Source organism: Botryllus schlosseri, chromosome 3, assembly GCF_051294905.1.
Source record: "Botryllus schlosseri isolate E-star chromosome 3, Bs_hap1, whole genome shotgun sequence".
NCBI lineage: Eukaryota > Metazoa > Chordata > Ascidiacea > Stolidobranchia > Styelidae > Botryllus > Botryllus schlosseri.
In genome coordinates, this window is record NC_137238.1 from 14710721 (window position 1) to 14782809 (window position 72089).

At 40.9% G+C, this 72089-nt stretch overlaps 1 protein-coding gene and 1 long non-coding RNA gene across 3 annotated transcripts; one reads left to right on the forward strand and one right to left on the reverse strand.

Annotated features, from left to right (window-relative positions):
• Positions 1-28226: 28226 nt before the first annotated feature.
• On the reverse strand, positions 28227-43712 carry LOC145435845 (mitochondrial-processing peptidase subunit alpha-like). 2 transcript variants are annotated; one of them, XM_080313113.1, is made up of 10 exons: positions 43557-43712; positions 43162-43394; positions 42584-42746; positions 41871-42066; positions 40725-40908; positions 36874-37049; positions 35048-35166; positions 34828-34981; positions 31557-31701; positions 28227-28556 (listed from the first exon to the last, which is right to left on the reverse strand). In XM_080313113.1, the coding sequence occupies exons 1-10, from the start codon at positions 43580-43582 to the stop codon at positions 28384-28386; spliced, it is 1569 nt and encodes a 522-aa protein (XP_080169239.1). In that variant the 5' UTR covers positions 43583-43712; the 3' UTR covers positions 28227-28383. The 2 variants fall into 2 exon arrangements, with proteins under 2 accessions (XP_080169239.1, XP_080169238.1); XM_080313112.1 differs by lacking the exon at positions 43557-43712 and having other exon boundaries at positions 43162-43450.
• A 7562-nt stretch (positions 43713-51274) lies between these two features.
• On the forward strand, positions 51275-52026 carry LOC145435847 (uncharacterized). The gene is made up of 2 exons (XR_013914066.1): positions 51275-51382; positions 51872-52026. It is a non-coding gene; the product is annotated as an uncharacterized LOC145435847 (long non-coding RNA).
• The last annotated feature ends 20063 nt before the right edge of the window (positions 52027-72089 follow it).

A 72089-nucleotide genomic window follows, 5' to 3' on the forward strand; every position in this document is an offset into this window, starting at 1 on the left:
ATAAATAAATATCAAGCAGAGGTAGTGTTTAGAGAAGTAATTTTAGTTATTCTGAGTACGCTTAGTCGAGTAGGTTTGCCTACTTCAGGGGTGGGCAAACTTTGGAGCTCGCGGGCCGCATTCAACGTCTGAATCCATTCGCGAGCCGCACTATATAAAATTGAGATTACAAACCAAAACGCAATATTGGTGTTTGATTATATAGTGAGGACATGGAGATAATATATATGCATATTTAAAACAAACCAAAGATTGCTTTGATGATATCGTACATATATATATACTATTTAATTGTATATCGTACACACGTCAGAAACAGTGGCTAGATTTCATAGGCTGGCCGACCTCAACAACCAATTTGTCAAAACTATAGAGATGAAAGTCGGCTATCCCGAATCTTAGAACATGATTGAAATTTAAATCTGTGAAGAGCGATCTGTTCATAGATTTAGTAATTCCGCTTTTGGTTCAGTTCCAGGCCACACAATGCTGACAGCATCATAACCATGGTAGCTTCAAACACGCTTCTACTATATGTGTAGATAAAATATAAATACCCTAATTATACGCATACAGAGAACTAATCTACCTAATTAAGACACGCGCGAATCATTTTTATAAGCACATCACTGAAATGATTAAAACTGGAGTGGCCAATCTGAAATCGCACTCGTGAGTCGTGATCCGAATAATGTCAATATCGTTTAGGATTTCTGTGATGTTTAGCAGTTGAAACCCTTCAAACTTTGTGGGCCTTGAGATAGGGCTGTCGCGCCAGAAATTAAATATAAGAAATAATATAGTAAGTATTTAACGAAGAACAGTGGTTCTTTTTAAGACACGCCCCCCTTATGATGGTGAGAGATTTCGCGCCCCACTTATCGTCATATCATAAAACGTGACATAATCGGATGCTAGCAAACATAGCCGATAGATTTATGGCATGGAAGGTTACGACTGTGGATGAGAGATTTTTAAATATGAAATTCAGACTAAATACAGAGCAATAACTATGAATTGGATGTAAATCGCGCAAGGTGCGAAAAAATTTCAGTTGAGCTCAGCTTCGCGACACCCTTCAGATGTTTTCACTCCGCGCCCACCCCAGTTTGAGAACCACTGCCTTAGAAGTATCATGGTGAAATATACCAAGAAAACATTTAATCACGTCCCTGCATTAATTCGATTTTCAGTACGCTTTTTATCAGTATTTTTAATAAGTTTCTTTAGACTCTCGCGGGCCGCACAGAACGGTGTTGCGGGCCGTAGTTTGCCCACCCCTGGCCTAGTTCCTTGGGTGATTGCGTTTTCATACCACTCACCAAACAACAACATCAGAACTTGGTTTTTGCCAGTGATATCTAGATATCTCTGAATAGTCTCTGAATAACTATATCCCTGAAAGAAGAATTCTTCCAGATTGGCCTCCATGGCTGATTCAATCGCCCAACATTGATTTAGACCTTGCAAAAATCATTAAAAAAGATATCGCACCTCTGTCACATAAACCCATAGTCCTGGACTTCATATTCGAACGATATAACGATGCCACTGAAATATACACGGCTCTAAATCAGCAGAGGGAGCCGGTTTTCCGTCTACCATCCCGTCGCTGATGATAAACTTTTCCCAACCGTGTTCCACTCTAAAGTCAATCTTCTCCATAGAAGCAAAAGCTATTCTCCACGCTCTAGAATGGATCTGCCAGAATGGCTCATACCGTCAAAGATACCTGATTCTCTCAGACAGCCTGAGCGTAGCCTACTATCCGCTATGACCAACTTGCAGGCACAGTAAACGCAGAATGTTATATTTGAATGTGGTCGCTTGCTGAATCAAGCGATTCAGAAAGGCGCCATCGTTGTCCTGGCCTGGGTACCGTGGCATGCTGATATCGGTGGTGATGAGTTAGCCGATAAATTGGCTTGGCAAGTCGCCAGGACTGATATCGAAAATACCCCTTCTCCGACAATTCCAGACGAAAGCCAAAGTAGCCTACGTCAATACTGTAGACTGTAGAGAGACCTGGAACGCCGAATATCAACGAAATGAGCGAGGAGGTCACTATCGAAATTTCCAGAGATCATTGACTGATGGCCACTTTCCATCGATGCATCGACATAGGCTTTACGAACGAATAATATTCCGGCTTCGTTCAGGCCATTGCCGCCTGAAAGCGCATTTATATAAAATTGGATGTAGCGACACCGACGTATGCGACCATTGTACAGTACCTGAAACAGTCTAGCATTCTTTGCTGCACTGCAATCGATATGATTTTCATCGGAACTTTTTATTTGACAGGGCGCAAGAGCTCAAAATCACTGCAACACTCGACAATCTACTGGTCATCCCCGAAATGTTATCTCATGTTGTAGAGTATGTTCTATCTTGTGGTACTTACTTACAAATCGGTTCTTGCCCACATTTTGGTATATCGATCGCTCATTCTATGCTTCGTGAAGCACCTGGCATCACAGGCGAAAAGCGTCACTCACCTTTTCATCAATAATAATAATAACCGATAGTCATTGGCGCTACAGGGGTCGTAAGCAAAAAACTCATGAGACATATCCGACAGAATCCGGGTAACGTTCGATTCGACATGATCCAAAAGATCACTTTATTGGGCACTGTGCATATTCTTCGGAAGGCGTTGAATGCACCACTGGACTAAAATTATACTAGTGAATCACAGCATCATTTCTGTAATTTCGATTCTTCATTTTCAATCATCTGTACCTCTGCTCTGTAACCCTTGCCAATTCTTCATCTACTGCAATTCTGTACTCTGACTTAGACTCCATGTATTGCATAGGAATTACAATTTGACTGCATTACTGAAATTTTAGAAAAAATTACTCCAATCTCGCCATTTTCCTTTGGGTGCAGGTTGCTTCCCGGATTATGTGTGTATTGACCAGTTTCTTACTGTGAATAAAGAATATAATAATAATAATCAAGATATCCCAGGGTTTTGAATGTTTTTGATAATAGCACCGACATATTCATTGGTCAATGGTCATTTTGTGGTATCTATATCTGAATTCGGTTACTGTCGTGTGCGTTGAGTCCACCTTTGCTGGCAGGTCGATTTTGACGGTGTTTCGCATCATGATAATTCTGGAAACTTGGTATGTTATGTCGTGAAGGTGACATTTCAGTTTCAGGCTTGCTACTTAGAGATTAGGGTAGTAATTTCCCTTCTGAAGTTTAGTGTGTGCGATCGGCATCATGTACAGCAAACAGATTTTACTTAAATGCCCGTATTGGTCTCCATTGATTTTGACGATGTTTCATACAGAGATCGGTCATGACATTTGGCACGATAAGTCCTAATGTTAGTGCCGACCGCTGTTACAAGTTTTAAGTTTGTCACGGAACTATGTGAGTGGTAATTTCGTTTCTCAAGTCGAGTGAGAGCTGACTCGTCATTTATCGCTAACAGATTTTACGCAAAAGCCGCAATTGGTCTCTATTGATTTTAACGATGCTCCACGCCTAGATCTGTCATGAGCTTTTGCACGGTATGTCTTGATTTGAGTATCGAACGCGGTGCCAAGTCTCAACGCTGACACTGTAGAAGGTGTGTCGTCTGATAACCTGCTAGAATTGTAACCTGAGTCCCCACGTAATGTGTGGCTGGGTAGATATACTTAGCTTTTGGTAGTAAGACGCACGTTCCTGCGTTAAAGGGGCACTGCACTCAAAAAATGATGTGGTCTCAAATTGAAGGGCAAAACGAAAAAAAAATTTTGGCCGCAGCCATTTTCTTCAGAACGCCACCGTAATGGAGCTACAATTTATTGAAATCTCCACAAACACATCCGGCTACAGCTGTCGCGGCTCCGGGTCATTGCTTAACCCGTTACATGGCACGATGACTTCATCGTCGCACTTGCTAGACGCGATAAGGCAGTCTCGCAGAGAACGAACTTTAGATAGTCGTCAGCCGATGTTATAGTAAATATGTCTTACACGCCAAGGCGGTCTAAATCGGGCCTAGTGTATTCTATTTCTGTAGAACAGAAATAGATCATGTCCTTTTCTTATGTATAAAACATGATAATCACCAATCAGTGTGCCCCATGAACACTCAAAAATTCATAGCGGTCATAATTTGTTTTGAATTCGGGTTGGAGAATCATAAGAGGAGAGGGTTTGAGGGTATCGTAAAATTATGGCTGGGTTATTAGTAAGATTACGATATATATGTTTTTGGGGTAGGCTGAGGAGTTGTGGGTTCAGGCTAGGTTTATAACGTTGGATTACGGTTCGGGATGATGAATTTTACTACAGTTCCCGGAACCCTAAACTAATTTTGAATGTATTAAACTTTGTCATGTTCATGGGGAACCCTGATTGTCGGTGTTCGTATTGTGGATAAGAAATCACTCTTAACCTGAAAAAACGTCTACGGTATTGTCTTGCTCTACCCAGTCAGTTCCACTTTGTATTGAGGATATACTTACAAGTACATTGACATGATTACAAGCTGCAATGACAAGATGTGCCGTTCAAAATACCGAATACTGACTACATTTTGGAACGTCATTTTTATGAAATACAATCGCAGTAAAATTTGCCAACTATTGCGAGGTATGAGGAACATATGATGTGTTACGGGAGATGAAGGGTCAATGTAAACCAATTACAGTGGTGGGTGATGGGCGATCGGACTCACCTGGGTTTTCTGTGAATTATATGGTTTATTCATTTATGGAGGAGACGACTGAAAAGATTGTCCTAGTCTAATTGGTTCAAAAGACAGAGTGCTCAAGCAGTGTTGCAATGGAAAAGGTTGGCATGGAGCGTGCCTTAGATGCATTACTTGCTCAAGGTTTGTCGATTGAAACCGTCGTGACTGACCTGGCACCAACCATCAAGAAATTGATGAAGGGTAAATATCCATCAATCAATCACCAGTCTGATGTGTGGCATGTCTGCAAAGGTAACTGAATCCTGTTATTATTTGAATCTTCTGATGAAATTCAGAATCTACTCCGTTCTACCTACGGCTTGAGATTCTTATTCCTTACACGTGACAGACATCAGTCCAACACACACAACAGAGTATATTACGGCGGACCTGTTCATACAGCGAGCGACGTATCGTACTACCACGAGGTAACCCAGAATCAAACCAATTATACCCGAGTATCAAAACATTAACTCGAGCGTACACGAGAAACCAGAACACTTTCAATATGAGTCATTCACACTCCTGCAGGGAGACCAGTGGTTAGCTAACAAAGTTCCAGAATATTCCAAACACAAGTACAGTATACAACGAATACACAATATGTACAATATATACAACGGTTTAACAATGTCTCATGTAACATGAAAATCATCATTTTCAACACTCCTTCTCTTGAGACATTTTTAAACGCTCAACACAACGGCAATGACCTGACACCAATATTAACTCTCAAGTAACAGCAGGTTGTCGACGTGACGGCTTTGTCAAAATGTCGGCAAATTCACCATAAGTTGTCGCGTAACGAAATTCAATTCCATCTGCATCGACAGGACATTTAACCAACTCGCACACTTTCAAATCACACATTGACTTCATTTCTTTTGATGCAGCTTTTCTCAATAAATCAGAATGCTCGGAGCTCAATACATCTTTCAGACTTTTTGACTCTGCCAAGCGCACACCAGTAGCAGGTACTGCATGCGACAACAATGAGACTGACGGTTCAACTTCAACTTGTTCTACAGTCTGTCGCAAACTTTCATTGCATGTAAGTCTCGGAGGCGGCTGACCATGATTCAAACGTGTAAACCTCCGCAATTCTGCAATTTCTTCTTCGTTTCCACTTCTCTCATCATCACGCAATTCCCGGTCGTCATCCATTCCAGGATAGATGAAACTCGACGCAGGCAATTCAGACTGAGACTCAGCCACTTCTCCTTCTTGACCAAGTCGTGTTTCATCGACACGAACATGACGTTGCACAATCACTTCTCGTCCAACGTGGCCAATACGACGAGGCAACAACTCAGCTGAAACGTCTCCAGCCTGACAATTTTCAGTAACATTCACAAATTCCCCAACAGTATCAAGCGGCAAAACATCCGCTTTATCGCCATTATTACACTTCGTGTCGACCAGTGACAAGTCGGAAGACACTCCTTCTGAACCACGCGGGATTTGAGAGTCATCAGCTGACCCTGCATCACCGACTTCACTTTTCAATGTCATAACACATGGTTTATCAAGTTCGTTCGTATTATTATCAACTTCAAGAGAACGACGCTCCCTTTCGACGGGGCGTGACAAAGGCTCCCACATGTCGTTTTTAGTACAAGGACGACAACTCAGCACATACACATTGTTCACGATACTGCCAGTAGCAACATTGTGCCCAGCAACTCTATCAAAAATCCGAATACCATCCGAATTAAAAGCGACTGCATATTTCGGATTGGCAACAGCAGCTGTTACGGAAAACAGTGTTGTCGACAAGTCGGGAACATAAAGTGCGTTTTGTAAATCGGCAATACCAGTTCTCTTTCCATTTTCATACATGACCATACGAAGGGTCCCAATACCCTCAGCATAGATGACTTTACCATCACCCAATTCGATTTCCGCACGAAAAGGTCTCATTTCAATAAACATATCAGGATTGCAACTCATATGACTGGTTGCACCACTATCACAGATAACAGACAGTCTGTGTCGAGACAGGAAAACAGACGTAAGCATCAGATATTGCTTACTCACACGAAAACGATCGCTATTACCACGATGCGGCATACCCAGATTTCTACTTTCCACGGGTAACACAACCGACGAATAAAACAGCGAATGTCTCTCTCCTACACGAGTCGATTTATTTTCTCGAGAATTATCATTTCCACACTCCTGCAGGGAGACCAGTGGTTAGCTAACAAAGTTCCAGAATATTCCAAACACAAGTACAGTATACAACGAATACACAATATGTACAATATATACAACGGTTTAACAATGTCTCATGTAACATGAAAATCATCATTTTCAACATCTTCCTTTGCCTTGATAACCATTTCTCAGGACTGAAAAAAGTTGGTGTCTCTGAGTAGGAAGAAAGGTATGGAAGACTTGGTACTATGGACAAGAAGCATCACTAATCACTTGTGGCGGTACTGTCAGCATTGTGGCCAAGATAGCAGTGTAAGTCTGCATATCTACTATGTCATCCGCCACATATATAACGATATGCAATCGCAGGTGCTAACAAGAAGATGGATATCTCTTCTGCATCACATCACCGGCCAACATGAGTTGAGGGAGAGACATATTCCTGCAGCCATTGCACTTTGACTGAAGACCAATGCTTAAGAACTAGATGGTTGCAATGCGGATCTCCTAGTTTCAAAGCAATAAAATCTCTCATAGAAAACATTATTGATCCGGGATTCGGAGCAGATGACTCTGTTCAAACATACTGGTAATTTTTATTGTTCAAACATACTGGTAATTTTTATGACTCATCACATCTGCATACCTCCTCTTCACATCGCTTAGGCCAAGTTGGGTGTCTGATTCCATAGACTACTCCAAGTCGCTTCGACACCTTCCTATCCTTTCCTTTTCATTGTATCGCATTTTTGTGGTGTATTGAACTGATAAAATTGCTAATGAACCATTGATGATAACACAGTAACTGATTTCGACTTATATAGCAGAGCCAATCACAGTTCGTTTTCCATCGGCCATTTGAAACCGACGTACAGTCCACCATCGCCATCCATAATCCATTCCAGCATGTGTCGACAAGACACTAAGCTATATTGTATGTTAGAAAGTCTTTTCTGCCAGGACCATGCGGCTGATTGTTATTATTCCAGTTTTTTTTCTGTTCACTTTGAATAATGTTTCAAAAATGGAGGGCTGTATATGTAGGACAAAATCGCCATGTCCTGTTATGCAAAGCGACCCTCCATTCCCCAGCAGCTCCATTAGGCTATTTGTTGTATTTCCCTGCAGCAAACACTCATTCTCGTTTTATCATGCGTGCACAGTTCAAGCAGCTGCACCGTCAAGTGTCCGAAGTTGACTCTGGTTTTCTGACGATTCAGAGAAATGAGTTTGTGCTTGTAGAGTTGCAACGAGACGGGCGAATTCCTCCTCTAAATATTGTGGCTCGAATTGATACGGCAGACTCTCACCAAATATCGTGATATCATCGAAATCTTCTACATCTGTATATTCATCAGAAGTAAATTCATCAACCAGATCTTCTTCCATACCAGTAATAATTTTAACAAATTAGATACTATCTGCGTGTCAAAGGAATTGCGTAAATTAACTGATGAAAACAAATAATCATTTGTGAAACTGAGAACAACATGATACGATAAAAATATTACACAACAATATTTGTACAAGTCTGTCTGCATTCGTTCTCGACTTGCAACACAATGGCGCTTCTTCGATGAACGATCTAAAACAAGCCAATGTCAACCGTGCAACCAAAAGATGCTTTCCATGAACACGATAGACAGATTGTGCAGAGCAAAATGGAGATGATTATGGCCGTTATAGGACTGCATTCAAGTACAATTTTGTAAACATGGCTATTTTATTACAATATCCTATCTCCACATGGCCGTTTTCAACTGATAACGCCACAGAAGCTATGAACCGGTGACATGGTCGACATTGCAGATCCAGTAGTAAGGGGATTGCCCCATGGACCTTTGAGGGCTTTGAGAGGGAGGAAGACACACTAAACTATCATTTGAAATTGGACGAACAAATATGAGCAACCCTACTGTGCAGTCAGTAATACGCTGTAAAATCACCGCTCAAAATTACAGCTGTATGAATAGCTTTGCATCAATATATAACTGTAATGGCATCTCAATTCTCAGTATCAGTCATCTGGCAAATATTATAGAGTCATAACAAGCTTCTGACACATATCCTCATGACTTAACATCGTATACGTTGGTTGAGCGCCGAGACATAATTCCTTCATAATATCGGCTGACAACTGTCTGAAGTTCGTCCCCTGCGTGACTGCCTAATCGCGTCGAGCAAGTGCGACGATGAAGTCATCGTGCCATGTAACGGGTTAAGCAATGACCCGGAGCCGCGACAGCTGCAGCCGGATGTGTTTGTGGAAATTTCAATAAATTGCAGCTCCATTACGGTGGGGTTCTGAAGAAAATGGCTGCGGCCCAAATTTTTTTTTTTTGCCCTTCAATTTGAGACCACATCATTTTTTGAGTGCAGTGCCCCTGTCCTAGATCTGACAACTTTAGCGTGGATGCAACGACAGATTGCCTCAGATAGATATATTGGTCGAATATGCATGGAATATACAGTAGGATATCGCATATGAGTCTGGTTTGTAATTGAAATGCGTGGGCTGATAAATGGTCAGTCACGTGGTACGAGAAGAACGACATAAATCACGTGATATACAGATATGAGAGAGAGCCAGGGCGTCACAACCAGAGGTGGTCAGTAACTAAGTACTTCTACTTTTTTGAAGTACTCAAGTAGTTTTCCTGTACTTCTGGTACTTACTCAAGTAGATCTGATTTTCCATACTTCTACTTCGTAATATTTTGTGATCTACTTACTTACTTTTCGCTATTTTCAGTTTGTCAAGTAGAAGTAGTTTAATCCATCAATCAGGAAGATAGCCTGAGGAATTTCGGGGCTGTTTTCACGGATTATCAACATTCAATTTTCATAGAAGTTGAGTAAAGCCCAGAATTTACGTCGCGGCTCGCGCTCAATGGATACGGAGTAACCATTATGATTTCACGAAAGCATCGGTGAATATAATTCAGGTAGCGGGTTGACGTGGTTTTGTTCACACCGGGTTTTCGCCCTTTGCCCATATGAAATATTTCATCATAGTATATATGGCTCATCACAACGTTTGAATCCGATGTTTCGCAATCTAGCATTTACTTATCATATCGTAATCTAGCAGTCCATGGCTTGTCCTAATATGGAAAGGTCGACGCTGACTTTTTTCAGTTTTAGAGCTGTTTTAGCATACCACCTGTGAAACTTTTTGTACTAAAGACATGGAATACATTTTCCGCTTTTAGAAGTAGTATTTATATTCTACTTTCAATTCCCCGTATCATTTACTTTAAGTTCTAATTACTAACAGTTCTTTTGTCTGGATAACATACATGTTGAAGTATATTAGCAAGTGTAGCAATGCCATTAATTTCCATATTTTTTTTATTAACGTTTACTAATCACGCAAAGTGTTTACACCGCATCCTGTATACAAATTCTCCGTATTGCTCTTCGGCGGCTAAACTATGGGCCTTATAATATCGGGGAGTGCACCATATCATGATATATTCTAAAACGTGCTGTTCGATTAAACAGAGGATTAGTATCGCATTTCCATACCAATACTATCATTTTCATCCCATGATGCGGACGTATGCTTGTGCTGTCGAAAATTGAATACCTCATGCTCCTGATATGCATCAATATGAATCAAGCTCGGCACCTTCCGCATGGCTCAATATGCCCCTTTTGACTATCAAGGAGAACAAATTACGATAGTTTTCACAACTACTTACTTATTTGAGTGGATTTAAAGTCAGTAAATTCTACTTCTACTTCAAGTAGTTTTAGGTTGCTTATGGAAGAAGTACTTCTACTCGTATTTGAGCAGATATTTTCGTCGCTACTTCTACTTCTACTTGAGTAGCTTTCTTGACTACTTTGACCACCTCTGGTCACAACACTCCTTGATTGGGGCAGTTATTTCGTTTTCGAGGTCGAATGTTGTAGAGAAGTGCGCTGATCTGATACTTATACCTACATCATTGCAGATTTCACGCAAAAGCCGGTGTCGTTATGCATAGGCGCCGAGTTACGGGGTGGCCCAGCCACCCCATGACACATTTATGGGGTGGCGGCCACCCCATACAATAAATTTAAACACCCGTCGTTTGCGATTTCAAATCATCAGCTCTGTCAATTAGCGAGTCCGTGATAGCGCGTAAATGTCAACTATTTACCATTAACCGATACGGTTGGCGGGCGCGAGTGATTGAATACGCAGCTTCGTTGGCGACGACGAACTAGTGCCTAAAACGCCCTAATAAATTGTAATCCGTGATTAGTAATCAGTAGGGCCATTTAAAGTCATTAAAGTCATATTTTTTTCTATGCATCAGTAAGTCGTGAAATCAATTTTAACGCAAAAACCGCATCCATATGGGGTATATTAAGAAAGTTATAAAGTCATATAAAGTCATATTCTCCTGGTTAGGTCATATTTGAGTTATAAAGTCATATTGTTGTATACTTTAAATAAAAAGTGCCAATTGAAGCAATTACGCACTAAGAAAGTAAGGCAATTTCTGCTTGAACAAAGGCAAACTGTAAGGTTAGCCTACATAACATTACAGTCGCAGACCTACGAGGTCACACATTGCATTATGAGGTCACACATTGCATTGTGTTGCTACACAATCTGTTTTACTTCTGTGCACTGAAATGGGACGTCATTTGACGTTCAGAGACTTCCACAAGTGAAAGAAATAGTCAACGCATGGGAAGCTCAAGGAGCGTCAAAGAGTCAGTGAACGATCTAAAGTTGACGAGTTAACAGAAATATGCCTCCACTACAACAATATTTCAACAGAAATATGCCTCCACTACAACAATATTTCAAACTTGATACTGAAAATGGAAATTGAATAGTATATTCATATTGAAATGAACCCGAATATTTTCGGCCGACACTCGTCAGGGGTAATCGTCAGCAACTAGTAGAGAATTGGATCAACAATCGTATCACAAAACATGACGTCACCAGCATGAAGGAGAGAGCGTTCAATGTACTATTTTTAGGTGGTACACGAACTCCTTTTGTTGACAGAGTTGTTTAAGTTTACGTTGACAAAGTGGTTTAAAATAAAAATCGATGCGTATTACTGTTATGTTGTTCATGTTTTACTCTTCAGTTCCATGAGCGACGTTAGTTACATGTAAAAATACACAATTTTTGCATAAAGTCATATAAAGTCATATTTTCCCAAAAATAAAGTCATATAATTGATTTTTTAAGGTCATATAAAAATGGCCCTAGTAATCAGACAATCGAAGCAACCTCGTTTACGTCGTCGATTTCGACACGCTTCGGCTGAGAAACACCATACTCTCTTGGGAAGCGAGTGGCGCAGTTGGTTAAACACTGCAGTCACGACATCGATGGTTGATGGTTCGAGTCTCGGCTCTGCCATTTTTTTATGTGTCGGAGGTTTATCTGGGCTCCTCATCGCCGATACCGCTGTATCACAGCGCATTGAAAAGCTCAGACGAAGAGAGAGCCGAACTCTTGAAAGATGGCAGTTAAAGATCGCGTTCAAGGAGCAAAAGCAAAAAGACATCTGACATTTATGAAATTCATGTACTGGGCGCAAATGACTGTAATAGCGATAAGCGCCAATGATGCAATAAAACAACAACAACAACGAACATATTCTCTCTCGACCAGACGAGCGAACTCACGTTCTCCTTCTCTCAATTAAATTGTATTCGCCCCCATATTATTCGTTTACAAAATATTTCTTGAGTTATAGTTTCGTGATGGTCTCTTTAATTGGAGGTTTGGAGCGCGAAATGGGACAGTGTGTTTGTGTATGCCTGCGAATTGAAAGTCATTCCTGCGCAAAGTGCGCATGTGCATATTCATTACTCTATCAAGGCTTTACCAACTGTTATCGGGAAATGGAACGATGCTGCTCAAACGTCGTTATGTTATAATGTGCAAACAATTGTCTCGATGTAAGACTTTGAACCCCATTGTGCTGTACGCAAGTTGAGGAATTACTGATTAGATGCGCGTTTTCTCGTTTGCTATCATCTGTAGGCTACTAATTCGTGTCTGCTTTATACACTCGTATTCCCTGGGTGTCACTTGACAGTGTTTGATTTGTTATTAATACTGCGCATTGTGCAGTGCACGGCGTCGAATTACGTTGTCAAATTTGATGCATCACGAGATTATCGGTGGCGTAAATTCTAAATTTATTCGATTAGTTTGAAGGGGAGCCTTTCAAGTTCCAATAAACTTCATTGCTGGACGGACTCTGTCGAGCGCAACCATATCGCGGATCGAATTTCAAACCTTTGGGGTATGTATTTCTATAAGGTCGCGGCATGCGATCATAATGCTCCTACTGCAATAACACGTGGATAATTAAAAGCGCACCATTTTACGATCTAATTCGACTGGCTGTTCGAGGCCTCAGTAGGCCGTAGGCACCGGGCTGATATTAACCAGCGCGTTGTCCCAGGTACGAAGCCAGGTCGTTTCTCATTTAAAACTAGAAATCCTGTCCTTTTTGAAATGCCAATTCACTAATTCATAATATCGATGCTGCTTACTGTATATTAGCGAGAATCATTTGTATGCGCAATGGTTCATCGATATCTCGTGGGCACTATCGTCGGTGGTTTGATTTAGCGCGTCCGCATGCAGGCCTGCTACCGCCCGCAGAGACACTTCCGCCAAACAGTAACAATCTTTGAATGTAATATTGTTTGTGTTCATGAATCTTTTTGATTAAAACTGATGCCCGCGTCTGAACAAATTGTGCTCGTTGCCATTGCCGAATCTGGGTATTTAGGTATGACTAGCGCACCCTGAAATCGTAATTATTGCAAGTTTGTGGCATGTCTGCAAATTCGTTATCAGCGCAACTTTGCCGGCCGGTTGTACAGTCCGATAAAATTGATCTATGTATGTTTTGCTATGTATTTCGCATAGCGTACTGATGCTGATTTCAGCAAACTAAAGACCCTTGTTAGATGTAGAAATTCGACCTCATCGTTACGAACGTAGATTTCATCGCGAGATCTGAGCAACACCATCTCCTATCGCGATTTGACGACCAAATATACGTCCACCTTCTACAAATTAAAGTGCATTATTTGCATCGATGAGGGCCACAAACCGCGTTTAAATTATATTGAAATAGTGTGTTATTGTGTGTGTCTGCTAGTTAGAATTTATTCCAGTGCACACGTGCATAATATTAATCCAATTATGCTTTGCGAGCGTAAATCGAGAAATGCAGCAATAAAGTCTAAATCGATGTTTTAATCAGCAATCAATTGTCGCGATGCGAGCTACTCATTACATAGGTACAAACCCATTGTGTTGGTGGTAAGGTATAATTACTAGGGCAAGTTTTTGCAACTTTTGCAACTTTTTTTACAGCATCCGGCAGCTTCTTAAATACTCGCAATATATGTAGAATGCTGTTTTAAGCTGTTTGAAGGAATCTTATAGTGCAACTTTTGTCCATATTTTTCATGCAACTTTTTCGATTGTTCATGAAAGTATTTTCGATATTGGTGAAATACACGGCGCAAATTCGACTGAAACACCGTAAATCAGCACCGAAGTAACGCTTTTACGGGTATTTCGGGAGCTGAGCCGGAAAATCGACCTTTTTTTAGTCAACCGAGCAAAATGTGGTCAAAATGCAACTTCTGCAACTTTTTTCGAAAAATAAATCAATAAATGCAACTTTCCACGGATTTAACTGCAACAATAACTTGCCCTAAAATTACTGATTGGCCGCGCGCGTTTGTAATCATAATTCATGTCTCTCTTTCGTGTTCCAGAATTGTCTCGCCGTGTTACTTCTCAGTCCGGCGACGAATGCCGAGTGCGCGGCAATCAATGACCTAATCCCGCAATCATCTCAGCGACAGATCGCGTCGCGTTGCATAGTGCAATGCGATATGCGTGCACAGACGAATCTCGCTAATTGGTCGCGGCCCGCGTAACACTGATAATACGACCTGTTGAGTTGCAACTGAATATTAGCGTCAGAATGGTCATTTCAAAAGGACGGGGTTTGCGTTTCTTGAGGTATTTGTTAGGTAATATATTTTCCAACGGCGATTTCGCAGCAGACATATAGACAAAGTCGTATGCGTTGTGTTACAGTATAGAGCAGTGGTTCCCAAACCGTGGGGAATTCAATGGTTTCTAGTGGGGAATAGACACATTGTTCAAAATTATAAACAGGACAGTCTACATATTCCCTGAGGCACATGCACAATTACCGTTACCAGTTAACTGTTCTGGAATGTATGTATCGAAAATTATATGGTGTGTTGTTCACAAAACCTCATTTTTAGCTCTGGATGACCAATGATGGCGTCACAATCGCATCCAGAACGACTGGTTGGACGTGAAATAACGCTTTCGTGAAATTTTGAGCGTTACTGGTATCGGTTCACAATACGTTTTATGTTGCAGTTATAGGTGATTGTCTTGCGCACTGATGTGGTTGTGTGCCTTGTGTAGTCAAACCAGCAAATAGCTGCTCTGTCATGACAAAAGTGTTGGGTAGTGGGGAACAAGACCGTAAATGCCGCACCCAAACCCCCCAATTGGGGGGAGGGGATGAGCACGAAGGGGCCCAAAACTGTTTCGTGAATTAACATAAATTTTAGAGAATTTTTTCGGAAATTTATGCCACTTTTTCAAAACATTTTCGCGCTGAGTGCGCGATTCAATTGTAACGCTCTTGTAATCGCATTGTTGTATTATAATGGTAATTTGTTCGCTTCAGTGGTTTTCTGAATATTTTCGCGCCTTGGGTTGTTGATTGGCTTTTTGGTCTGGTCCAGGACGCTGCTGGTTGTCGTTTTTAATATATTCTGTTGTTTTGTAACTCTGCTGAGTGGTAATTACACTGAAGAAGACTCCGAACGATTAGGGAACATTTATGGAATGTTTCTGTTGAGTTAACGCTACATCAGGGACGCTACAATTTGGCGAGCACGCCAGGACCTTTTTCATTGTGTCATTACCGTACCGAGCAAAATGCGAACCCGGAGTTCTAGAAGAAGAAGGTCAAGACAGTTGGACGACAGTAAAGGCAGTAGGGAGGAGACTGTGGATAAGGATTATTTCATACAACGCTTGCATGAACTGGAATTGAAACTAGAGGCAAAGAATGATGCTTTAACGGAATACATGCAAGCATGCGACGAGAGATTTCAGGGACCAGTAGAAGCGGTAACGTTCATCAGAACAAACCTTTCCACTCCCCGCAAAATGCCGGAAACAGACCGTAAGCTAGAGATAGGACAAGAGGTGAGTGGTATAGCATCTTACTGTTTGCCCGAGGAAAAAATGACTGGGTCGGTTCAACGTCCCAAATCTGCTAGTGTGATGTCGGGTAGTGACTGCGAGCCAGACCCCAATGCAATCAGGTTCCAATCCACCGTAGCTCCGGTCCCGGTAGACTGGTAGAGGTACTGGACCCGCCTGTGAGTAACCGTATGCTCAGGTGGGTTAAGCATCCAGAAAGTTTTCGGGGAGGCAGCTCTTCGAGCTGGAATGCCTACATCTGTCATTTTGAATCTGTTGCTGAACTAAACAAATGAACTGTTTCGGAGAAGGGGAATGTTTTGGCCACTTGTATGTTGGGACCAGCTCTTGAATGTTTAACTGAACTGGCGGTAGGTGACCGAAAGAATTATGACTTGGTCAGGAATCATTTTAACCAACACTTTAATCCCCCTGGTTGTGAGTATGTGCATGGCGTCAAGTTTGACGACAGGAAGATGCTAGCTTCAGAAACACCTGCGGAGTACGCTAGAACCCTCCGTAGCATGGCTCTTTTGGCGTACCCTTCCATGGACCCTCTGACTAGAGACCATGTCACGAAAAGCAGATTTTTACGTGGGCTAGAGACGGATTGTAGGGTGCATGTGTCAATGCATTCTCCGAAGACGCTGGCGGATGCGGTCTCATTAGCAATGCAACACCATGCCATTGCTAAGCAGAGTGTTCAATCTCCTGTCGTAAGCTGCTTGTCTAAGCCGAAAACCTCTGGCGCTGAAGGCAATGGCTCCAAGGTGACAGGTCTGGTGGCGCCGGTTCAGACCGAGATGGATAGTGCCATGTTGAAATAACTAGATGAAATTCTGAGTATGCTGCAAAGGGGATCGCGGGGATCATTCTCGTGCTATCGTTGTGGAGAACGTGGTCACTTCAGAAAGAATTGTCCGAAGAAGGATGTTAGAAGTGATGAGTCCACTGAGCAAAAAAAACGGGCAGAGCCGGGGGTAACACCGGTTGCCCCTGTTACAGGACTGATTGATGGTGACGGACTGGTACTGGACTTAGATAATGAGATTGCTTTGATAGAGGTTGCGGCGTTAGAAATTACTAGCGGTTGGCTGGCGGAGGTGTCTGTAAATGGCCAATGCTTTTATTTCTTGGTTGACAGCGGAGCAGCAACCACTATAATCGACATGAAGATGTTTGAATCTATTGTTGGGCATCTTAAACCGTGTAAGGTTGCAATGCGTGCTGTCGGTAACAGCCCTGTTAAAATCGCTGGAACCACAGATGTTTCATTGAAGATTGATGATGTATTCGCTCTGCAGACGGTGTTAGTAGCTCATGTCGGACTTCCGGTTGGTCTGCTTGGACTGGATTATTTGAAGTCGCATGACTGTGTTCTGCATTTGGCTAAGGGATACATGTATCTTGATGGACATCGTGTTAAATTGTACCGATACGATGAAGTGCCGTGTTGTAGGGTGACAATACAGGAACGAGTAACCGTCCCTCCGCTCTCACGAATGTACGTGCCGGGGAAGCTAGGATGCTCATGGCCTAGTGGTGGTGCGGATCTGGTTGCGTTTGTCGAGCCGATAACGGAGCATGAGTCTGCGGAGTTGATGATACTTCCGTCCATAGTGGATCCTGCCCAGTCAGAAGTGCCCTTGCTTGTTGTGAATCAAGGTTCCAAGAAGGTTGTATTGGAGGAAGGTGCACTGCTGGCCGTCGCTAAACCGCAATTCGTTGCTGCCGCTACTGAAAGGGAATGTACCGTTCCTGATGGAAATAGCAAGGATTTGCCACAGCATCTGGAAGATACGGTTTACTCTTCGAGTTATTTGGACCAAGAACAACTGCAACATGTGGCAGCATTGGTTGGTGAATACCAGGATGTGTTCGTGGGACCCGATGGTAAACCGGCCCGAACTTCAGTTGCAAAACATCGTATAGTGACGGATACAGATAAGCCAGTTAGGATTCCACCTCGGAGGATGGGTTGGGCACGGAGGAAACTCGCGGAAGATGCGGTGGACAGCATGCTTGAAGAGGGCGTGATTGTGCCTAGCGAGAGTCCGTATTCGTCACCGATTGTTTTAATACCAAAGCGGGATGGAAGTATGCGATTCTGTGTTGATTTCCGCAAGGTGAATTCTATCACTTACAAGAATGCGTACCCTTTGCCAAGGATAGACGATATTGTTGAGTCTCTGAATGGTGCAAAATGGTTCTCGACTCTAGATCTGGCTAGTGGTTATTGGCAAGTGGAGATGGATTCTGATAGCAGGGAGAAGACTGCATTCAGTTTGCCGGGTAAGGGGCACTTCGAGTTTGTTGTAATGCCATATGGACTTGCCAATGCACCAGCAACATTCGAACGAATGATTGACCGTGTCCTGGGAGATCTACTTTGGAACAGCTGCTATGCATATTTAGATGATGTCATGATTCATGGGCATGATTTTGAGTCTGCTCTGGGTAACTTGCGGAAAGTTTTTGAACGTTTGCGTGACGCTGGATTGAAACTGAAGCCCAGTAAATGCAAATTGTTCAGGAGAAAAACCACCTACCTTGGCTTTGAGATATCTGTGGATGGTGTGCGATGCGACCCGAGCAATGTGGCAGCTGTTACCGAATGGGAGACCCCCTCATCTGTTAGCGATATACGCAGTTTTCTGGGTACAGCAAACTACTACAGACGGTTCGTGCCTGACTATGCTACACTAGTTTCACCACTGGTTCAACTAACGCGGAAGAATGTGAGTTTCTCCTGGACAAAGGAGTGTCAAGCATCTTTTGACAAATTGAAGGAACATTTGACTTCAGCTCCAACATTGGCATTCCCAGTGTGTGATGGGGAGTTTATACTGGATACTGATGCGAGTGGTACGGGAACCGGTTGTGTACTGTCGCAATTACAAGATTCTGAAGAGCATGTCATTGCCTACGCGAGCAAAACGCTGTCGAAGGCTGAGCGCCGGTACTGTGTGACAGAACGTGAGTTGCTTGCGGTTATTCATGGTGTCAAAGCATTTCGGCATTACCTGTTTGGTCGACCATTCCTGATACGTACGGACCATGGCGCATTAACATGGCTGCTTAGTTTCAAGGAGCCTGAGGGGAAAGTCGCTCGGTGGCTGTCTATTTTTGGGATATACGATTATAGAATTGAACACAGAGCTGGCAGTAAACATGGAAATGCAGACGGGTTGTCTCGACAGAAAAGAAAGTGCAAACGCGAGAACTGTCCAGACTGTCAGGACTTGAATGATGCTGGTAACGGTGACATTCCTGTTGCACTGTGTGCTGTGGTCTCAAGTAACCAAGACCAGACCGTGTCCAGTAACTGGTTGGAGTCTTACTCTTTGGATGACATTAAAAAGTGGCAGACGGAAGATCCTCATATATCTGCAGTTGTGGCCTGGCTGCGTAGAGTGAATACCAAACCAGTTGGTGACGCAATTCGAAGTGAATCTACCGAAACCAAAAGATACCTGTCACAATGGGACCTCTTGCTACTTGCTACTTGCTACTACTGCCAGTTACGGAAAATGGCAATGAGCATCTGTTGGTTGTGACGGATTATTTCACGAAGTGGGTTGAATGCTTTCCACTGCCGAATCAACGCGCAGACACTACTGCAGATACCTTAGTTACCAAGTTTTTCAGTAGATTTGGAGTACCAAGGCTGATCCACTCGGATCAAGGGAGAGATTTTGAATCGAATTTATTTGCCGATATGTGCAGGCTTTATGAAATTGTGAAAACCAGGACATCCCCGTATCATGCAAGATCAGATGGCCTATGTGAGAGATTCAACAGAACAGTGGAGCAGATGTTGACTGCGTTTGTGAATGAAGAACGCAATGATTGGGATGATCATGTGGAATACTTGGCCATGGCGTATAGGGCAACAGTCCATGAAAGTACGGGATTTACTACGAACCGACTGATGCTTGACCGCGAAATTAATTTACCTGTGGATGTGATGTTTGGAAATCCTCCTGGTGAGAAGAGTCATCCATGTTATACTGAATACGTTAATTGGTTTGCCAGTGCAACTGAGAACGCCATTGATATTGCCCGCGGGAGCCTGCAGTCTGCTGCAGTTCGTCAGAAACGGAATTTTGATGTGAAGGCTACTGACACATCCTTCAAAGAAGGCGATTTGGTGTGGTACTTTTATGCCTACTCAATTTTGCTGTTAGTTCTGTTTTGTGCAGTCGCGATGGATTGTTCCATGCTATGCTAGGTGATTGAGATTTACTTTGGGTAATTCCAGTCAAGAAAGGAGGGGGTAATGTAACGCTCTTGTAATCGCATTGTTGTATTATAATGGTAATTTGTTCGCTTCAGTGGTTTTATGAATATTTTCGCGCCTTGGGTTGTTGATTGGCTTTTTGGTCTGGTCCAGGACGCTGCTGGTTGTCGTTTTTAATATATTCTGTTGTTTTGTAACTCTGCTGAGTGGTAATTACACTGAAGAAGATTCCGAACGATTAGGGAACGTTTCTGTTGAGTTAACGCCACATCAGGGACGCTACACAATATTGCCGAATATCTTGATTATTGGGTACCCTTCCCCCACGAAAATACGTAGAATTTATAGAAATGATGACTGCGGCGTCGGCCATTACTGCTCCCCGACGCCACAAGACATATGAAGTGATAGGCCATGTAACATGCGACTCCCGAGAAGTGTGCCAGAACGATCAGCAGCGAGAAGACCTTGGCCGAGAGGAGTGCCCTTGTGGTGACCGAAAAATTCGATGTATATACAATACAAATATATGTTCAATTGTCCAATGTCCATATCTTTTGACATGGCAGATATAGGAGGTCATGAAATAGCATAATGTAACGAAGTCAATCTACCAACGGGTCCGCCCGAAGATGTTTAATTATAATTTAGGGGTCCTACCTTTTGCAACACACCTCATCTCAGCTCTACCGGTAGATCTGATTGCGTGAGCATATAGAGGGAATAAAAAGTTGGTAACAAAATATATGCAATTCCCGATCATATTGACCGTTCAAACATGAATTATATAAAATTTTCGCAATTCGCGCGTTTGGACGAATGAAGGCGACGCACTAAACAGTAAACCCAATGTAGATGATAAGTAGCGTGAAAAAAGTGTACATGCTCAGGGGGGCTGAGGGGGAAGCCCCCCAGAAGTTGGGTTTATCACCCTGTGGGGGGCCCAATATCAACGTTTTTTTAGACGGTCCTGGTGGGGAATGAAGGCTCGGAGTAAATCTGAAGGATGTTCATCCTCTATGGTTACAGTATCCAGTTTCAAGGTCAAAATCTCCTATGTTGTTCCGAGGCTGCAATCCTTAGTTCTTCAGAGACCATTCAAAATAAAATGATGATTTGGATTCAATATGACAGGCCCTATCTATGAGATAGCAATTGCGTATATGTCCGAACTCGTTGACCTTTCCAGTTAAGCTTACGCAATCTCTCGAGATCTAGTCATTTCCATTTCCGCAGATAATAATTAGTAGCAGGTCAAGTGCGATCATGAACCGCCTTGAATCTTTGCTCCGTACGCCGTTTACGCAGTTGCATTTAAAGCAAAAATTAGATGTAAAGCGACTAGGACATTATATCGGCCTAAAAATTGTCCATTGATCCAATCGTACGCCTGAGGTAAACGTACTCGTACTTTTTCTTCAGCGTATTTCGATAAAAAAGAATGACTGACCTAAATCGAGGATAAGAACGCCTTATTTTGCTTTTACTGTCTTTTATTCGACAGTACCGCGGTACTGTAAGCAGTGGCTCTTATTGGAACAAAATTGGGTATCGCGATCTGAAGCATTTGTCAGAGCGTGTGAAAGCATACCAAAAATCCCAAGTGCACACGGTTACTGCAGTTAAATATAAATTGTTTAGAAGAATGTGTAATGTTGCAGCTCAATGGCAGTTATAGCGTATCGGTCTGCAAGCACAATGAGCTTATAGATAAGAACAGGGATGTTCTCTCTCGGGCGATTGATGCCAATAAATTTATTGGATTGAATTGCCGCTTCGAGGCCACGATGAGAAGGAATGCTCTCTCAACCGGGGTTTGTTGTTGTTGTTGTTTATTAAACATAAATAATGGCGCTTATCGCCTGACGGCCTTTTCCGCCACGGCTCTCAACCGGGGGGATTTTTGGATCTAATTAAATACACGGCTTCCATGGATAGCATTTTGCGCGAACATCTCGACACCAAGACAGTAGCTAAGGGTACGTCTAAGAGTATTCGAAATAATGTGCCTGATTCGATATATCACATGTATCTACAGTAGGGTTACCATACGTCCTCTTTTAAGTGAATTTGTAATTCTTTTTACTCTTTCAAAAGTGTCCTCGGAGGACGCCTAAATGTCCTCTTTTTTGAGATTTTGTCATAGTTTTTGAGAATTTTGGATAAATACAGTGCCAAATTCTACTGAAATACCGTAAATCGGCACTGATGTAATTAACGCTCCGACGGGTATTTCGGGAGCTGAGCCGGAAAGTTGACCTTTTTTTAGTTTACCGATCACAAAGTGGGAAAAAATTACCATTTTGTCAGGTTTTTCCCCCGGTTTTGCAAGTCTGAAAATTTGGAAAAAGTGTACTCTTTTCATATTTCTAAATTATGGTAACCCTAATCTACAACATTTGTTTTCCGATATTGTTGACGCTGAATTTCTTATCTGCAGTCTGCCGAAACTACCGACATTACGTGTATGTCATAGCTCGTCGTAATTTTTCGGTACGCAGAATTGGGTATGCCAGTCGAACGATTCCACAGCTTTGTGGCTGTTGACAAATGCACGGCTGTCGGAATTTCTTACGTATTGAATAAAAACATTACAGCCCTATTCAGTTGAGTCAAAACTTATTGTGCAAACCTATGACGGCGCAGCAGTCATGAGGGCATCGCGACATAGCGTACAGGTTTTAATGAAATAAGTTTTACCGCAGGTGCATTTTTTTGCATTGCTACGCTCATCAGCTCAATCTTGTAGTTAAGAAAATGAGCTTAAGAATATCTTCTGCCAAGATACTCTTTCTGGGTTCTCCTCCTTTTTCTCTGTTTCGCCAAAGGGATCTGATTTATTGCGCGACATATGCAAGCACCGGCTATAGATGCGTATCAACACAGTAGAACTTCCAATCCGGAGTTGTGCAACGTTTGTCAGATAGTAGGGTGGAGCTTCTGCAATGCTGCTCCGTGATTGAAAGCGCTCCTGTCTGGGCTGATACTTCCATACGTGAAGCGGTGGGGCCTAAAACGACTCTTGGAAGATGAAGAGTTTTTGTTCATTTTAAAGCTTTTTTGTGGCATCTTCATGCACGTCGATACGCTGTACCGCACTTTTCAGTCGCGGATGAGCGATGGCACTTCTGCGCAATTGCGATTGCAATTGTGAGGCTATTTCGCATATCAGGGAGAATGTACTCTTCGCAGTTGACAATGCGCTTTCGCGTCGTGGGATAAGTGCACAAAACCTGCTTGCTGCGGCTTACGAATGCTGCGATATACTGATGTCCCAAATCCAACATCGTCTGAGTAATGACCAGTTGCTTACTTTCGCCCCGTCAAATTCGAGAAATTTCCCTGCCTACAAAATTCATTTCCGTCTCGACTACTGCGCAGCGTGCCTGTTATTACCCGATGATCGACATTGGTCGGTTAGACAGCGAGTTGACTTGATTGTATTATAATATATCTTTTTAGAAAGTTAAAACCACGAGTGAACTTTAAAAATTCCAATTGAAAATTCGCTTTCGATAAACTTTTCTACAGTAACTAGCTTTCTGGATACCATTTTAACCACCCTGATTTCATCCGCGGAATCCGAGCGCAGTTTCAGCACAACACAAGATACGCTCAATGCGTTGGCAGTGCTCTAGATTCACAACATCACTTTTAAATAGCTATTACGTCACATTTCTAGTTCATAATGATAAAACATGACCCGTTGATGATTCGTGACTGAAAATTGTGAGTTGGTTAGGTGCAAGCAACCTTTCGTAAAATTACTCGATCTCGGATTGACCGGGTGGTTTAATGAAAATGACTTGAGTTGAGTCTGGTCAAACGCTAAAATCAGAGAAAGACTTGCGACTCGCAACGGTGACTTGGTAAAATCCTACGGACGCAACAATCTATGAAACTGCCATGGAGAATAGATACAAAGGTTGGAGCTTGCGTTGCGTATGGTATATAGGGGAAATGTGGTACCAATGGATCAAAAATTGGAAAATGATCTCTTGCACCAAAATGTTCGACCAATAACAGCAGATTTTTTGCTGGTTCGACACTTTGATACAAGCTCTATAGCTATCGCCAGAGGAGGTCAAAGTAGTCAAGAAAGCTACTCAAGTAGAAGTAGAAGTAGTGACGAAAAATCTACTCAAGTACGAGTAGAAGTACTTCTTCCATAAGCAACCTAAATCTATTTGAAGTAGAAGTAGAATTCGCTGGCTTTAAATCTACTCAAGTAGTTTGGAAAACGGTCATAATACGTTCGCATGGACTTTCAAAAGCTGCAAATTCAGCTATGCGGAAGGTGCAGAGACCAGAGATCTTCATGTGCAATCTACATTGATGCATCCCAGAAGGCAGAAATTTCCAACAGTATGACCATTTGACCGCATCACGGGATGCAAATGATAGTTTTGCCATGGAAATATTATGTTAATCTTTTGTTTACGAGAACATCCCGATTTAGAAAATGCTATGGCATGTTCCCTCACGCATATTACGGCCTTTAGTTTAGTCGAAGAGCAATACGGAGAAGTTGTATGGATACGATGTTAACACTTTGCGCGATTCATAGACGATGATAAAAATATGGCGTAACGTAAATATGCCATATAGTGTAATTGTATTTTAGAAAAATGGACGGCGATGCTACGCTTGCTTTTAAACTTGAACATGTCTTTTCTTCAGACAAATGAACTGAAACTAATTAGAACTCTGTGTAATGACACTGCGAATTGAACGAGAAATACCAATGCAACATCAGAAAAGCGAAAAATGTATTTTATGTCTTTTGTCGAGACAGATTTCACGGTGGTCTGCTAAAGCAGATCTAACGTAAAAACTCAGAACCCACTTTTCCAGATTAGGACACACCATGGGCTGCTAGATTACGATATGATGGGTAAATGATAGATTGCGAAACGGTAGTTTCAAACGTTATGATGGACCATATTTAGTGTGATGAAATATGTCATATGGGCTACAATGCGGTGCAATGCAGCCTGCAACATAAATAATATTCACTTTCGTGAAAACATATTTGTAACTCTATATCTACTTGATGTGAAGCGTGACGGAAATTCTGGGTTTGACTTGAATTTTTTTAAATTGAAAGTTAGAACTCCGTGAAAACAGCCCGAGAATTCCCCAGTTTCTCTTTCTAATTGGAGGGTTACACTACTTCTACTTGACAAACTGAAAATAGCGAGAAGTAAGTAAGTAGATCACAAAATATTACGAAGTAGAAGTAGCGAATATTTTATATACTTGGGTAAGTACCAGAAGTAGAGGAACACTACTTGAGTATTTCGAAAAAGTAGAAGTACTTCGTTACTCGTTACTTCGTTACTTCGTCACCTCTGCCTATCGCGCATATGTACAATTGTACATGAATATCCGTGATTTCAAAAATTACTTTTGAACGTTCAAAATTTGTTGCTCGAGCGTATCATCGTTCCCCACCCGGTGGGTCCAAAGGGGACCTACGAGACATACTCTCAAAAACTCGGATGTTACAACTTTTCTTGCTGTGTAATTTAATCTAGATGTTTGGTCGCAACCGTAAAAAAATGAAAATAATAAATTACTCAAATAATGCCATAAAATCACGTTTCGATTTAGGCTCGAGCTTATAAATTTGAGGATATACATACATATTGCCCGAAATCGACATTGTGTCTTCCAAATACCTCGTTATAACGATAAAACATCACAGGCAATTATTACATAAAGAGTTTCTGTATGTGATGGGCATGTTTCAGTTGTTGCATGATTATAGTTAGTGCAACTATTTTGCTTGGTTTAGCTATTGTATCATCGGCCCCTGCCCTATGAATTTTATAAATGAATCGAAAAAAAAACATTTGATGAAGGTTTTGAATAAAGAAACATTTACGGTTATATAGCCTGACACAGCAAGCCCTGCACTTCACATTAAAATGATTGCTAGTTTGTTCGTGTTGAAGGTTACAAAGAAAAATGTATGCGTCGATCGAAATTTATTTTACACCCCCTAAAACAGAAACATCTGTCAGGGACCCCATAATTCGCGCACGTCGAAATCTTTTGTATGTAGGGAATGATTCTGTCAGCATGAAATTGCTGTAGACAAACTCATGGAAAGTAATCATGGAATTATCATGGAGAAATTTTCAGGCATTTTCGGTCCCATTAGTGATCCAGCGGTACCCCATCTCCCCTAGCTATCTAATCAGGTCAGTATGGCAACCTCTGGCATTCTGTGTAGTTGGTTACATGCTGGGTGTTGTTTGTTCCCCTCATCCATGTTATTATCGGTGGCGATTAAGGAAGTAGTACGCTCCACAGCTGTAACACCAATGAATTCTTCGGCGATTGCACATTTCTGTTACATGGGTTCTTAACAAGGGTCAGTAGACCCCATCGGGGTACAAAGCACCACATAAGCGGGTAGGCCTACGAGATATGATACATTGTGGAATTAGGTCTACATGCTGTGGAATATTTTCTTTGCCAATTTATTTGCCATTACCGAGCGAGATAGTGTATTGGTTGTGCATCCGGCTTCTCGATCGGTAGGTCGTGGGTTCGATCCCCGGCCGGGTCAGACCACAGACTCGAAAACTGGTATCCGCGGCTATCCTGCTAGGCGCTCAGCAATCACGGATAGCATGGAGGAGAGAAAAACGGGGTGCAGACTAGATTACCTTACTATAAAGGCCGTATCGCATCTCCGTCGTCAAAGCATCGATGGTGCAGGCGAAAAAGTATACCATATCTCTCTCTCTCTCTCTATTCAACCGGAAAATAGTCTTCGTGCTACGCGCAATTTAATGTGAATGGGCTTTTTGATTTTAATATAGCTACCATCAGAAATTGCGTTGAAAATGGGAAAAGGTGAAGAAACAATGCTATTACTATGGCTCAATAATTATTTAATTCAAGTTGTTATTGATATGATCCAATAATAATCGAAGGCAAAATCTAACGCTGATTTAATTTGACTTTGGCAATGACAGTACCAATAGCCTACTTTTATCACGACTATATCAAAACCTAGATTAGGCTACACCGCAGATCAATCTTCAGTAGATTTTGAAATATTATAGGTTACATAAAATCGTGGCACACATTATTTTAAGAAATTACGTCCGACAGGAAAACAATTTTATTCGAATATTTGAAAATGTGATTTTTTTCTTCGTGTCAAACATGAATAGTACAATAGGTAATTACAGTTCCACGATGTTTGTAGAATGCCTCTCTGCAAGGTCCCGTCAAATAAGGCCTACTTGGCAATTTTTACCATTACCTATTATTGATGCTGCGGCCCGCGACGTCATCAAAAACTAGGAAATTGACCCGCGAGCACATTTTTGAGACAATTCTGAGCTATATAGTGGACGCAGTTGGAAACCATCACAAGTACTCAAGAAGTGGAAGAGTGCCACGGGAATGTCCCATGGAGGGCCTGGTAACGATTGCTACCTTCGGGAGGCCTTCCTGCACCACTTGCCTGATTCATTGGCAAATATTTTATCGTCACACACAGCCGATACCGCAGATGAATTGGCAGTACGAGTGGACAATATCTACGCCGTGAGTCTAATCTTAGTAATTACCAGGCGCCCAGGAACGTCGACTTTCAACAGATGCGATGAGAAATTGCAAGCCTGACCCACGAAGTTAGACAGCTTCAATATCGACAGCCTGTACTGAATTCACTTTCCTTTCCGCGTGCCTCCGTAATTCATATACTAAATACGACTTGAATTCTGACTTCACTCGGGTCTCCTTCGAAAATCAATTGTCTTGACCGGACTCGAGTCAAAGCTTGCAGTGACTCATGACTTGAAGGCCTGACCCACACTACCCCGCCTTGTCAGACAACACAAAGGCGCCAGAACTTTTCGAGAAAGAATAAGAAATATCATTTTGCTGCTGAATAACGCGGCGCGAGATGCAGGTAGAATTTATATCAGCATTTTGCAAGGCGAATTCTCTGCAGATGTGTCTGAGTGGGAACCGTTGAATGTTAGTCCTTTGACTTTGAATCCGACAAAGCTAGCGACCGAAGAACCGAAACTGCCTCGACAGTTTCCCGTCCTTGCTACGCAGTGCCGCTTGAACGTCTGCCAGGGATGGACAGTTTGAGACATCGCCCATGGCTGCCACGCAGGGTCTGGTTGATAGCATGTTGGTCACGATTCGATAAATGTCATCGTTGCTCGTTGAATCTACGAAACACGCGGGTGGAAGTTTAGCCGATGTCTAGCTAAAATGCAGGTATTGCCGGATTTCACAGTTCCAGACCAGGCGGTGCCAAACTTGTACAATCTACAAAGTCCTGGATTTTCAAAATGTGCAATTAGAACTAGAACTAGAGCTAACTACCTTTAAAATCGGCAAATAACCAAAACACAGCTAACTAGAATCAATCGTGAAGCAACTCATTAAATTTTGATACACAATTGCATAGTATATTCATATTGAAATGAAACCGATTATTTTCGACCGACACTCGTCAGGTGTAACTCTCAGCAACTAGTAGAGAATTGGAAAGAACTACTAGTTATTGTAACAATCACACCTGACGAGTGTCAGCCGAAAATATTCGGGTTCATTTCAATATGAATATACTACTCAAGTGTAGATTGAAGTTCTTTACCACCAAGAAGCTCTTCATTAATTTTTATTTTATTAGAATCGGATCAGTTACCACATGATCTGCACATGAACATGAAATGAGAGGGGTTTCAAACCCCAAAATTCACCTTTGGCTATGCCACCGTTAGTAGTGATGACTCGGAGTTTGAGTGAGCAATGGCTGCAAGAACATCACAATAGAACATCGGTCACCATCACAATTTCCGCAAAACGATGTCAATCGTTTAACGGTCAGAACTAGAACTAGAACTAGTTATTCAAAATGCAGAACCAGAACTAGATATACTAACTTTTGAAAACCCGAAAACCAGAAAAAACCAGAATTGAATCTACTCAGTTCTCAAAATACGAAGAAAAAAAAACTAGGACTAAAACTACTGAAAAAAAAACAGTGGTTTGTTAAACGGCAGCAGACTAGATCAGTGGTCTGTACAAATCTGGATGGCGCTCAATGCATCTATAATGCATCTATCAGATGAGAGAGGGTTTACTATTTTCAAATCCAAACATTGACCTGTTTTATGGATTCTAATTCATGTCCAGCTTCTCTAATGACTGAAATTTATTCGAACAATGCAAATCCATATTTACCGTGATCAAAAAATTCATGAGGAGCTTGTTGGAGGTAGAAGTAGAAAGGAGTTTTACGACAAGTTTGCATTACTTTAAGCAGTGAAATTGTTGTGGGAACCGCATGTTGTTTGATCGTGTTAACTGAATATAATCTCGAACATTTTATCTATTTGTAAAGCGATTAGTCATTTGGCGTTGATCATGAACACACATTTCGGAATTTACGGTGGGCTGCACGGATGCGAATCAATCCGTGATCGCCGAGTAAGAGTCAGTACGCGACCTGCTTCCGTCGCATTTTCAAGTACCAGCACCAATAGACGAAATCCCAAGAGTGTGGTTACTTTATCATTCTTCGAAATTACACTTAAATGTCGGTCATGGACATCTGAGTCTCGAGTCATATAACTTGGTGAATGACTCGAGTCCGGGTCTATACACAGATTGACTCGAGTTGAGTCATTTCGTATTTTTAGAAAATGACTCGAGTCAAGTTGAGTCGTCAGAAAATCGTGACTCGAGTCATGACTCGACTTATTACAACCCTGCTATACACCCTGAGAAAGTACTCACCACTGATCAACCACAAAAAGTAGGCAAACCCTCGACCAAACCTACTTGTCAAAACAACTTGCTCGAGTACTTCCGAGACATTTCGTTTTCTTCTTCCACTTGAATTAGTTTTGGCACGTCTTGGAAAACTTCTATTTCTAATCGAGTAGAAAAACATGGCGTTACTTTCACGCGTTGCGGGAAGGAAAATTGTGGCCTCGGGAAGAAACTCCACTTAACTGAGTGGTGAAGTACGTTAAAAAAGTAGTTGCTTTTTACTGATGACATCCGCTATATAAGGGACAGGCAACATACCGCCAACAGTCACAGTCTGCCCCAATCCCCCACTACTTGCTTACTACGTCAAATTATAGCGACTGCAGGTTATTCTTTAGTTCCTCGATTTCTCTGTGTCATGCGTTTATTCGTCGCTGAATGAATTCAAGTTTGCCAACCTGTGAAAGATGGCCATAAAACTACTTATGTTCGGTTCTACACACATTTGCGAGCAAACATTTTCGACCATGAACAGCATTAACACAACTAAGCTGCACGTACAGTAGGGCTGTTCAATAAAATTGTTAGGTTGGTTGAAAAAGCGCTGCACACCAACATTGGCTCCATTCCAACCAGTAGAAGCGAGATTCGTGCAGTAGAAAGTTTTGAATTTATCATTAAAAAAAATAAAAAAAATTCAAAATTTTTCCGCTGACCCCATAAAATTGTTAGGCTGTCAGTAGAGATGATGCATACCAAATTTGGCGCAATTCCAACCACTAGTAGCGAAGTTATTGCAGTAGAAAAATTTTTAATTCCATGATTTTATAATAAATAATTAAAGAGTTAGTCACTGTAAATACTATTTTAATCAAATTCAAATTTTTCTTTCTAGTTGTTGGAAAAGAGCCAAATTTGGTGTGCATCATCTCTACTGACAGCCTAACAATTTTATGGGGTCCGCGGAAAAATTTTGAATTTTTTTTTTTTAATGATAAATTCAAAACTTTTTACTGCACGAATCTCGCTTATACCGGTTGGAATGGAGCCAAAGTTGGTGTGCAGCGTTTTTTTGCCAACCTAACAATTTTATCAAGTAGCCAGTGAAACATGAAGGAGAAGTTTTTTTTTTGAACAGCCCTAACGACAGTCTTTATTAAGGGTTTCTACGTCCAATATGCAGCCTGAGTTTGAAGAACTTGTTGACATCCTTGATCGACCACAGATGTCTCACTGACATCAACAGCTGTTTCAAGTACATTAGGTTAATAAATTCATTGAATACTATTTTGGTCTCTATGCTTTAAACAAAAAGTTTATATATATCTCAAGTATAGGTGGATAAATTAACGTATCGATTCAGGAATCCGGCCCGTCAAGTACTTAATTTTTGGATATCAGGCCGCCGACTGGAGGTAGCAACTTGGCCCGAAGCTGCTTTCACTTACCAATCATACTGCATAACTCTTGCGCCGATTTCCTCTCACCAGTGGCAAGCACTTGCCGACCGATATCCTCGAACATTACGGGCCGCGATTCCAAGTTCATCATCAACATGGACTTCAGCTGCGTCTTGGCTCGGTCGAGCTCTTGCTGTAAACAAAATTGAAAAGCTGAAGCACCGGCGAGCCGTTCTCCATGTCATTGCTGTTCAGTTGTGTTAAAAAAAAAATGTTCCCTTATTCCGCCAAGGTTGTAACCAAGTCACAAGGCAATCTCAATTTTATAGTTTCAACTCGAGTCAAGTCGAGTCATTTTCAGTTCACCACCGAGTCAAATCAGCGAGCAGAGGGTCGAGTCAGAGTCATTGTTTTGACTGCTCAGTTTCCTGTTATAGACTTGTTGAAGTCACTTTTACTAACTCTGTTTGGTGATATCGAATGATTCGCATTTATAATATACTAATTTTACTCACTATTGGCAGTTTCTGGTCGCATTTTCAAGTACCAGCATCAATAGACAAAATCCCGATAGTGTGGTTACTTCACTATTCTTCGAAATTACAATGATATGTCAGTCTCGGCCATCTGAGTCTCGAGTCATTCGCAAAGACTCCAGTCCAAGTTGAGTCAATACACAGGTTGACTCGAGTAGAATCAAGTCAAGTCGACTCGAGTCATTACAACCCTGGATTCCGGGTGATTCACTGAATTAATTGTTAGGTTGCGTAGAAAAACGCTACACACCCAATTTGGCTTGATTCAAATTGGTAGATGTGAACGCACAGGAGTTTGAAAACTTCAAATTTCTTACCAAAAATTTAAATAAAAATCACAAATTCAACTGTCAATCCCGTGAAATTGTCAAGTCGTCTTAAAAACGATGCTTGACGATTTTCGCTCACTTACAACTGGTAGAAGAGAAATTATTGCAGTTCAAAATTTTAGATTCGCAGAAATATGTAGCCTTCACCTCGGGTGGTCCCAGAATTAATGATGAAAAATTCAAATAACTTTGCTTCTACGGGTTGGAATTGCGTCAAATTTGTTTTGCATCATTTGTGTAGACAAGTCAACAGTTCTATAGGCAGATTTTATGACATCATAAAGTAAAGGAACTATCGTGACGTACACACCATAAGATTTGACTTCTAAGTGGTGAGATAGCTCGGGCCGTGAGTGGTTTCGTCTGTAGCAAGCTACCACGGCAGACGTCAGTTTAGCAGTAAACAGCAGTACTCGGTTCCTGCTGTTTGGTCTACAGCAGAATAAACTCAAGCTGTGGGGAAGGCAGCATCTATTGCGTAGTGAAAAAAGGCGCAGTGCAGTTCGTTTGTTTGTTTTGGGGTATTCACGGTGTTTGTCGACTAATATGGTCTGGTCATTTACACCAGGTCGATATTCTTCTTATTTTCCGTAACTGCCGACTTATAGCACGGCCCACCTCTAGGCTTTTGTTAGACGTGGCGAGGAGGAGCCTAGGTAAACCTCCAACACTTAGGTATCGGAATTCGAAAGTCGACCTCGGTCGGACTAGTCCCGCACCCATTGGTGTTGCAGCCGCGGATCATACCACTGCGCTATCTCGCCACGGCGCAGTGCAGTCGACACATTGGTTAAAGAGTAGTAAAGGTATTAGTCATTGATGAATTGTTCTAAATTATATCGCTCTTGCGCACATAGTTTTAGCTACTAATAAGGCTAAATTTGATTAGTTAAAATGAGGTGTAAAAACGTTTTTGGTGAATATTATTAGAGATAATTCAAAGGTATCTCCCACGAAGTTTTAAGGGCAAGTGTTTCGCACATTGCAATATCTGCAATTGTGACATCAACCTGGAGGCCATAGGAAAGACCGCTATTTAAACTCACATTGATACCCCAAAACACAAGAAGTGTGTCATAATGATTAATTAGAGCCAGTCGATGATTAGTTTTTCTACAAGTCAAGAGCACCAACGTGCAGGGCTGACGAAGAGCTGTTTCGGCCCTGAGTAAAGGTAAACCTCGACCTGAACTGTCGTGAGCACTTTCTAATAAAAAGGAGTTGCAGCAGCAGATTGTTTCTGGCGAAAAGTATGGAATGTGATGTACCACGGCAAAGCATGTTCAAAAACGCTTATTTATGCTAGTATCATTTTTCGACTGTCCTTATTTTTGGGTCTGTGTCGATGGCAACCCTGTCTATAGGGCTGACATTTGCATTTTAAAAATTTTAATTTTTTTTTATAGAGGATTTTAGAGGTACAGAACTTCAATATACAATCGCAGAGCATATTCATAATGAACTGAACCCGGATATTTTCGGCTGACACTCGTCAGGGGTAATCGCCAGCAACTGGTTTTTGTGATAGGATTGTTGATATACAATGTTCATTCCAATTCTCTACCAGGGTTGTTACGACTCGACTCGAGTCAATTTGTGTATAGACTCGACTTGTACTCGAGTCATTGTGCATGGCTCGAATCAAGTCAGATGACTCGAGACTAGGATGGCCAAGGCAGACATATGATTGTAACTTCGAAGAATAGTAAAGTCACCACATTATCGGTATTTCGTCTATCAGTTCTGATACTTGGAAAATCGGGCCAGGAGCTGATGAGACCGAGGAAAATTTCGATATCAGGAACGCGAGCCATTCAATACCACTCGAGCAGAGTTGAAAAAAGTGGGTTGAACGCCGGATTGTACTCAAAACTGAAGAGTGAACATAGTTGTTTGGACTCGGACTCGGGTCACGACACTATGACTCGGACTCGGCCCTCTAATCACTGACTTGGACTTGACTCGGTGGTGAACTGAAAATGACTCGACTTGACTGGAGTCAAAACTATAACAATGAGATTGACTTGCTACTCGGAGCCTTGTGACTTGGTTACAACCTTGGTTGGCGAATTGTTTGGACACTGCAATATGCACTCAGACCAGAGATGTACGGGATCGCGATTTCACATTTCAACAGTATACAAATCAAGCACGCTGAAACCGAATTGGATTTATATTTTTTGCTAATGTGCAGATCGAGACTGGATGTGTCGAATGAACTTGGACCCGGTGGGTTACTGCGTTCCACACAACTTCGTTGCGTCATTTATAACAGAATTCGATTGGGGCCATATATGAGCGACTTCAATATTTTGAAAAGCCCGATATTTTTAAATCCAAATGCAAGTCCGGTAATGACCGAATTATATTTAGAAGGCCCATGAAAACGGAGAATTATTAGATATTTTCAAGTCCAAATCCAGTCTTGAAATAGTTTTACTCTGGCCAACTCACCTCATCCACGCCCATGGTTAATCTTATGAACTCTTGCGTAATCACGTGGACGGCCTCCCGCATCTGACTCGGATGCGCGCTGGCTTGTATACAAAACAGGCCCCCGTCTTCGTAGCTGTGATGGAAGGCAGTCGCGGCGTACATCCAATGATACCTGACATGGTGGAATCAAGACTGCCAGCGGTTTCGATAATAACATACTGTATTGACAGTCACTCACTGATTCAAAACGTTAATATATAATCGAGAAAACATGCCTTTCCCAGGGCCGCCAGCAGAAAATGAGCCTCCGCCGCCCATTAGCATGTTTAAAACGGCGTATGGCACAAAATCAGGATGCTGAAAAACACGAAATAAAGAACATAATTAATACCACATACAATACATATTACGTAAGGCGACTGAATATCGATATTCTACCAGATCAGGATTGGGCAAACTACGGTCTGCGGGGCGCATTTGGGTACTGTGGGTCCTTGAATAAACTTAATATATTGCAACATGATAATGATAAGTTAAGTTCTTACCGTAGTACCATATTATTTTATTTCATTGATGGCGCGATAGCCCGACCCTCGAGGCACATGCATTTTCAAAGGTTTCAATTGCTAAACATCACACAAAGTGAAGCGTAAATGACTTAATCAGGACTATTAGTGTGATTTCAGATTGACAACACGAACAAGTTTATTACTTATAGCGCTGTATGGGGAACAACTGATTCACAAGGTAGATTCATTCTTTGTATGTGTGGACGTATTTGTATCTATAATATTGACATATTGTAGAAGCGTATTCCAACGTAACATGGTTGTGATGCAGTCAGAATTATGTGTCTCGGAGTTAAACCTAAAGTACAATCAGCAAATCTATAAACAGATTGCTGGCCAGTGTCCATAGACTCAAATTTACATCCAGTTCTGGGAATCGGGACAACTGACTTTCGTCCCTAGTTTTGACAATGAAGAAAACCAGCTTACAAACTCTCGCCAATGTTTGTGAAGCGTGTATATTGTCATCAAATCTATGTTTGGTTTGTTCTAAATATACAAATACATAATGTTATTTCCATGTTGTCGGTCACAATATAATCAAATACCAATATTGAATCTTGGCTTAATATCTCGACTTTATACAGTGCCGTCCGCGAGCTAAAAAGTTTACCCGCCCCTGTACTAGATTTATTGCTGTATTATTTATCCACCAGTGCCCCTATCATGAGTTGGCCGAGTACCACCAAGCACAGGAAATTTCACTACTAAAAATGATCGCAAACCTATCCCATAACTACCGTCCGCCATACAAAATCGGTAGTGTGGCCAATAAGTAGTTTAGCCTCAAAAATTGTTAAGCAGAATTGCAAACAGTCTAAATATCACTTCAAGAGTAACCAGCAGTGGGAATAAGCAAACCGACTTGATGGCATCAAAAAGCAAAGTCATTAATTACTGACCACCGGGGTTGTACAAAAATAACTTTTTTTCGGATGCCTGAGATTCACTGATCAAATTGTTGGGTTGCCCAAAAAAACGATGCACATCAAATTTGAATTTATTCCAACTGGTGAACGCGAAACTCTTGAAGTTTGAAAATTCTGAATTTACTGTAAAATATTTTATTTTAAATTTCCATGTATCGTAATTGTTAAGTAGTCTAAATCTACGCTGCATAATAATTTTGGCTAAATTCCAGCCCGTAGAAGCAAAGTTGCGTGACTTTTTGGTAAACAATTCTGGGATTACCCGCCTTCAATCTACAGCTTCCAACTTTATTACCTTCGCTTCTACGGGTTGTAATTTAGCCAAAATTGTTAAACAACAGTTATTTAGACAACTTGACAATTTCACGAGGTAGCCAGTAAAATTTGGATTTTTTTTAAATATTTTACAATAAATTCAGAGCTTCGCGATTGCCGGTTGGAAGAGATTCAAATTTGGTGTGCAGCATTTTATTAGACAACCTAACAATTTAATCAGGGAATCGCCGGAATCCGAAAAGTTATTTTCGAACAACCCTACTGACCACCTCTGCCTTAAAACAACATACTGTAAAAGGCACGCTCTCCATTCCGACAGAAACGTGAGACAACTCCGGCAATGGTACCACGCTCATCGTCAAATCAAATTTCTTCTGCAAATGAACCTCGCCGCCCGTATACTGACTTATGGATTCGTCTGTCGTTACGTCGTCATTCGAAAGCCAGGAAGGTTTCGTAGCGTTACCTGAAATGAGGAATGGTACACTGCATTCATATGTGCATCCATTAACGCCTACTGGTTTATGGCTTTACTGCCCAACAGCCAAAAATAAATCCACAAACTACATCTGTACTGGTGAATTAAATGCACATCTGTCACTAAACTATTGTGCTACCAGAGAACTTCTGTATTGACTAGAGCAGTGGTTCCCAACCTGTGGTACGCGTACCACTAGTGGTACGCGAAGGTCTTCCAGGTGGTACGCGAGTAGATTCTGTTTTTTTTTTCTAAGTTATTAGTTTAGGTCGGTTTGACTTTGAATTTTTGGAAGTTTTTTGACTGTGGTGAAAAAACAATTCCATGCATCTCATCAACCCGGGCTGATAATGCCTAGTTTAATAGAATTAGGTATTACTAGGGTTATTTTTTTTTACAAAATTGAGCTTTAAGTCAAAAAATTGTCAAAATTGTTTACAAAGTCAAAAGATTTTTGACCCCTTCATTTCGTTTGTATCGTAGATTTGATATTTTAAAGCTTGAAGCCTACTTTATAGACCTACCGTTGTAGGCGGTCCATTGTCTGCTCATCGTGGATCATAAATTGTCAAACGAAACAAATAGGTTGACAATTGACATGGTGTTATTCTCAACGTACCGTAATATCCTAATTGAAGCAAGACCATTACATGGATATTTAATCAAGAAGCGCATGATGGATAATTGTGATGTATGACAACATTGTCAGAATCAAGCAACATGGTGGGTCACCAGCAGTGTACGCACAGTTTGAGTGTCGTCAACCAACAACTACTGCTGTTAAACGGTAGGTTATTTCTCCATTCTTTGCAAGCTACTTAGTAAAGACAGACAATTTCTACCAGAGAATGTAAGAAAGTATCTTTCGTTATACCACAAATAATTTTAATTAACTCCTCCATAATACGTGGTGTAACTACTGGGCCAGATATCGTTAAAATAAAGTTTTTTCACGTCAAAATTTGTCAGTTTTAAGTCAAAATTTAACTCAAAAAGGCTTTTTCAGGCCATACTGCTTCGTAAGGAAGGACAGTCTTTACCAAAATTGAATATAAGTAGTGCAATTTTAGCATTTTGTGCGAAAACACCTAATTTGCGTAGATGAAGTCAAAATTTGGTCAAAATTAAGTCTTTTAGGTCAAAATCCTCCAATTTTTAGGTAAAACTCGCCCTACACCCCACATAGGTCAATAACGTGATTATGACGTCATAAATGGTGAAAACATATTTACCGCCTACGTCGTGCGTAAATTATGAAGGTGGTACGCGAGCACTGCATAAAACCTCGAAGTGGTACGCGGATGGAAAAAGGTTGGGAACCACTGGACTAGAGTAACGACTCGACTCGAGTCACGATTTTTTGGTAACTCGACTCGACTCGAGTCATTCTTTCAAATGCGTAAAATGACTGGACTCGAGTCAATTTGTTGACTCGACTTGTACTCGAGTCATTGCGCACGACTCGAGACTTGGACGGCCATGACAGACATTTCATTGCAGCTTCGAAGAATAGTAAAGTCACCGCATTATTTGGTATTTCGTCTATCAGTCCTGACACTTGGACAATAAGACCATCAACTGGTGGGACTGAGGAAAATTACGATACTGTGAATGTGAGCATTCGATATCACTCGAGAATATTAGAAAACGTGGGTTGAACAGGATTGAACTCAGAACTCGGACTCGACCGTCTACTCACTGACTTGGACTTGACACGGTGGTGAATTGAAAATGACTCGACTTGACTCGAGTCAAAACTATAAAAGTGAGATTGACTTGCGACTCGGAACCCTGCGACTTGGTTACAACCCTGCTCTCAGATAAACGCAATTGGCAGTCTACTGACATTGGTGCATTTCAATTTCATTTAGCGGTCTCTAATTTAGGTTTTAGTCTGATACGCTGAAGTTAAGATTAAGAGGGCTAAAAACGGGATGGAAACACTACAATGTTGACATGCTGACTTTGCTAATGGCTATTTTGGACGAAATTTATTCATTAGCATGACGAAAATTTCTGCCCTTCTAGCGATTTACCTCCAGATATTACCAACAGACAATGTGGTTCAATATTGAATATTAATGATATTATTACCTTCACGGTTAACAGTTCTCAACGAGACAGTGGCCCTTGTAACTGCTGCAAAGCCTACGTGTGTTCCGTGGCCTCATGTTGTATTCAAATATGGACACCTTACAACAAGGCCGCACAGTAGACAAATGACTACTTTAATGCATTGCTACCTTGCAGTGATTTGCTAGATCAGGGATTCTCAAAAGGGTGTGTCATGACCCACTGGTGGGCCACAGGACCATTCGAGGTGGGCCACAAAGCTATTTAGAAAATTTTAGAAATAATTTAAGTTCATTCATTTTTCTATATTAATCGCTAAAAATATATTCATAAATTATCTAATTACACATAGGCTACCTAAAGCTTTTCATTCAACTCTAATGAAACGTAGTCGCACGCATGGAGTCAGTATGTTCAAGTCGAAAACGGGAGGAAGAAACAGCGGCTTTTCCCACTGGCAATGACAACCTATGGTTAACAGCAACTAAAATAAGTTCGAGTATATAATAACTGGAAGGTAATGCTGAAGTAACCAAGTATTCCGGCAGGGTCATCTGTCGTATGCCGTTGAAAGGGGCCTGCAATAAACTGAATTAAGTGTAATTGATGTATAGATTTACTGCAGTTAGGCAAGTCGTATTATTGTAAGATAAAAATAGCCATAATTGCAAATTCTTAGAAACTTCCGGTGGAGGTATACTGCACCACCGCAACTCATTGTAATGGATTGAGGATTTATCGAAGCGCATCAATCTTTGAAGTCGGTTTAAAATGTCCGCCCTGGAAATCATTGTACATAATGTAAGAGTCACATGAATTGATTGTATCATTGGACTGAATATTCTGACATCGCAACTTCAGTTGGTTTGGTACAAGACATACAACGTGCATTGTGCAGCATGCATATTAAAATAATCTTTCTCCACTTCTCTGTAGTACCCCATTCGCCAATGATTTGTTTGAAGCTGACCCAGAATTATTATACTATTCCCCACAATAGTGGCACTAAAATCCTAATCACACAGCGGATGCATGGATTTGATCACTGTGCTTCGCGACGCAAATGGAACAGCGGACGATCATAATATACACAGAGTTTTATTCTATGATCTACCAGGGCCGTGAGTGCTGCACCCAAACCCCCAATTGCGGGAGCTCGAAGGGGTCCAAGATTATTTCATTGGACGTTTGTTGGAGGATATTTATTAGACATGAAAAATTTTGTCGCGTGGATTTCATGAGCTGAAAGGTCTAGGCCTACATTTAAATATCATCAGTAGATAAAGAGAAAAATGCGTATATTTTAGAGAAATAGGCATATCAACGCTGTCGATTTAAGAACTGGAAAATGGGCCACGACCAAGAAAGGGCTGAGAACCCCTGTGCTAGATACATTAACCCGGTTGTTGACATTACTTTGTGCGTAAAATCAAGTTTCTATACGTTGCTCTTTAAATTTGCAATGGCACGTAGGTCTTGCGTTACCCCATAAATTGTGAAGTACATAGCTTGACAAATCCCACTGTTCTTGCCTTCCAATAGGACGACAAATTCAATTTACCGTGAATTCACAACAGAAAAGCATCTCACTTGATATGTACTTTTCTCCTAGTTCGCAGAGCCTGTCGTGTTCGACCCCCACACCGGCGAGGGCCATACGCTTCGGAGTGAAATGACTTCGCAAAAACTTCTTCACTACTTCGCGGTCAAACTTTCTCACCAAGTCGGGCTGCGGATACCTTGGCAGTCCCACCGTGTTTCCGCTAAACGCAGCCTGAAACACATTGAGAGCATATGAAAGGCGTACGTTAGGATTTAATTATGGTCATGGTACGGCCATAATAATAATGATAGTGAATAATGATTAGAGGGTCTATCGACGCACAATGCGATGTAAATAACAGACTGGAAGTTTGACCAACTGCAGCAAAACAAGTGTAGACCTACCCACCCAAACTACTCAAAATTTTCCTGACACATTTGGCGCCCCCTTATCGACACATCACAAAACAGAACCAGAATGCTAGCAATCCTGACGGATGAAGGCATGGAAAGTTATGATTGTTGATCGAGAGATTTCTCAAATATATAATTCGGACTGTGAATTGGAGGAAAATGGTTCAAAAATTCTCAATTGACCGCAGTTTCGCGCCTCCCTTCAGATGGTTTCACGCTCCCAAGGGGAACGCGACCCCGCAGTTTGAGAACCACTACATTAAACCCTTATTGCATAAGATAGTTTTGCGTTGCCCTAATTGATATCGTTTTTAGATTTTCCCCGTAGTATTTTCGAATTTTCAAAGGGCCACGAAATACCAAAATCTTGCAACAAGTTCACCAGGTTGAACTTTTGGAAGTTTGGGCTACTTCACGCAATCATAGACAGTGCGCGCTGTCATTCAAAGTTAAAACGGGGGAGATTTGTTTCTTCTCTATATGATTTCAAATACAATTGTTTGCTTGTACAAAATAAAAAGTTCACACTTCTCAGACAGCACGACTGTACAGTGGGCACAACCGGAATTGTAGCTAAAAGAGTTGTGAGTCCATCAGATTTTCACCTGCAATAATTCATCCGGCTGTTTTATCTTTGCTGCATTATTGAAATAAACCGAATATAACATCTAACACACGTCAGCAGTGTAACATAGGCATTCACGTTCAGCAAGATGTGTCGTGAAGTTGATATTCTATTTGTTTCATTGGTGCAGCATATACAAACATACTGCATCCCACCTCGTGAATCAGTTCTGTCATGAGAGGTTCTGGGTCAGGCCTGGTGTCCATTTGCTGTAGTTCGAATTCGATATCTCCCAACGCCATTTCGATGTCGGTTTCTGGAAGAGAAGGTTGGAACACAACATCGCCGAGCAACTCCACCAGCGCTTCCAACTTTTCTGTACTGACACTGGCGGCGTATATCGTGGTATCTCTGAAAGTAACGGGCATGATACAGAACACAGCATTTATGGACAAGGTCAGGCATGGGAAATGTGTACAGAGATGCCATAGCCAACATGACATGCTTGCAAGTTATTGTCGAAACTGTAAAAGTGACAACCTTGCGACTTGGTTACATCCCTGAAAAACATAACCCACAGAATGTGTCGATATTTCTATACAGAACCAGATTAGCATGTCGGTTGCTAGGCTATATATAACGGTCAGGCTCTAATCTCAAGATTATGGATTACATAGAAAACTTCCCTAAACTGTGGATGCCATTAACATATAACACAAATTAATGACATTCAAATTGTAAGTAGCATTTGGGAAACGAATGATTAACAAAATGTCGCTACCAGCAAATAAGGCCGTGATTTAGAGGTTTGGTCAAAAGCTTCACAAATCTTGCACTCAAGTGTGCGGGTGCCCTGAACTATTTCTCCCTTTCAAAAGGTGCGGCGAGGTCAAAAAGGTTGATAACCACTGTTTCAAACTATAGTAACCTTGACGTCTGACAATCTAGTATTCCTCCCATGTCTTCTACTGCTTTCATGATATCATCTTTTGTTCGATATAACTGCGAGCCCGAGAACGATAGCTTTTCGAGTAGGTGGGACACTCCGCTCGGGTATTGTGCTTCATGACGAGAGCCAGCGTTTACAAGAACTGCAAATAAAGATGAATTTATCAATAGACAATGAACACACTATTATTGTGCCTGAGCAGCTCTAATTTTGGAAGATCGGATAAGGTAGCTAAGAGATACTATACTCTATCTCTTTTTAAGAAGCTGGTCAGTTTCTCCGTTGAATATTCAAGTTAGCAAATGTGTAGGATCGAATCATTCCCACAATGTCACCACTAACAAACAATAACATTGGATATAAGTCAGTTTCATCACCAGTGAGACTATAGATGCCAGCTAGTGGAATTGGTGGCAACGTCACACAGAACTTTAGTCTAATTATACTCAATTATTCTATGCAGAAAATCTCATCACGCAGGATTCATTTCAAAAAATGAACCGAGATTCCATAGGGCTAGATATATGTGGATTTGAATGAAATAAAACATTACGTACTTCCCACTGTGCAGAATGTTCCAAATTTTTGTTCTGATGCTACACGTAATCCATCAGGCAATGTAGTAACCAGGGTTTGCTGAGTGTCTTCAGAGCGTTTCGCAAAAACAACTCTAGGAGCTTCATCAATTGGTTTCGAGAGAGGAACTTTCGTTGTGTCAGTGGTAGTGGAATACAAGGAACGATTCGAAATTGACTTCTGGTTGGTTACACAGCGACGTAGGAGCGATAGTCTAAAATGCATAGACATCCGATTCTCAGATTTGTCGCACATCACTAAGTACCCGTGGCGTAACATAACAAACGGGTACCATACGCTTCATTTACAGGCAATACACATACATGGGCGTTTGATATAAAATCCTTAGTTTGTATACACAGATATACACACTTACCGACTAATGTGGGGCAATGAAGGCATCGTGATGAATTCAGAATCATTCGGAAAAGGAAGAGCTGTATTTCGATCACTGCTGCTTTATTAGCAGTGTTGATCAATGTTCATCCATGCGTCAATCATGCTGGTGGTGTAACTACTGAAAGAGGTATCATGACATCGTCAAGATCGGACGATCAGAATCTTGAATATTTCAGTTCAGTTCAGTCCTAGCATTTATAAAAAGCTATGGTTCTGTCAATGATATATATATAATATCGGTTCGGTTTAATATTTACAATTTATCCGATCAATGCACCACAAGATTGCAATACAATGAAAAAAGAAAGGGGTGTCCGAAAGGGGTGGGTGTCCGATTCCATTGACAAATCCAAGTCGCTTCGACATCTTCCTGTCTATTCATTGTATCGCATTTTTTGCGGTGTATTGAACTGATAAAATTGCTAAGAAACCAATGATGATGATGACAAAACGACTTGGAGTAGTCTTTGAAATCAGACGCCCACCTGCACCTAGGTGATGTCCAAAGATATTTCGCAGCATTGCGTGAGAGCATGGACTGTGATGTTTTGAGTTACTGGAAAAGAGAAGCTCGATTTCCTCATCTTATGGCTGCTGATCGATAACAACATCAGCTCCACCGGAAAGAGTTTTCAGCCATGCAGGAGAACTGTATATCGTGGCTCGACAACTCAAACCGGTCACTATATCTAAATTTGAACTTAATTCAAATAAGTATTGTCATACAGCAGTTTCAAAATTTCAGAATCAGATTTTCGATTGTTTGCTAGAATCCGATAATTGTGTATGTGGGCTGCTTTTACTTAAGTTCCAACGGACTGCTACGTCTTGTTGATGGTGACTACAATTCAGTGTTGGGATGACTCGAGTCATGACTTGACTCGAGTCAGACTCGAGTCACCTTTTTCGTATGACTTGACTTGACTCGAGTCACTTTGCTAAAATGACTTGACTTGACTTGACTCGGCGTATCAGAAATGTGGATTGACTCGTGACTCGGAGCTAAATTCACGAGTCAATTTCAAGTCATCAAGTAATCGGTGCCGATAAAAATCACCCTATATCTTGCACATGTTCGCATTGTTCGTGAAACGCTGATGTAAGATGTAACCCGTGAGAGCGACTAATAATTCAATGAACGTGCGTTTTACTGAGCCTCCATTGTTCTCTCACAAATAAATTGACCGCCAGCGAAGTGATCGAAACTTACAGTTTACGCTGTCGTAAACTAGTATAGTATATTAATTTTTATAGCAGAATGTCTATTTCTGTTCTATGTTCTAGCTTTAACAAAACCTCTTGTTTTATTGAAATTGAATCGAATATAGTTTGTGTATAGTCGATCCGCAACCATTGGCGCAGGCTCGAATTGTATCATATCAATTTGTAAATGGGTAATGTATTGCATCGTATCAATTCGTTACTCTATTCTCTATTTTGGCTGGTAACTATAAACTAAGGCTATGCAATTACTTACGTAGTGAGCAGTTCTACGCATATGTGAGCGATACAGCGCCTACTTGCGTGTATATTTAACTCTATATTCGTTCATCGCTTCAAAATCAATGACCACTCAATCTGTATTTCAGACAGCTAGCAAAATGCAATGACGTAATCATACCTCATAGTTCGAAAAGGCTACTGGACTTGAATTGTCACTTGACTCGTGACTTGACTTGACTTGACTCGACTTGACTCGAGTCACCTCCAAAAATCGACTGACTTGACTTGACTCGAGTCACCTTCGAAAGTCGATTGACTTGACTTGACTCGAGTCAAAATGTGCAATGACTCGAAATGACTCGTGACTCGAAGGTAGTGACTTGATCCCAACACTGCTACAATTTAAAGAGTAGGCCTACTCGACATGCTGTTTGTAATACAGATTAAGGAAACGCTTTTTGGTGGGTTGAACGGGGGATATTGGGATGAGCGAAAAGTAAGTTTTCGTAGATAGCAAACAAGAAATCGGACTGAAACAATTAATTATATTCAACATCAAAGTACCTGTGCCAAATTAGAGAATTATTTGCGAAACAACGTAGTACGTGGAAAGGGCAAACTAATCGACGCGACTTGAAATATGTAGACTTGTTAAGATTTAAGATAACTTCCACTACTCCTTGAACAATTTTCATACGAAACTATCCTGTTGATGCTAGTTGGACTTTGTAACGTAAAATTAGTGCAATATTTTTTTTATAAAAGTACCATCGACGATTTGTCTGAGATTTCGCATGGACAAATGCAGATTCTAGAATAGTGGTTCTTACACATCAACGAACATGTATGAAATAGAAAAGGCACAGACTACAAGCTTTAGTACCGGCACAGCATACCGCACAATTTTATGAATCCTGATTCATCATAAAAATCATTGATACGTTTTGATTGGCTTGGCCTTCCTCGATGCAACAGCTAAGGAGAAAGTGAGCAGTGGTGCGACGATAGTGAGACGAGAATGCTCAACGGCTGGAGCAACAATGGTCGTTACGCTTGTGGTTTGCGCCCCAGCTCACTTGTTCCTGAGTTGCGGCAACATTGTTCCAGGCGGTATTGTTGCGTCACAGTGCCACAATATCAGTCACTGCACCATTCGGGACTCGTTTTAGGGGGTTGCAGGCAGGGTATATGGTATTGTATGGTGACGAAATGTGGTACGGTGTGGAACGAAATTTCGGTATGGAATATGGAAGAGTGCAGGTATGGTATGGCATGGAAATTTCCCAAGTATATGGTATATAATGTTCTTCCCATACTTCCATACTTTTTCCACACTTTGGCAGTTCATCGGAATCATAACAATGATCCTACTTTCGATTTGTCAAATTAATTGCATACCTCAAAAAATTGCTCACTGTATATGTTCATATCTTAGGCTTACGATATTTTGGAAATCAAAAAAGAGGACACTTTTTCAGAAATTTGCAACTTGCAAAACCGGAGTAAAATTCTCGAAAACCGGTTAATTTTTCCCACTTTGTGATCGGTTGACTAAAAAAAAAAAAAAAGGTCACCACTTCTGCTCAGAGCTCAAAATAACGTTTTTTATTCCACTTTGCCTGGTGTATGAATAAAAAAAATAAAAAAAGTCATCTTTTCGCTCAGAGCTAAAAATCACCGTTTTTCACTCCGAAATACCCGCCGGAGCTTCACTTCTGTGCTAATATGCGGCATATCACTCGCAATTTGCTCTAAATCTGCCTAAATTTTCAAAAAAGAGGACAAAAGGGCGTCCTCCGAGGACACTTTCAAAAAAGTCAAAAAAGAGGACAAATCCTCTTAAAAGAGGACGTATGGTAAGCCTATCATAACTCAAATTGCGATTTATCACTCTTCCACCCGGTCGACATCTTTCTGAAGACAACAAAGTAGCGCTACGCGCATATGAAGGAATATAATATTGATAATGAATATTCAAATCAAATCTAAATCCTAAAAACGAACGATATTCGACCGCTGTCGCGTTACAACTGGCATTTGGCTCATCGTAACTTCCACTCCGTAAACTAACAAAGGAGTTTTGAAATCGTAGATTCCGAGAAATTAAAAGTTACGTGGATATTTATATCAATTTGTTTGGAAATCATTTTCTGCGCTTTGGTATAGGTTGATCATCACGCAACATCTATTTGACATAACAATCACTGTAATTCAAAAATATGTAGCTTATCTTGAAGCGACGTTACGATATGCCGGCCTCCAACACGCAGCTATTCAAATTAGGAATAGCAGATTCAGCCAATTGCTCAACGTGCCGTCAATAAGAGAGTGTCGCCCATTATTTATTGACGTGTCGACATTATAGACACCGGAGAAGAGTTCTCGAGGACACGTGTCGGAGAAAGAATACCGTGCCAACGGGAACGAACTGACGCGCATATTCTTCCATACGTTGTGGAATTTGTTCTTGCTACGAAGCCACATATTTGAGTTCATATTTTGTAATGTCATGGCCACCCCTAGATGTTAAATGCCTTTCTGGATATGGCAAACGAAACCACTTGCGTTATAATCGCCAATCAAATGATAATAATCAACAGCAACAACAACAACAACGCAATAAACCTAATGAAATTTGGTTATCTGTAATAAAAGAATGGACTCCCTGATCTTGGCTAATGAATCTAATAAATAGGGCGATTTTTTTGACATGTCAAAAAAAGTCACAATAAGGTCAAAATTTTAGCGTTAGGTCAAAAAATGTCAAAATTGACAAAGATTTTCGAAACCTGCATTTTATTTGTATCGTAGATTTTGCGCAATCGGTGAACTTATCGTTTGACATTTTACAGTTTGTAGCCTACTTTATAGGCCTACCGTGGCAGACAGCGCATTGTCTGCTCATTGAGAATCATAAACAGTCAAATGAAACAAATAGGTTGACACGGTGTTATGCTCAACGTACCGCAATATTCTAAGTGAAACAAGACTGCGTAGGCATTGCATGGTTCGTACAAAAATTGAGATGTACACCATTGTCAGAATGAAGCAACACGGTGTGTCACCAGCAGTGTACGTATACGCACAACTTCAGTGTTGCCAGCCAATAGCTGCTACAGTTGAACGTTCTTTCTCCATTCTTCTTGCTGTTGTTGTTTGTATATTCATGGTGTTTGTCGACTACAATGGTCAGTTACACCAGGCCGATATTCCTTATTTTAGATTCCGTATCCGCCGAGTATCTGCCGACTTGTATCACGGCCCACTTCTATGCTTTTTGTAAGACACCGCTTACGCGGATGAGATGGCGAGGAGGAACCTAGATAAACCTTCAACACTTGGGTAGGAATTCTGGAGTCTACCTCGGTCGGACTGGAACCTAAAACCCATTGGTGTTGTAGCTGTGGATTATCCCACTACGCTATCTCGCCACATCTTCATCCTTGGCAAGCTACTTAGTAAAGACAGACACTTTTTACCCGAGAATCAGGGATATCTAGAACTAGATATCTAGATATCCCTGCCGAGAATGCAGGAAAGTATCTTTCGTTGTACTATAACAAATTTTAATTATTTTCACCATAGTACATAATGTACTGGAATTCATCATAGGGTCAAATTTTGTTAAAATAATATTTCGTCATGTAAAAATTTGTCAGTTTTTGAGTCAAACAAGTTTTTCAGGGAAAGCTACTTCGTAAGGACAGACAATTCAAACCAGAAATTAGGATAAGCAGTAAAATTCTAACGTTTTTTGGGGAAACACCTAATTTGCATACGTTAGGTCAAAATTTGGTCAAAATTTAGTTTTTTAAGGTCAAAAAATGTCAAAATTTAGATTTTTTAGGTCAAAATCTTTCGTTTTTTAGGTCAAAAAAAATCGCCCTACTAATAAAGAATAATCTCACAGATTGGCGGGAAAATGGATATTTGATCCACTGTACCAAAATGATTTTAGTGATGTAAATTTATAGTCGAAGATATATTTTAATGCAGTGGTTTCTGGCCGGGTATAGACTCACTTGTAAAAAAAATCATTATTAACCTCGTTTATCAAACGTCTGTATGAAATGCCGATCGTATATCTAATATATAGGCCTATAAGCTCATTTGCAATTCTGCAATCGTATCATTAGAGTCTCCAATTAGCGAGAATCGACTGAACAGCATATACGTTGTCAGTCGGTCGCATGCGAAATCACCTGATTCGATCGTTATCATAAGAGTTCATATGTATGTGAATATGTATTCAGGGAGATCGTGGACTCGCTAATTGATAGCATATTGGCCGGACTCGTTGCAGATTAAATGACATACTTCTTTTCGAGTTATGTAGCGTGCGAAAGTGTAGCATTATGGCCGCTGATATCTAACAGCAGCAAGTTTATCTGGCCCATTCATTGTCTGACATTTACACATGTAAATTGATGCTACCTCGCTACATTTGGAAATATTTCAAACCCTTCTTGTGTTTCTGTCGACGGGTATATACATTTGACGGAGGCGCAACATTGCGTTTACGGTTACCAGTTCAAACAAAGCAAACTCTTATCAAATTTCATTATGGGGAGCAATTTTAAAGAGTGAAAATATAGATTTCAGGTTGTGGGGAATAAAGAAAAAAAGGGTTGGGAAACAAACTTTTAATTTTACAATAGCTTTGGTTTATGTAAGTAGATGATGTACTTCTAGCAGTCCGTTACCACACTAGATTTAGATGTCATGAGCAATGTTCCCTTCTGTAAGCTTCGCGCGTGCGCAATTGCGCACACTGAAAAAAATCTGGTAGATTTACTGGGAAATCTCTGTAAATTTTGCAACGAATTACTAGTCGCAGCCAATAACTGTGAGTAGCTTGTAATTTTACGTTTTGATATGTAATATTACCTTAATTTAGCTGTAAAGTCAAGTTACCAGAATTTCGTCGCAGAATTACTGGCAGCTACTCGTTCCTGCAGTATACCAGGCTATTGGCAAACTTGATTTGCTTGAAAATCGCTGCGGCCAATGTTATACGTGGAACTGAATGTTACCGTTGATATCAATTTTGTGGTGATTTGACTTGATTCAACCACGTTCGCGAGACTGGGGTCTATCATACGCTTATTGTTGGCCCTAGTACCAATTTCAGTAAAGTACATACTAGGGTAAAAGAAACAAATGACAATCGCAGCTAATGTGGTAAACCATAGCCGCTATATTATATTATAAGGCTATGGCTATACGGCCGGTTCTCGTTGGTTTCCACGGATAGGACTGATAAGTTAAAATATCAGTTAAGGATGCATAACATTGTTCGGGAAACTAGAAATGTCAGCACCGCATGATCAGTTGACCATTTGTTAATGGCGGACATGGCGATCTGTCATAGGTTACAGTAGGTTAGGGTTACGCGTTACTGCTTTTTCTGAGTTTCGTAGTAAACAACCAACCCACAACTGTGACATCACAAGCAGCGTCTGGTTAAGTAAGTACAGTAAGTAGTGAACATCACGTGGAATATATATCAATTTATACGAGATTAGATGGAAAAGAAAGGGACTATATGTAATGATAAATGTTTCTGTATGAAAAAATACGACCTAAATCAAACATTATAACATGGCCAGTAAATATTATTGGTGGAATGTCGGCGGATGAATACCATTCATTTTGAAATCGTTCGAGTGTCGTATCGTCGTCTGGCCATTATTGAGATTTGAGCAAAGGGTGGAGCGCCAATATGGAATCGGTGTCTCGCTAAACGTACCGGGATTCCAACCCGGTTGGAGCGAAGCTTGTTGTGCTTGAAGAAAGTGGATCGTTGAAGATTCCTAGGAATGCTGAATGGGATACGCATCGTAAAAGGTACAGTACTGCATAGTATTTGTAACCGTGAATATCTACGACTGTGCACACCACCGGGATGACTTTGATTTCATTATTGAAATATTTCATTCGCCGCATTCTCTGTTTTATTTTGGATGTTAGTCGACTCACATAGTGACCTGTGACACCAGATACTCCGGCACAGATGAGTTGAAACTGTTGGATTGTTGATGTAATTTTCGGGCCATAGCATAGAGATGTTTCCATCCACTGCTGGATTTGTTTGGTGCACATGCCACCTCAAATGAGGAACATTTTGCTTCAATACATTAGATCAGTGGTTCTCAACCTGCGGGCGCGAGAAATTGACTAAGTCTGTCTGAATTCTGACTAAACATGTGTTTCACAACCATTTTCAGAAGACGATTGTTGAAGAAGAAACCGCTATTTCGTATTCAAGAAAGCTCGCCAAATTCAAACTCCAGCAGTCGCACTCAACTTCATTTGAGCAAATGTTTGATATTCTTTGAAGATTTAGAGCAATTCCCACGTGTAAGTCATTCATTACTTCATAGATTTGACAGTAGCCTAAAGCTCAATGCGCTGGGTAGCTGTTGGTTATAGCTGGCAAACTGCACTGCTTTTGACAGACTTAGATGCTATATAGGTTGCTATGCGGCGGCTATGCCCGGAACGCGGCCTTGGGGTACCTAAGTAATTGAAATGTGACCATGATTAGCAAAAAGGTTGCCTATCTCTGTATTAGATGATGTGCTCTTTTTGACGTGACGATAAGTGCAGGGGGGCGCAAACTTTTTGGCCATCGCCGAGGGTGGCGCATGTCTAAAAAGGTTGAGAACCGCTGCATTAGATAAAGTAAGTCATGAATCTCTGCTATATCATGTAAAAGGCGGAGCCGTCATCAGACAATGTACCAGTACCGGTACTTCAAAAATTGTTATATTTTTGTTAGCCTATTTGTCTTAGTAGTTATTGTAATGTCATGCTTAATATAGCGACTCACGCATGAGTTCTTTTTAGTGGAACTGCAAGATACTAGTCACACAGAAGGAATGAAGACGAGAAAAAGAAACAATTGGAAGTTTATCCGGCGGTGGAATTAATTCACCTTTTCTTGGGACCACTTGTCCTATATTTGCATTCCTCCTAAAGAAGAATTAGACCTCCAGCAGCAATACTTTTTCATCGTGAATCATGAATGAATATACACTGTTATATATTATACAGTTGTCTCAATGTCGTTTTTAGAGCGTGAAGAAACTTTTGCGGTATTTTGGCATCGCGTTGCTTTGGATAGGTATGGATGTACGTGAATTTAGAAGCTGGCATGTAATCTGATTTACAAAGGACAGCATGTAGGGTTGTAGGTTCCAGGTAGGCGGTAAAATTACAGTCTTGCTCGTAAATGTGCAGAGGAGAGAATGTAGATTGAATATACCAGAGGTGACTGTAACATTACAGTATGGCGTGTAAAGCTAGATTACCGGACGGGTGTAAGTTGAATTTACATTGAGTGACGGTAATGTTATATTACAGCCAAGTGGCTGGCCACCCTGCTTCCAGACATTTCGCGGTAAGTCGAGGTAAATTTTTTTTTGTGTGCAGTGCTGCGCGCAGAAAATATAAGCTGCGCACAAAAAAGCCGAAATTGTGACTTTTTTTAGTCGTTATACGCACTGTTGTCCAAGGGACAATGCGGTGAGTTGGTGAGCGCGCGCATACCCGTGAAAAATTAGAGGTAAAGTTGGTCACGAGTTTCTGTTGTGATTTCCAAATAATCCCGTGTGTAGGCCTATATATTAGACGTTCCGTATTCGATAATTGGGCAACATAGATTGCTGACGACATATGATATAAAGAAACTGGGGATATCATTAGTGCATCAGGGCTGTTTAAATGGATGATTTCATCTAAAATAATTAGACTAAATACGCCGCAACATTTCCACTTATCAAAATAGAATGTCACTTGAGAGGTTGGCCAAGTTGCGAAAGTATGGAAGAAAGTATCAAATATGGTATGGAAGAATGTCGCTATGGTATGGAAATTTGTCAAGTATGGTATGAAACGATTGGGCGGGTATGGAGTATGGAAAATTCCCATTCGTTTCACACTATACCAGGCCCTGGTTGCAGATTTATGCCAGTGTTGGGATGACTCGTGTCAACTGTTTCGTATGACTTGGCTTCACTCGAGTCACTTTGCAGAAATGACTCGACTTGACTTGACTCGGCGCTTCGAAAATGCGGATTGGCTCGCGACTCGGAGCAAAATTTACGAGTCAATTTCAAGTCATCAAGTAAACGTTATCAATTAAATCACTGTATTTTGTGTGTGTTATTATTGTTTGCGATACGCTTGTGTCACTTGTGAAAGTAACCAGGCATTCACTGAATGTACATTATTGCATCACAGATACATTGACCTTAAGCGAAATGATCACAGGTTACGTTGTCGTAGTAGTAGCAGTGTTGGGAACAAGTCACTACCTTCGAGTCACGAGTCATTTCGAGTCATTACACATTTTGACTCGAGTCAAGTCAAGTCAATCGATTTTCAAAGGTGACTCGAGTCAAGTCAGGTCACTCGATTTTTGGAGGTGACTCGAGTAGAGTCACGAGTCAAGTCACAATTCAAGTCAAGTTGACATTTCGAAGTGTGGGGAATGATAACGCCGTTGCATTTTGCTAGCTGTCTGAAATACAGATTGAGTGGTCATTGATTTTGAACCGATGAACGAATATTGTGTTAAATATACACGTATTATGGCGCTGTATCACTCACATATACGTGAGCTGCTAAACCATAGTTTATAGTTACCAGCCAAAATAGAGAATAGATACGAATTGATAGGATACAATGCATTACCCATTTGCAAATCTGTATGATACAATTCGAGCCTGCGCCAATTGTTGAGAACTATATAAACTATATCGGAATTCGATTTCAATAAATCGAGAAGTTTGGTTAAGGTAAAACAAATATTAATTACTTTATTATACTCGTTCACGACAACGTAAGCTGTAAGCTTGCATCACTTCGTTTGCGGTCAATTTATTTGTGAGGGAACAATGAAGGCTCAGTAAAACGCACGATCATTAAATGATTGGTTGCTCTCACGGTTACACCAGCGTTTCGCGAACAATCCGAACATATGCAAGATTCAGTTACTTTTATCGACACCGATTACTTGATGACTTGAAATTGACTCGTGAATTTTACTCCGAGTCACGAGTCAATCCATGTTTCTGATACGCCGAGTCACGTCAATTCAAGTCATTTTTGCAAAGTGACTCGAGTCAAGTCAAGTCATTCGAAAAAGGTTACTCGAGTCTGACTCGAGTCAAGTCATGACTCGACTCATCCCAACACTGAGTAGTAGTAGCAGTGGAAGAAGAATAAGAATATAATAACAACGTGTGCTAACATTGCCCAGTGATCACCTAACCAATCCTCTTGTATGATTTAAATCTAGCGAATATAGTTGATGGGTTTGTTTTCTCACGGACGTGTAGATGGTAGTGTATTATTGTACCATATCAATTTATCAAACTGCCTTTGCCCGAATGGACGGAATTACATAATCCAAACGAAATAATCCGTTCGATTTCGCTCTATCCAAACCATTTTAAGAGTGGAGGATTGCGATAGTCGCTTGGTTACGCCCATCCAGGGATATCCAGGGAAGGATATCTGCATGGGGAGGGATATCCAGGGAGTTTTAGATATTCCTTGCCCATCTGTAATTCGAAACCACATTGGCTCCTTCTGGTATCTCTTTTGTCGGGGAATATTCTCTTGTCTGCGAGGTTGAAATAAAACTTTTTTCCCGCATCCCGATATCATTCTCGCATTCACTGGACTTCGGACCAAATAAGTGCATGTAGATTAGAAGATTCCAATACATCTGTTTGATTTTAGAGATACACGAAATTGCAGCCAGTTATTTCCTGAAGAGCTTGATCATTTCGGTACTGCGGAAAATAATATGTCCAAATGTAGCGACGTGTTCTGTTTTCTCCAGAAATTGATACGTTGAATAGAGGTAATTATATGTCTTGTACCTACAATGCAATTCAGATACTTGCTTTCAACCTAGAATTAATCTCGTGCTCGTATCGACAGATACATTGGTACACATATATCATCTCTATTGTGTCCCGACATTAGCCATTACCATGAACAGATTCTGCCAGCGAGGTAATATTGATGTCTGTAGATTGACGGCCTACTCAATGGATAAAGTCAGAAAGGAACAGTGACGTGCGGTGAGGTTCGCATGGCTGGTGAGGTACCCACCCCACACACACATATGTTCAGAACCTGATAAAGATACGGAACTATGTAAATAGAGACGAGAAACGAGACGGAGTTTAATGGCTTTCTTGATAACTTGAATTCTCTACACTTGTCTTTAATGTTCACGTTCGAAAAAGTACGTGATAACTCGTTGCCATTCTTAGACGGTCTAGTGCAGTGGTTATCAACCTTTTTGGTTTCGCGGATCCCTTTTGACCGTCACGGACCCTCGCGGACACCTCAAGTTTTAGTTCAACTTAGCTCTATTATGGTGCAACCTTCATCTGTCTTGTGCAAATATGAATTGCAAGCTTGTGATAAACGGCAAAATAATGATTTTCCTGAAGATAACATCATACTATTTATGTAGAAATTGGTGACCTTATATTATTTCAAAGCTGATATTGCCGCTGTATTTCATGAAGTATGCCCGCGAGAGTTTCTACCGTCAAAGTGAAATCCTAATTTAAGCATAGACAAATTTCATGCTCCAAAGAATGGATCCACGTTTTCCAACCAGAGAAAGACTGTCATGAAACGACTTGTTTTGTTCGAGTTCACATATATATTTACGAGCAAACATTTTCGACCGTGAACAATTAAAGATTAACAAGTCAAGGCTGCATACCAATATAACTGGTGATATGAATTTCAGGGCTGAAGCGTAATGCTTTGATAGCAACGAAACACTCCTTATTCATAAAAAAATCAGCCTTGTCGATAGGGCATCCGCAATAAGAATGCGCCAAATCTGTTAGCCGAGATATGAGAGCAGGTATGTCATTGACCGATTTATGACGAGTGTCAGCCGAAAATATTCGGTTTCATTTCAATATGAATATACTATTCAATCGTATAATAAAGTTCTGTGCCTCCAAGAAGCTGTTCCTTGCATAATAGGGACAAATTTGGAAAATACTTCGTAAATATTTATTTCAGACGACTTTTCACTAATTTGATGAGACTGACAACTTCAAATCGAGAAGGTTTTGCAGACATTATGAAGTCACCCTGATTGACGTTACTATCTCCATATTTTTATTTTTTCCACAAACCCCAACAAAACGTCTCTAAACAGCAATATGTTGGTATCAGCAGGTTATTGGAAAATTGGCAATGAAAACGAGTTTCCACACTACGATAGTCCATGTCAGACGATTATTATGATGATATGAGTAATGAGGTTTTAGCAGTTGTGGTGCGAAACTGCCTCATGCTTTCTCAAATTAGGTTATCAACCATTTAAAAAATTTAGAGGTCCCGCGGACCCCCTAAAATTGCTTCGGTTGAGAACCGCTGGTCTAGTGGAAAAACGAGGTATTAACCTCGTCACTTCGGTTTACCGGAAGCCAACATTTACATGAAAATATTTACGCTGGAATTCGTTTAGCCCGAACTGCCGTAAACTAAATTTGATTGGCACCTTGGTGCACAGAGCATTGGTGATCTGTTCGGATGTAACGTTAAACACGGATCTAGAATATATCCGCAAAATTCTAATCGATAACGGATACCCCGAACATATCATCAAGAGTTCTGTGAACAGAAAACTCAGTAATTTCAATCCCAGCAAATCAAAAAAAACAAAGTCGGGAAAAATTTACCATTTTTTCCGAATTTTACTCCACAATTCCAAGTATGAAAATTTCCCGATTCCAAAATATGGCAACCCTACGATAACGTAAAACCTAATGTTGTGTTTACCACCAAACAATTGCTTCCTGCAATGCGCAAAGATGTTCTTCCTGCTTCTCAACAAACCAATATAGTCAATGATTTCAAGTGCCATTGTGAGTTTCGGTACGTGGGAAGAACAACTCAGCGCTTGCAGGAACACATCAAACAACATGTTACAAGCGTGATTAGATCGCGCACATTAAACTCTCGCGAAGATGCAGCCGTAACTGATATACGATTACTAGAACACAATCACGCCATGGCTATGAACTCTGCCTCCGCAATCATTTGGCTGAGAATGCAACTTGCGCTAAAAACTATCGCGACGGAAGATTTTCTATATTAGGTGGAGGCCCACTCATTTTCATCTGTCTGCACTAGAATCGACTTTTATTCAAATCCACCGACTGCGCTTGAGTCAGCATAGGAGGAATTTTTGAACAATCTAAAAATTGGTCACTAGCTGCGCACACGGTTTGACTGTATTTCATGTTGTTTAATTATAGGACGTCATAATTGGTTGTATGCAATGTAGCTGGATGCAAGTTTTTTGAAATCCTCCATTCGCTGACGATTACCCCTGTAGAGTATCAGGTCGAAAAGCTTCGGGTTTTAATATATTTCTGTCATGAATATATTATTAAAATGTATATTAAAGTAGTGTACCCCAAAGAGTCTCTTCAATAATTATGTGTAGTTTCCGACGATGTTCATGAATGACTGATTTTGATACTTTATAACATTAAAAATCGGCAAGATAGCGTAGTGGTATAATCAACAGCTGCAACACCAATAGGTTGCGGGTTCGAGTCCGGCCGTACATTTTCATCTACTTCATATACGAACATTGTAATGATATTTATTACAAAGTGTACGGTTTACTACTGAGCAGGGTGCTGTCACAAAAATCATTGGTCGATTAACACTGTGGGAAATATGCGTAAGGATAGCGACGGTAAGGTCAGAACTAAGTATGGAGCTATCAAAGATAACGTATAACAAAGTGCGATATATAACGATGATAAGTATTAGTACCTAATAAATGAATGCGTGTGCATATACTTTCGACTGTCGGAAAGATGACCTCATTGAATAAAGATTGAGAACCACAGAATTACAGTTGACCGAAAACTTTGTCATTATGCATTGCATCAAAAATTATTTTTAATAAAAATATGTGATCTGTTGATGTCTTACGCCCACCGAAAGTTCACTAAAGTGAGAAGAAATTCGGCAAAATTACCAACAAAAAATAATTAGATGATAGAGCAGTGCTTTTCAACCTGTGTGACGGTTCGCACTTGTGTGAATGAAAAAAATTGCAGTGCGAATGACGAACATGGTGCGAACGGTGCGAACGAAAATCCCGGTTGAGTGCGAATGACGAAGGGGGTGCGAACGGTGCGAATGAAAATCCCGGATGAGTGCGAATGAAAATAGTGAATAATAATTCTTATTATTTCTGACCTGGAATAATTCAAATAAGCCTAATAGGAAATCCGGGGTCAGTGTAACTTTTGTTGTTACGACGCAATTGTAAAAACTTGTTCAACTCACGACGCACCACTATAGTCCTAGCTCACAGAAGCCGTAGTTAATTAATATTTTCGCACCATAATTATTATGTAACCAAAAGCCCGGTTTGGAAGCTGGTGTAGTGGCAGACATACATTATATCAGCCCGTCTGAGCTTGCAACAGGCTGAAAAAATGACGTTAAATTGACTTTCTGCTTACTTTCGCTAAATAATCATCATACTTCCGTAATACCTATTCGATTAGTGCGAGGCACGAGGATAGTAGTAAATACCATCATTACAGACTCCCATTTGCAAGTTACTGTAACGAAAATTATACCCTTTCAAGGGTTATTAAAGTATAGACCCCAAAGGGTATAATTTTGGGTCGACACGCTGCCAGAACTGTCGTGTCTGTTAATATGTATGTAATATTTGTTCAATTTATGGCAAAATTCTGCGATCGTGTTTACAAATCTACGGTCACGGTGTTGGGTACTGGAGCGAATGAGCGAGACACGCAGAATATATGTTTTTATCATGAGAATTCGTGATAAGATTTGTCCGACTGGTTTTTCTGGAAAACATGGTCGAAGACCGTGTGGATGAACTACTGCAGGAACTGGGGATGTGCAACGAGCGACTTCAGGTCTATGATGCTCATTCATTTCGAGGCCAGCCCCTTCTGTGTCCTACAGTCCAATCACATGAAGATGGAAAGTTTTGGCCAACAAACGGCTGATAAAATGCGGTGCCAAAACATAAGCGTCGACAAAACCTTCGCCAAAAATGACCGATACTGGATGGCCAAACCATTCGATATGGATATGCTCCATTGTCGGCGCGGCATAGTCCCTACAACTGTGACACGCAAAGGATTTTAATTCAACCCAATTTGAAATCGCGTGTGTCAGACCTGTAGAGCTGTGTTGGACAGAAATGTGGTATGCGCGTTCTGTATGTCATGCATGTCCATAAAATCATAGCATATACTATTGTGATTACAAAAAATGAATTTCTTTTCATGGGTGAGGCTCGGGTCGCGAGCAGGGTTGTAATGACTCGAGTCATGACTCGACTCGAGTCAGACTCGAGTCACGATTTTCGGATGACTCGACTCGACTCGAGTCATTTTCTCAAAATACGGAAATGACTCGACTCGACTCGAGTCAATCTGTGTATTGACTCGACTTGGACTTGGAGTCATTGCGCATGACTCGATGCAAGTCATTGACTCGAGATTTAGACGGCCAAGACCGACATTTCATTGTAATTTCGAAGGCAACACATTATTGGGATTTCGTTTGTTGGTACTGCTGCTTGAAAATGAGACCAGAAACTGCTAAAAGTGAGGAAAATTGATATATTATAAATGCGAACCATTCAATATCACCAAACAGAGTTAAAAAGTGGGTTTAGGAAGACTTTAACTGGAAACTGAGCAGTCAACACAATGACTTGGACTCGGACTCGAGTCATAATACCATGACTCGGACTCGATCCTCTGTTCGCTGACTTGGACTCGGACTTGACTCGGTGGGAATTGAAAATGACTCGACTTGACTCGAGTCAAAAATATAAAAGTGAGATTGACTTGTGACTCGGAGTCTTGTGACTTAGTTACAACCCTGGTCGCGAGACGCCACAAAATCTCAGATTTTGGTGGTAGTCTAAAAATCTGCTCTAACGTTATTAAACTGTCATGAATTATCCACTTAGATTGAGCTAAAGAGCAGAACACACAGTCTCGTGAGTTTATTTGCTGATCCCACATACTCCCGAGACAGTAAATGGGAAATCGAAAAAAAAAAATGCAGCAACGTATCATAAGGTAGCGAGATCTAATGTGCCTACTCTCCTTGATCGTTTGGACCTTATTTTCCAAGACCGAGGGCAAAAGCCTCCACACAAACAGGTGGGTTTTTCACCCTTCCGACAAACTGGAGCCTTAGACCTTTTCGTCAGTTCTCAAAATCGATTTCTTCCAGCAAGCATTTTTCACTCGTGAAAAATACGCTGTATGTTGGATAGGAGTGCAGAAAAGACTTTAGGACAGGGGTCGCCAACTCAAAATGGCTCTCGGGTCGCACTCAAATTTTGTAGAGCCCGCGGACCTCATGAATTCAATATCGAGATTAAAATAGGCCACGCAGTTTAACACCGCGTCAGTACAACGCTGTGCTTTCTGACATGGCGATGGGTATAGTTACCGTGAAAGAAAAATATTTTATAACTAATACAAAAGCAACAAAAATATCATGATCATCACTTTCATTCGATTTTGAACTATGATCTGTGCACGATACCTGACCACATTTTTCAACGACTAAAGAATCGATATTGGTGTTAGCTAGACACGGTATTTGCTGGAAAACTATCTGCTCGTGAAGATTGCTCTTTTGGCGAGGCCCTGAGTCGTTTTCTAATTGTTTCGGTCTTGGCAGTGCCACCGTCATTGTGCGCCAAGGCAATATGCCCATTGCCCATTTATATCAGTTAATTCTTCCTCCATGGAATGTTATTATACCATCACCGAGACCGTATATCAGCTGGTGAGGAATAGTGGTGTTCGGCACAGGAGAATAGCATATTTTTGACGTTGAACAACGTCAAAAATATTTTAAAACTGAAATAAATTTCAGTACTGGGCGTTCTTCTGAAATATGAAATCAGATCACGGGCCGCAAAATATGACCTCACAGGCCTCATGCGGCCCGCGGCTGTGTTGGTGATCCCTGCTTTAAGATCTGGCCATCCAAGCACTGGCAAAGGGGTTTTAGTGAAATAGTTGAAATCAAAACGAGCGAAAATAGTAGCCTTTTTAATGGAGACACTCGATAGCTTAAGATACATAGTAGCCAATTTGTTGCACATTTGAGCATATAAATGGTGTATTTTCAATATTCGGTTAGATTGTGCGAATGAAATTTATTTTACAAAAAAAGTGCGAACGAAGCCCAAAAAGGTTGAAAAGCACTGTGATAGAGCAAGTCTGTGCTCCAAATTGGATTCAGAAACCAAAACTTTCTCGAATTCGATCATCAAAATTTTAGCGCATTTTTAAGATTTACTTCAGATGTAGAGTATCCCCAATAAACGATTTCATGCTTATTATGCACACTTAGGTAAAGTTAGCATCTTCTTACATCTCTATTTATATCAATGTAAATACCTAGCCGGTGTATATACTTTACCAGGCGAAAGCTGTGTAATGAACTTGCGGTGTAGCTTCATCACCTAGTCCCTACCAGAACCTCACTTAGGCAACGTGATGGATCGATCTATTCATTTTTAGGATTTAAAATCAATGATTGAAAGTGACGCATTATCTCTCTGATCCTATGTATAGCTATTAATAAACCAATGGGTTGTTTTAACTTAACTCATTCTTGCAATTCTTTCAGCACTGTAACAAGTCTAATCTAATCAGAGTTCTACCAAATGGATCCTGTAAATTTCAATGGCTCAAATGAGCCTTTATCACCGGCACCGATAAATCGTTCAGAATACGAATACGTTACCAACCGTACGGCGATGCAAGAGTCAATTATTTGGTCATCTTTCATATTCATGACTATATTTGAGCCCCATTCGAGCTTGACCCCCCCTCCAATTAGGGGGTTTGGGGTGCGGCAGTTACGATCCTGCGTAAATGTGATCTATCGTCAATGCTAGAATGTTAGACCGCTTCAATAAACTATATTGCTTGGGTGAATTTGTTAAAATTGAGATTAGTTATTTCGTTCGATCCTTCTGATATTTATAATATAGTATATTACTGGTATGCTTGATACGACTTGATATGTCTTGACTTCATATGTCTTGAAGCGTCGTGGCGCAGTAATGGCGGTCGCCTAAGTCTCCATTTCCATAAGTCACGCGTATTGTTGAAGGGGGGAGGGTACCCCAAAATCAATATATATTAAATTCCGCGCAGCGCGAAATTATTTGAAAAAGTTGAAAGAATTTCTAAAAAAATTACCCTATAATTTATGTTAATTCACAAAATAATTTTGGGCCCCTTCGAGTTAGCCCCCCAAATTGGGGGTTTGGGGTGCGGCAGTTACTATCCTGAATCCATCCCTAGACCGCCAAATCGCCTCCTGGGGGGCTATATCGCCCACGTTGGGAACCACTGATCTAAAGAGTGGCGCGAAGTCACGGTTAACTGAAAAATTTACCGCCAGCAGATAGTGTTTACTCTGTCTATTGTAGAAATTTCATATATTAGAATTCTCTTATCAATAGCCATAACCTTCAGTCCCATCAATTTATCCGTTGGGATTGCTGGCATTCTGATTTCTCCCTTTAATATTTTGTGATATCACGATAAGGGGGCGTGAAATTTTTCACTACAAAAAGGGCGGGGGGGGGGTCGTGTCTAAACAAGTTTTAGAACCGCTGACAGAAAAGGAAGCGACGGCAATGAATGCGACATGTGTCAGTAGGCGACGTCGATATGTCTGATTCTAGGCAGGTATTCTTGATGTCTGATTAGTATTCATTCAGTTATAGGCACTAGCAGGGTTGTATTGACTCGAGTCAGACTCGAGTCGCGATTTGTTGGTGACTTGACTTGACTCGAGTCATTTTCTTAAAAATGAAAAATGTCTTTTGTCACGACTCGAATCAATTTGTGATTGACTCGACTTGTAGTCGAGTCATTCTGCATGACTCGGACAAAGTCATATGACTCGAGACTGGATCTCCCAAGACAGGCATTTCATTGGAATTTTGAAGAATAGTAAAGTTATAACACTATTAGTATTTCGTCTATCAATACTGATACTTGAAAATGCTACCAGAATCTTTTAAAGTGAAGAAAATTAGTATATTGTTAATGCGAAGCATTCGATATCACCGAGGAGAGTAGTAAAAAGTGGGTTTCACGTGACATTAACTAGGAACTGAAAAGTCAACACAATGAATTGGACTCGGACTCGAGTCAAAACCCTATGAATCGGACTCGACACTCTACTCCAGGGGTGGGCAAACTTTTGAGCTCGCGGGCCGCATTCAACATCTGAATCCATTCGCGGGCCGCACTATATAAAATTGGGATTATAAACCAAAACGCAATATTGGTATTTGATTATATAGTGAGGACGGTGTCCGGTCAATACCGAGAATGCTATTACCGAGAAGGACAATACAGAGAATGGACATTACCGAGAATGGACAATACCGAGAATCGTCATTACCGAGAATGGACACCACCGAGAATGGACATTACCGAGAATGCAATATATGCAATGCAGGCATGTTATGCATATGAACAGGTCGTGTGTGTGCGTCAAGGCTTGGCCTCATTCGGTATCGATTCTCAGATTTAAATTTCTCGACAACGTCCGTCCCAGTAAGCTAGATTCTTGGCATTAGCCATTCTCGGTAATGTCCATTCTCGGCGATGTCCGTTCTCGGTATTGTCCATTTTCGGTAATGTCTGTTCTCGATAATGTCCGTTCTCAGTAATAGCATTCTTGGTAATGTCCATCTCGGTAAAAGTATTCACGGTAATAGTATGGAATCAGTGAGGATTGTATATATATCGAAGTTTTCGGTCAGCGCAAGGCCGTTCCTTTTTGGCCAATTTCTTCTCGCTGCTGATCGTTCGGGCACACTTCTTGGAGTCGCACATTACATGGCCTCTAACTTCATATGTCTTGGTGCGTCGTGGCGCAGTAGTGGCCGACGCCGAAGTCTCCCATTTCCATAAATCATGCGTATTTTTGTTGGGTGACGGGGACCCCAACAACAAGATACATGAAAAGATATCGCATGAAAAAGTCGCAATAATTTCTAACAAATGACTCATCATGTTAATTCACGAAAACATTTTGGGCTGCCTTCGATTTCGGCCTCCCGCCCCCAATTGGAAGGTTTGGGGTGCGGTAATTACGGTCCCGACTCCAATATAGCCGTTTGACCGCGCCATCACCCCCCTATCGCCCCCTTCGCTGTTTTCGCCCCATATCGCCCCCTTCGACTGTTTTCGCCCCCCTATCGACCCCTTCGTTATTTCGCCCCTTAGACCGCCAAATCACCCCCTGGGGGGCGATATCGCCCACGTTGGGAACCACTGTGATAGAATATGAAGTGGAAAGATATTTCGCAGCAGAGCGTGAGATTATGTATTGCGAAGTTTTGTGTCACTGGTAAGGACAAAATCATTTCCTCATCTTAAGACATCTGCTCGAGAACTAGTAGCAATGACTGGAACATCACCTCCGCGAGCCATGCAGAAGAACAGTATAAGGTCGGGCTGGAGTGAACAACCCACCGTCGTAGAAGGAAATTTGTGTGACCGTGGACACGTAATTCAATAAATACGTGTTGGCGGCCGCGGCCGGGTGTAGTGTTGTTGGGAGCAGGCGAATAGCTTAATTTGAAACAAATTCAATAATTTGAAACTCAAATCCACTTCAAAATTGTTAAAAATAATCGTTATTTCAAAAACACAAATCAAATCGCCGCCCGCATGTGTGTTTGTGACCGCTATAGTGCAAAACGAGCCAAGCTTGGTGTACAGACACCAAGCTTACCAAGACACCAAGACACCAAGATTACCGTGCTTATGGGAATGCATTGTGATTTGATATCAAACGAACTTGATTGCTGCTGTTTTTATTTCTCATTCACAATTTCATTAAATTTCCAGGACTTTGCGAATCCAGTCATTCTAAATCTAGTTCCAATCTAATTTGGAAAAAAAAACTGTGTAGCTCTAATTCTAATCTAATTTGGAAAAAGATGTGTAGCTCTATTTAAAGTTTTATTCTAATTTAGAAAAAGTGTATAGCTCAAATTCTAATTCGAATCTGGTTTGAAAAAAGCTGTGTAGCTCTAATTCTAATTCGAATCTGGTTTGGAAAAAGCTGTGTAGCTCTAATTCTAGACTGAGAGTAGGGAGAAACAAAGACCAGGTGAGGCACTGAAGGATTTGCCTCACTTACTGTTAGCTAACTCTCCGACAATCCCAGCCCAGTTATGCAATGCGCAATCAAATTCGCAAACCGATGGTGTATAGTATGAATCGTGTAGTTCATCCTCGCAAACCAACTTGACAATTGTTATATAAACAAAGAAAATGAAGATACGTAACTATATTTTGTTCAGATGTGCAGCAAGTAGGCCTAGGTTAGGCTACCTGTTTATGGCCATCAAGTGTCTCAATAAAAAGACAAATCTTTTTTCTCCTTTTGATTTCAACTATAGTGCAAACAGAGTTACTCATCCGGACTTTGCTATAGGAAATCGCGAAATGCAGGAATTTCGTAGTTATAACCAGCAAATAATAGCGTGCTAATCAATGCAATGGCATAATCCCATTATACTGGATGTAACAGGCGCATTATTGATTGGATTCTCGCTTTCGCCTTTTCGTTCATCCGTTTCGGCAAATACTGCATGGACACTCTCGTATTCCCGAATTGTCGCGCAATGCCACTTGTCGATGCGTGTGTGTTTTGGTGTTTGTCGACTACTATGGTTATTTACACCAGGCCAATATTCTGCATTATTTTCCGTAATTGCCGACTTATAGCTAGGGCTGGGCATAATGATTCGAGTACTCGCATCTGAATCTTAATTGTGATGAGTCGAGTCGAGTAGTAAAAGACGATTTTTTCGAGTACTGGAATTATACGCTCCTCGCCACTGGAAGTTAATTTGTCCAGGAGAATTATAGTTTCGACAGTAATTTTCGCAGTTGAAGGCTTGAAACCTTGATTGGCCGTATCGTAGCATACAAAACATATAGTACAAAGCTACGAAGATGCTGGAACTAGCAGATTTCCAAATTCAGGATCGTCCCGCAACATTGTCACCAAGTGCAATAAAATCGGTATGGTCAAAAAAATACCTAAATATTAGGGATGGTGTGAACGTGAGGTTCACGTTCGCGTTCTGTGTGTGAACCTCGGAAAGTTAGAGGTTCGCGTTCACAACAGAACCTCGGTAGGTTCTGCACTGTGAACCTTTTGGTAAATTGTAATTTTCACTCAATTATAATTAAGATCTTTGGCTCAAATCTATTGCATTTCAACCGCGGGTCACTCCATGCATGGTGCTGGCATCATAAAAAAAATCAACGCTAAACGAGCATGCACCATGCACCTCGACAACCTTAAAAGTTTTACTTGCTTTGTTGCAAAAAATTTCTTTGAAAAACCAGCTTTCCGTTTGTGAATATTTAGTGACTCTCTACTGTGAGCTTGGCCCGCAATCACACAACATCACGAGCGATATATACGTAGTCAGCGAATGATGCTTATTCAACCAATTATTGACATTGATATCGTCTTCTGGTGTAAAAAATAGAACGGGCGTACGAGGTCATTCTTGACTTCATATCTTTACTGTATCATTAAAACCAAATCCGTGCGATTAAGGTGCTTGCTACTGCTGCATAACTTGTTGTTGTTTGTGGTATCGGTAGCGAGTATAGAAACCCGTTGTACACTCTGCTCAATATCAAAGTAGCAATATTCACACTCCGAACACATTGTCCTGTCTGGCTAAGACCGTTAAGGCGTAAGCTTATACTCCTTGGTAAGTCCTCGTCGAAATTGTTGGCAAAGCGACGGAATGTATTGATTTTATGCAATTATTATATCCTTTGATTACCGCGGTTGATACATTTAGCGACGTTTAAAACGCCAATATGTACTTCAGCATTGTGGCATTATGTGGACCGAGTCTTCGCTAGGTATCGTGTACATCAATAAAGGTTATCACTTCATTTGAAGATAGGGTTGGAATTAACAATATGACGTCACGTGACGTCACGAGGTTCACGTTCGTGTTCACACAGAACCTTTCAAAAAGGTTCGCGTTCACACGAACCTGAACCTTTCAGAGGTTCACACCATCCCTACTAAATATCTTGTATGTGATGGATAACAGGCATTATATTCTTCGTGGTGGAATAAAAGATACATATTTAAACCTTCACACATCACGTTCTGTTATGACGTCATAATTAGTGATACTCGATTACTCGACTCGACTCGAAGCATATTGCGTGATTCAGAATCGATTCATTCAGGTACTCGATTTTGCCCAGCCCTACTTATAGCACGACCCACCGCTAGATTTTTGTAAGACACCGCTTTCGTGGATGAGGTGGCAAGGAGGAGCGTATTGTGTAGTGTAATTCGTTGCTTATATGACGATCGTGCGCTGGGCACAGGGTCAATTACATTGTCCAATGTCGATGCAGTAGCACAAATTTGGATTTGCTTCGATTAGTTTGAACGGGAACCTTGTATATTTCAATAACGTTGATCGCCACGTGACAGGCTGGTAACAGAGCGCACCAACATTGAATTTCAACTATAGTTGCGTATTCGGCAGAAAATGGACTTCTATTAATAAGGTCGTAAGCCTACACTCATATTGCTCTTATTCCAGTTACACTTAGATAATTATTCAACTGTATGTCTTGATAGTAATGAGTACAGGGCGGATCAGTGATATCTAGAAATTTCGCAAAGGGTTGAGAAGCAATGGCAAGCGACTCCTAGTAACCTCGACGCCACAGAGATCTCACGGCTGTTATGGTACATATTTAGAAAAAATCTTTAAGCTGCTTCTCGAAAGCGGTGGCTTTCTGAAGAAAATGAATGCTACAAAAATCTTTTTGCCAATTTTATCTTCAGTTTGAGACCACATTATATTCAAACAGTGCACGTTCATTTCCGCCCTCATAATGTGAATATCTGGTGTCACTAATAAAGATATAGATGATGTAATTTAATTCTTGTGACTTGAATATGTGCAGGCACATCTGGTGTTGCTAACAGTTGTCCATGGAACCGCGCAGGGAGTTGGTGTTTTTGTGCAGACTCGTTAAATATTAGAGGGAACATTGGAGATAACTAGGGTTGCATTTGAAACAAATAGTTGTTTAAAACCAGGGTCGCCATACGTCCTCAGTTAAAAGGATTTGTTCACCTTTTTCAGGTTTTTTAAAAATCTCCTCCGAGGACGCCTAAATGTCTCCCTTTTTGGCGATTCGTCCTCCTTGACAGCTTTTAAACCTACGATAGTGGACAGATTTGAGTGAAAATGGACATAAATGACGCTGAATAGGAGATTCGTGGTTCGAACGAAAGTGGCGACCTTTTTCATTTTTTTAGTCAACCAACGTAAAGTGTGAAAGGAAAATCTGTATTTCTGGAGTTGAGCCGGGAAGTTGACCTTTTTTTTAATCAAACAACCACAATTTCGTGGAAAAGTTACCATTTTCCCGGATTTTACTCTCCAGCATTCTAAGCCTGAATTTTTTTTTTAATGTCCCGCTTTCCCGGTTGCAAAATATGGTAACCCTATTTAAAACACTTTGTTTAAAACATGTTTTAAACAAAGGTCTTTAAAAGATTTTTGTAAAATAATGCCATGTTTGTGTAAGCACTTTTCGAAAATCATGTTCTATGAGCCTACGGACGATTACCACCCGATTTAGCCGACGCATACGATATGAAACGGTTGGAACCCTCTAACTCAGTGATTCCCAACCGCGGGCCCGAGGGCCGCATGCGGCCCGCAGATAGTATTTTTGCGGCCCCCGCAATATATTAAGAAATCGCGTATTGACAAAAAAATAAAATTTTATATTTAGAAAATGCACGTACTTGGACTTTCCATTTGAACGAGCAGTAGCTATAGATATAGGTATAGACAGGACCATAACTGCGGCACGCCACACCCTCCAATTTGGATGGGGGATAGTTCGAAGGGGGCTCAAAATTGTTTCGTGAATAAGCATAAATTAACGAGTATTTTTTGAAACTTTCTGCATCTTTTTACTCTATGCGTGATTTCATGCGGCCAAATATCTTGACTACTGGGTACTCAGCCCCCCCCCCCCCAAAAAAAAAAAAATTCGAAATGGGCACGACGCACCAAGACATATTTAGTTTTACGCCATGTAACATGCGACTCCAAGAAGTGTGTCAGAACGATTGGAAGCGTGAAACCTTGGCCGTAAAGGACTGCCCTTATGCTGACCGAAGCTTCGCTATATATACAAAATACTCTCTCAGCAATCTGAACCTCACAAGACACATATCATCCCGCAGTAACAAATTATATTCCAGTGAAGAAATACCAATTTAAAATAGTGTGCGTCTCTTAGTTTAGTAGCCTACGGTTGCGCTATTCTATATTTTTTTGATATAGCAGACAGGAGGTCAGGAAATAACATCATGTTACGGGCTCATATCAACGGGTTCTACAGTGTCCAAGACACCTCACTTAGCTCTACCGGTAAATATGATTACATGACCAGCGAGGACAAGAAATTGATAGCAATATATATGCAATTTCCAATAATATTGACCGATTTTATCATAAATTATCGAAAATTTCGCGCTTGGTGCTGGCTCACTTAACGGTACAGCTAATTTCGTGGTAAAGGCGAACAAGGTGATAGAGGTAGGTTTTCACCAGAGGTGGTCAAAGTAGTCAAGAAAGCTACTCAAGTAGAAGTAGAAGTAGCGAAGAAAAAATCTACTCAAGTACGAGTAGAGGTACTTCTTCCATAAGCAACCTAAAACTACTTGAAATAGAAGTAGAATTGACTGACTTTAAAAGTACTCAAGTAAGTAAGTGGTTGTGAAAACGATCCTAATTCGTTCACATGTATTGTGAAAAGGTGCAAATTGAGCTGTGCGAAAGATGACGAGCGTGATTCACATTGATGCATACCAGCAGGTATCCAATTTTCGATAGCATAAGCATTCATTCCCATCATGAGAGTATTGATATGGAAATGCGATACTAATCCTTTGTTTTCTCAAACAGCACGTTTTAGAAAATAGCATGGTACGGCGCCATCTCCCATATTATAAGGCCTGTAGTTTAGTCGAAGAGCATAGAATTTACAAAGGATATGGTGTAAACACATTGCGCGATTAGTAAACGTTAATAAAAAATATGGTGGACCGTAAAAATGCCATATTGTGTAACTTTATTTCCGGAATTTAAAGGCATTACTACACTTGGCTTGTATCTTTCAACATGTATGTTATCCAGACAAAAGAACTGATATTAATTATAACTCAAAGTATATAATACTGGGAATTAAAAGTGAAATATAAGTACTACTTCTAAAAGTGGAACATGTATTTCATGCCTTTAGTCCAGAAGGTTTCAAAGGTGGCATAATAAAACAGCTCTAAAACTAAAAAAGTTAGAGTCCACTTTTCCAAATTAGGACACGCCATGGGCAGGGCATGCTAGATTACGATATGACAAGTAAATGCTAGATTGCGAAACGTCAGTTTCAAACGTTATGATGAGCCATATATACTGTGATGAATTATTTCATATGGGCGAAGGGCGACAATATGGTGTGAACGGAAGCACGCCAACCCGCTACCTGAATGGGGCATTTCCACTTCATTTTGAACACTAGGGGCGATAAAGATAACTCGACCCAAAACTGTTTTGCTGCTATATGCTTTACTATGGGACTGGACTAAACATGGGCCTAATTTCGTCTCTTGAGGTACAATGAGGATGGTGAAGGTACCCATATCAATATAAATCATCCATATGGATATCAAATAGCTGTTAGCGACAAAAATAATGCTGTTTCTTGTCGTCTGGTTCTCGTGATGGAAGTGCTGAAATCATGATTCTATCCTTATCACCAACTGCAATGGTTTATATTCCCCATTTAGCACCCAAAACTACACCAGATGGACTGGATTAAACACAAACCCTTTCTAGATGTATTATGCCCTTGGTCAAATAGCTGTTTGATTGAAAGACTTCGTGTCATTTCAATACCTTTCTATCCTTGAATCTAATCACTATCTGTTGGTGTTTTTAAATGATAAAATACTAACAATACCAACTAGATCTCATCCTCTCTCATCATTGACCATTGAACGATGTACCAGTTGTATTGTTGCAGTTATCTTGTTGAATAAAATGGAATGGATATAGTCGATAAAGCACTAAAAGCAGAGGTTCTCAAATATATTTTAGCCCGACACGAGAAATAAATTGTATGGTAAGCACATCAACTTTGGAATAAAATTTCTAAGCAACGTATTATTAATGGTCATATTATTACTCGGTTACATATTATTTCTCAACTTGAAGGAATGTCAGCCCGCTATTTGAGAAACCCATGTATGGGACTGCTCTAAGACATGAAGCAAAATACTACGGTGGAAACCCAATTGATACAAATAGCATCACCATAGGCTATCTAAGGATGATCAACAAGAATGCTATTGTGAAACTTGCAGATTGTAAACCACAAAAATGAGATCGCAAGCATCGGTCATCATTCTTGATCGTCTAGTTTGTAGGCTACTTGAAAGTCTTGAAGGTTTTTAGCAAAGTTCGTTGCGCTACCAACATAATATGTATTATGTACGGTATCAGATACATATAATAAGAGCCCGGGTACCGAGCCACCGACAGTAATCAATAATCGTCAGATTATACTTTCATCTGAACAAGACACACACAACGTACAATGTGATGCAATGAACAGTAGGAGGATGCCGAACGACCAGTTGCGGTTGCAGTTGCGGTCTCTGGCATCCACCTCGGCCTAGTGTCGGATGTCTCATAGCTCCTTTTTTAGATGTTAGTCTCTTTTCCGCAGCTCTTTCCTGTTCTTTCAATTCTTGTGAGTGAGCTCTTTCATCGGGTCTCCTGTTTTGTCGATGTCATATGTGATTGTTTTCTTCACTGTCTTACAAGTAAGCATAATTTCCAAGTCTT

Bases quoted from the DNA above. Each gene is read 5' to 3' on its own strand.
- LOC145435845 (XM_080313112.1), bottom strand. From the start codon at position 43,435: ATGTGCGACAAATCTGAGAATCGGATGTCTATGCATTTTAGACTATCG. The intron at 40,909-41,870 runs GTGGGATGCAGT...AATGTGTTTCAG, and splicing joins TGACAGAACTGATTCACGAG to GCTGCGTTTAGCGGAAACAC. The intron at 28,557-31,556 runs GTAAGTGAAAGC...CGTGTTTCGTAG, and splicing joins AGAGTTATGCAGTATGATTG to ATTCAACGAGCAACGATGAC.